Below are 70,206 nucleotides of genomic sequence, written 5' to 3' on the forward strand. Positions count from 1 at the left end.
CCTCTGTATCCCCCCTTAGGGCAGCCACTCCGTCTCTCTGAGCCTCATTTCCCTCATCTGTAAAGTGGGCATAATCGTAGGACCCATCTCCTTGGGCTGTCTTGAGGAGTTATTGAGATTGGCACATTCCCTGGCACACAGTGTGTCCTCAAGAATTGAGATTATTAAGAATTCCCTGGTTGTCCAGTGGTTAGGGCTCCGTGCTTCCACTGCAGGGGTCACAGGTTCGATCCCTGGCCGGGGAAATAAGATCGTGCATGCCGCGCAGTGCAGCCAAAAAAAAAAAAAAAAAAAAAAAAAGAATTGAGATTATTATCACTATATTGGGTCTTTAATTTTGGGCTTCTGAGGCAGTGACAAGAAACTTAGTCATTCTGGATATTTTAATTTTATTTTGAAATGACATGAATTAAAGATAATTTGTGAAAAGGAAAAGACTCGTTTTTTCCCCTCTCAGGTAATGGAGAACTGGGTAATTTTTTCTTTGTTATTGAAAAATAATATAGGAGGTGTTTTCCATTTCATTAAAAGGGGGAATGGGCAGAAATGTTTCTCTTTTTTTGGCCATGCCACGCGGCATGCGGGATCTTAGTTCCTCGACCAGGGATCGAACCCATGCCCCCTGCCCTGGAAGCATGGAGTCTTAACCACTGGACTGCCGGGGAAGTCCCAGAAATGATTTTCTTATAGAAAAAAATGTCCTATTTTAGATGACATATAACAGGGGTGTTTTCTACACTTTGTACCTTATGTTTAAACAGTTGGGAAGATTTACTAGACAAACTGGATAAATACCATTTACTAACAAGAAAACAGGAAGTTGAGTGTTCTCTCTTCTTGGCCTTACTATCACTCTCCAAGAATGTTCTTTTGATGCAACTGAAAGTTGTGAACAAGTATTACAAAAGACAGGAACACAATATCCTGCATTTCCAAATTAAATTGCCCCCCTTTTTCCAAAAAGTGTAATTTGGCATGCAAATGAAAAACTAAACTATTCTAATCAGACTATCGTTTCTGAGTTATTTGGAAGGGAGTGGGAGGACTATCATGGTAAGGATGTGTGCAAAGTTAAACAGCTACAGTCACGTACTGACATTTTCTAATTCAATCCTCACTACCTCTCACGTGGTAGGAAATTTTATTATCCCCATCCTACAGATGAGAAAACTGTGGCTCAGAAACATTAAGTAGCTTGAACAAAGTCACAGAGCTGGTGGTGGTGGTGAGATAGGATGTGGGATGGGGTTAGAACTGAACATGGGGTTGAGTCTTGGGTAGTTGGAGTCTGAGTGATGGACATTAAGGTTGAGGCCTGAGTTTTGGGGATGGGCATGAGTTGTGGTTGGGGATGAGGATGGATTGGAGATGGGTAAGAAGATGGGGCTGGGAATGCGCTGGGTTGAGTTTGAGAGTGAGATCCACAGGGGATAAGGATACGGTTGCAGTTGAGGTTGGGGATTAAGAAGAAGATGGGATCAGAGATAAATTGGGGTTGAGTTTGAGATTGAGATTCATAGGCGATGGGGTGGGTTGCATTTGGAATGAGTCTTGAGGAGGGTTAGGCATGGAGTTGGGTGTTGAGGTTTGCAAAGGGGTTGGAGATGGTAATAGGGATGGTTTGGAGATTGGAAAGAAGACAAAATTGGAATGGGGGTGGGGATGGAGATGGACATTACAGAAGGGAATGTGAATGAGTTTGAGATTTGTTGATGATGGAGATGGGAGGTGAAGTGGAGGCTGGTATTGGGGCTGGAGATGGGGCTGGATTGGAAGTTGATCTTTGTTATTGGGATGGGTTAGAGGTTTGGAGGGAGATAGGCTTGGGGTTGGGGATGAAGGTGAGGATGGGGATGGGATCGAGGTACTCCTTGACTTGGTTCCTCAGGGAAGGATCTCAGTGCCGTGCCTGTGAGGAGGCTGAGGATGACATTGGAGAAGTCCAGCATGGGCATGTTGGAACTGGTGAAGAAGATGATGTTTATGAGAATGATGCAGAGGATGAAGCCGGCAATGCTGGCGATGAGGAGGAAGGCCTGGGCAAAGTCCAACAAGTCTGGGGAAGGAAGAGAATCAGGAACACCAAGATGGGCCCTCAGGCCCCGAGCACGGGGGAGAGGGTCTCCAGGGAGTCTGGGAGTATTCTTAAGCCCTCTCCCTTGAACATTCTTCATCCCTCTTTTAAGAAAATTGAAACTGGGCCCTAGAGAAAGGATATTGAGGCAGATGCCTTTGGCATTGAGGGTACACACCCCAGGTCAGTAAGGACAGGTTCTTGGGCAGTGACAAGTGGGGTGGGCATTGAGAAACCAACTTGATGCGATGAGGACAGATTCCTTGGGGTGAAAAAGCCTCAGGATAGTGAATAAGATGCTAAGGTTGTGAGAACTGTGAGGATGGGTAGCATGCAGGTGAGAAGGAGCATAGGGCAGTGAGGATGGTTCTGAGGCAGTGAGGACCCTTCCAGGGGGAAGGGAGGACCATCATGAAGAGGGGAGGGCTAACCCGGGGCAGTGAGGACCCACCCAGGGGAGGCAGAAAGGGGTCTCTGGAACAAAGAGGAAAGAGGGGTCCCAGGAATGGTGAGTATAAGGCAGGCCTTACAAACATTCTGGTCGTACTCATCCAGGCAGGAGATGTCAGAGCACCGCTCAAAGAAGATGGTATTGATGGGGATGGTCTGGGAGCCAGCAGGGGCCCCAGGGGGCGCCAGTGGCACCTGGAAGTGGATCCAGGGCTGGCCCAGACAGATGAGGCCGATGATTACCAAGCCGGCCAGGCTCAGCACCAGGCTCAGCTGGCAACTGATCTTCTTGGCCTCACGCAGCAGCCGCCAGCCCATGGGCAGCTGGGAATGGCTGAGTCTACACCTCTCCAGAAACCTGCAGCAGATTGCCCACCACCAGTGTCAGCAGCAAGTCCAGCCAGCCAGCCCAGGTCCAACTGTCAGAGTCCCACCCAGTCTAACTTTCAGACTCTACCTTCCCTATGTCCATTCTCCATTCCCTGTATCCGCCAGGTCCTACCTCTAGGACATGCTCACCCAGATACAGCCTCTAGGCTCCCTGGCCTCCGGATCTAGCTTCCAGGCCCTGCCACCCCCAAATGCAGTCTCCAGGTTGAATCATAGGTCCAGCCTCTATGCCAAGCCCCACCCAGGGCCAGCCTTCAGGTCCAGCTTTCAAGCCCTGCCACACCTAAGTCCAACCTCTAGTCTCATATACTGACCGTGCTTCTGGTCCCTGACTTTTGCCTGATACCCCTCCCCCAGAATTCTGGCCCCAAATCTGGCCTACTCCGTGGACTCCTGCCTCTTACCTGCCAGGACTGCTCTCAATGGAGCTGCCTGATGGTAGGCTGTGAATGTTGCTTTCTAGAGGATGTTCGTTGATTTGGGAGCCGTCCAAAGTGTCTTTGATACGCTCCTGGGAGGTCCAGATAATTGATTCGAAGCTTTTGACACTAGCCTCGGGGCTGAGAGTAATTGATGGGGGGACATCGACTCGGGCCCGGATTGGTGACTTGGAGCTTGGAAGACTTGAGTGGAAACTCTGGGTCATTGACTGGATACTAATTTGACTATTGAAGGTAACTGATTTTATTTTGGTCAGGGGCGTGCGAGCAGTTAATGAAGGGTTTTGGTTACTGAAGTGGCGAGTTTGGAAAACTGGTGGGACACCTCGGGTATGGAAACAGCGACTGTAGGTAATGGATGGTGTGTCTTGGACACTGGCCCGGTGACTGCTGATGATGGGTGTTGTGTCCTCAGCACTGAGTCGGTGACTGTTGATTGCTAGAGGGCCTTGGATAGTGACCCGGCGACCCTGAACATTGGGCAGGGGTCCTTGGATACTGACTCGACGGCTGTGGACAATGGGCAGGGGCTCTTGGATACTGACCCGGCGACCCTGAACAATGGGCTGTGAGTCTTGTGGACTGATCTGGGGCCTGAGGGTAGTTGACGAAGGGTCTTGGGTCTCGCGCTGGGTGTTGCTGGGAGCTACTGGAAGGGGCTCTGGCTGAGAGCTCTGCTGGCCAGATTGGGACCTCTGGGCCATGTAGAGATGCGGGACAAGGCCAGTCCCCAGAAGCACTCAACAACCTGCCAACTGCCTCATCCCCTCTTTCCAGGCATTTCCATGGCCACCCGGAAGTCCATTGGTCTCTCCGGGGCTCAGGCTCTGTCCCTTGGGGTTTGAATCTCTCCGTCCCCTCTTCTGTGTTTCTTGGTCTCTCCTGCTGTCCAAAGGCAGGCCTCAGGGCTTCAGTCTGGCCTGGCCTGGGGGCAGGGGGCCAGGTTCCATGACAGTTGGAGGGGTTCCAGGAGGTTGGGACGTTGGCCATGGACTCATCTTCCACCCTAGCCCCGTGTGAGAGATATGGGGGCTTGGGCTGGGTCAGGGTGGGCTCAGGGTAGGGTCTTGGTGGGGTCAGGACTGGGTCAAGAAGGGGTCATGGCTGGGTCAGAGAGGTGTCAGGACAGGGCAGGGGTCAGGGTGGAGGGCAGGGATCAATCAGAGTAGAGACAGAGTAGGATCAGAGAGGGGCCAGGGTGGGATCAAAGTGGGGTCTGAGTGGGGTAAGGCAGTAAAGGGAAGGGTCAGAGTGGAGACAACAGGGGCCAGAGGAGGGTCAGGGCTACACAGGGCTGTGTCAGGGCTGGATCATGGGCTTTGTCTGAGATCAATTCTTGCAGTTTCTGGAGGGCCTGAGATCTGAATTTCTGATTCCTTCCTCCTACCTGTTCCCACCCTTCCGCCGTCCCAGGGCCTTCTCTGAATCAATTTCATCCCTTGATTTCCATCTGAAGTTCTTTGTGTCTTCTTGCTCCCTTTCCTTCTCCTCTGTCTCTCCTCACCTTTCCCTGGGTCTCAGGGACCCTGAGAAGATTGGGCCTGTTCCCTGCCCTCAAAGACCTCCAATCTGGGTTTGGGGATTGGGAATTCCCTGGCAGTCCAGTGTTAGGACTCTGCACTTCCACTGCAGGGGGCATGGGTTCCATCCCTGGTTGGGGAACTAAGATACCACAAGCCACGTGATGTGGCCAAAAAATAAATAAATTTAAAAAATTATAAAATCTGGGATTGGGGAGAGGAGGCAGACCCACCTACAGCTCAAGAAGGGCTCAGGAGAGGTCAGCAGGGGTGCAAGCATCCCAAAGAGTGTGTGCTGCCTTTCCAGTCAGAAGTGGGGATTTTCCGAACTGTTCCTTCATCTTCTCCTTTGGCTCTAGTGAGGATCTTTTGGAAAAAATAAAACCCCGTAAACTTTTATATCCTTAATTACATGAATATCCACTTAACTGCTCTGTACCTCTGTTTCCTCGTCTGTGAGAGGAGACAATGATACTTCAGAGGGTTGTTATAAGGATGAGATGGGTTGATCACATGCAAGAGGGCTCAGAACCCATTGTAAGAAAAACCTGTCGAGTTTTTACATTTCATGGATATTGATTCAGTCCTAAAAGTTTCTTTCTCCATCTCCCAAGCTCCTTCCTGAGTTCCAGACTCAGAGACCCAACTTCCTCCGAAATCCACGTTGAGATGTACCGTAGAAGAAGAGAAGGGAATTACTATTACTGGGTACCACTAATGCATCCATCCCTTCATTCATTAATTCATGCACTCATTCATTATTCTTTTTAGTTAACAAGGAGCAAAGGCTCTGTACCAGGCAATAGGGATGCAGCGGGAAATAGAAGAGATGGGTTTCCTACCCTCATGGAAGACTGGCAGGGAAATAAATAGGGAAATAATAAATCCCAAGTCTAATGTGTGCACATACGAGAGAATTGCACATTGTACTGTGAGAGTGTTTAATGGGCAACCTGGCTAAGAATTGAGGCTGGGGGTGGGGTAGGGCTCAGGAAGGGAGATGTGGAGGAAGTGACACTGGAGGTGAGAGCGGTTGGGGCAGTCAGGGCCAAGTTGGAAGACTAGTGCCCCAGGTGGAGGGAGAAGCATGCATCAGAGCATGGACTCAGGGTGTAGAGGCCCCAGGGTAGCCTCCTGGTGTGTGGGAGGGACCCTGTGAAGTCCAGAGTAGCTGGAGGTAAGTGAGCAGTGCGGGGTCAGGGTCCCTGCCAGCTGGAAGGTTGGCAGATCACAGCCCTTGGTGAATGTCGGGTGCACCACCCGTGTTCACCCTTTCGACACCATGGGTCTTGGCCTTGTGAACACACTTTGGAACCTGTGTCATAGTTGTCTGTGTCCTGGGTTGGGATATGTGACAGGGATGGAGATAAGGGGATGACGTTGAGAGTGGAGATGGAGCTGGGCTTTGCAGAATAGGAAGCAGAGGATGAGGTTGGAGACAAAACAAGTGTTTGGGTTTAGGATGGGTAGAGGGTGGGAGAGGAGATGTGCATTAGGGTTAGAGATGGGAATGGAGTTGTGCTCAGGGTTTAGGACCGGGAGAATATTGGGGATGGCATGGGGCTGTGGATGGTGCTGGGATGGGACAGGAAACAGACATGGGGATGAAATTGGGATTGCGGTTTGGGTGGGGATGGGAAGATGGCTGTGGGTGGAAGGGGATTGAGAATGGGGTAAAAGGCAAGGTTGGGGTGGGGGTGGAGACGTGGCTGTGTTTGAAGATGGAGACTAGGATGCAACAGAGTGATGCAGGCAGAGCCAGGCCTCCAGAACTCTATTCTTTCCCAGCGGGACAAGCCTCTTCCTGGGAGGAAGACCGCAAGTTTGTCCTGCGGGGCTGGTGTCTTGTCTTCAACATCCTGGCGACCCTGTTGCTGCTCAGCATGTTGGATGGGCGCATGGCCTACCTGCAGGGCTCCTACACTGGCTACCTGGGCTTCTGGACCAACTGCGGGAAGCACAAGTGCGCCAGCCTGGGCCAAGTCACCGGTCAGTAGGAGCCTGGGCAGGCTTTGGGATGCTCTGGGGGCGGAGTGGTCTCTGGAGATGATCAGGAGAGAGAATCTCTGGGGGAATCTCTTTGGGTGTTCTTGGTTGGGGGGTGGAATCTTTAGAATTCTTGAGAGGGTCTCTGGAGATTCTCTGAAGGCCTTATGAGGGAGCTTCCTGGAGTTATATGTGGGCTTATGAGGATACAGGACGGTCATTGCTCATGGGAAGAAGAGCGTTACACTTGGCCGAAACCCAACCTGCCTCATGACTAGATGGCTAGACACCAGCATTCTCTCTCTCACTCTTTTGAAAATATTGTGGCCTCTCCCGTTGCGGAGCACAGGCTCCGGACGCGCAGGCTCAGCGGCCATGGCTCACGGGCCCAGCCGCTCCGCGGCATGTGGGATTTTCCCGGACCGGGGCACGAACTTGTGTCCCCTGCATCGGCAGGCGGACTCTCAACCACTGCGCCACCAGGGAAGCCCAGTGGGTTTTTTTTTTAAGATAACAAGAGCTTTCCAGCTCCTTCAGAAACATTTTGCTGTGTTTCCAGTGCTTTTGAGCATTGCCACAGAGGCAGCCCAGATCCTGGAGCCAGAGCTCTGGGTTTGAATCCTGGCTCAGACACTTGGTAACTGGGTGATCTTGGGCATATTCCTTCACCGCTGTGTGCCTCAGTTTCCTCATTTCTATAATGTCAGTGATAGTAGTACCAATTCATGGGCTGTTTGAGGAATACGTGAGTTAAAACACGTAAAGGAATTAGAACAGTGCCTGGCACACAGTAAGTGCTACACCCAGATTTCTTCTTCTTATTATAAGGATCCGCCACCCCACCAGCCAATGTACCTACCTTCATTTCAGATCTCAAATAAGTGCTCATAAAACTTCCAGAATATTGTGTGGTATTAATCTTATTTATTTACTTTGAGTATCTTTTTCTCTTATACCTCTCAAACTCAAGCTGGTTTCAAATTATGGAAAAGTCTGCAGGCATAAATTGTCCCTGCTTCGGGATCTGGGTGCTCAAAAGGTATCTGTCTCTTACCATCTCTCCTTGAAGGATTCTTTTCTGTTGGGCCCTCAGGCAAGCTGTGCTCATACAGTGGCGATGGGGCTCTCAGCAGCTCCCGGGTACCACTTTTTTCCTGTAAGCAATGATGAAGACAAGAGAATAAGTTTTCTTCTGTGGCCCTCACACAAAGGTCTCAGAATTAGCTCCGATGGGATCAGATTAACTACCCTGGGAATTCTCACTCCTCACTGAATCATTTGCTGTGGTCAGGAGGACGTCATGCTGTGTTTGGCTGTGTCTGAATCACATGCTTTTCTTAAGAGTCAATGGAGGGAGTCATTTCTGTCAGAATCACAAGGACAGAGGGTGGGCAGAGAGTTTCTCTGAACAGTATCAAGGTGCTTTTGCCAGAAGAATGGGAATGGATGCTGGGTGGGCAGAAGCAACTGTGCACAACTTCCCCCTCTATTTACAGTACTTTCTTTGAGCATGATTCCTCTTGGGGGATATATTCCCAAGAGCAGAATAGCAGTGCTTCAAAAGGGCTGATGAGGGCTTCCCTGGTGGCGCAGTGCTTGAGAGTCCGCCTGCCAATGCAGGGGACACGGGTTCGTGCCCCGGTCCGGGAAGATCCCACATGCCGTGGAGCGGCTGGGCCCATGAGCTATGGCTGCTGAGCCTGCACGTCCGGAGCCTGTGCTCCGCAACGGGAGAGGCCACGGCAGTGAGAGGTCTGCGTACCACAAAAGGGCTGATGAAATTTTGTAAGGCTTTGATATACACTCCCCATATGGAAGTCAGGATTCTCATGACAAGCAGCAGAAGCCAATTCAAGCTGGTTTAAACAGATAATAGATTTACACAGGATATCGCGGAGCTTATAGACTGTCTGTGAGGCCAGGGAACTGGGCTCCAGGGACTGAGTGATCAAGATTGTGCCGAAAGAGGCCTGAGGACTGGCTGACTGGTCACACACACTGGAGCTTGACGTGTGGAGCCCAGTCTCTCCAGGCCTGGACTCCACTGGGGAACCTCTTTGCTGCCCCAGGACCCCGGAGGTAGTTGCAGCCACCCCGACTAGAATAGAGTTCACGGCCATTTCTCCTGGCTGCTGATTCCAAGTTTAGCGTGGCTCTATTTTATTGGTGGAACCTGGTCACACGCTGAGGTCCTAGCAGTAAGAGGCTGGTTTCCTTGCTGGGAAGTGTGGATACAAACATTGGGAAATTCCCCAAACATAGGACTGGTGTTCAAAGGTGCTGGGAAGACAAAAAAGAATGGTGAATATTCATTACATTCCTCATTTGGTCTAAAATGTTAACTCTGTGTGGTTTTATTTGATTTTACTTTATTTTACTTTTTGGCTGCCCCATGCAGCTTTTGGGATCTTAGTTCCCCCACCAGGGATTGAACCCTGGGCCCTTGGCAGTGAAAGCGCAGAGTCCTAAGCACTGGACCGCCAGGGAATCCCTCTGTGTGGTTTAAAAATTTTTCCTTATTTTAAAATTTAAATGACTTTTATTTTATTTGAACAGGTAATATATTTACGTGGTTCAACATTTTAAAAAATGCAAACGTCTCCCTCTCATTTTTGTCCTCCGTCCCTCCCAGTCCCCCTTCCTGGGGGTGACCGATGTCACTGAGCCATTTTTAAGCTCTTGTGTTCTGCTAGTCATATTCTCTGCATATATGAGAAAATGGCTATGGTTATATACACATAAGAATATATATACATACACACATATGTAGGTATGTATTTATTTATATATCATTTTAAAACACACATGGTAGTATTACTGTTCTCTTTTAAAGGTAAATCACCATTTATTGAATGCTAAGGATATACAAAGCTTTGTGGTTGGCATAAAGAAATAACAAATAGGTTGTGAAGGTTTTAATTATTTTTTAGGTGCAGAAATTTAGGATTTTTATGTAGTCTAAATTCTCCACCTTTGCCTCTGTGACTTTACCAACTGCTCCTCAGCTTTGGGGAGTTCTTCTCCTTCTAGATTTTTGGTGAACATTCAATTATGGTTTTATGTGTGTGTGTGTGTGTGTGTGTGTGTGTGTGTTTGGGTTTGACTGTGATTTTGGTGGGTGGTATTCAGGCAGTACTGAATCCTGTGCTCCTGCCAGGAGCCTACAGAAGGGACCTGAATTAGTAAGTCTTTGGATCACAGGTGGTAGAAACTCTAACTTGAACTAGCTTGAGTGAAGGAATTTACAGGCTCACCTAAGTGAAAAAGTATGGGGGTAGAAATGCTTTCAGATATGGCTGCATTCAGCGGTCCAAGTGACTGCATCAGCCATTACTGTCTGTCTGTTTCTTGGTTACTTACTTGAGTGGGCTTCATTCTCAATGTAGTGGCAAGGCAGGATCCAGTTAGGAAAAAAAAATCATTCTAAGTGCTTCAGAGGGAAGTAAATATAGGGAATTGGTTTCATGGGTAATAGAAGAGCTGAGAAGCCGAGTAGGAATGGTGAGGCAAATCAGGGATTAGCAACTCAGGAAGCTGCTAGGCCCCTATGCCAGAAAGACAAAGGGAAGAAGTAGTATTACTGGAGCCTGGAAGTTGGAGCCATCTGGAAGGCATAGACTCACGCTGGGATTTGCTTAGAGGTGGCTACAATCACAGAAGAAATGCATCGATGGCTGAAGACACCGAGGCAGAGAGAGAAGAGGATAAATACCCCGGCTTGTCCTCTCCCCCTAGAGCCAGTCTTTTGCCAGTGCCTCCCATGAGCCAAACAGAGATAAGTCAGTGAGCAAAGGAGGCTGGGAAATGTAGTCCTTGTAATGCAGAACAGAGAAGGGTGGGGAATGAACCTGAAAGCAGACAGAAGAATGACCGGCATAACTGCTAACAACTCAGACCTCAGGTCCGGCAGGAAAAAAGAGTGCAGAAATTTCCTGCAAAAGTCCTGTGTGACTGGGTCACAAGGTGCCCCCAAACCAAGCATGGTGGCTAGAGCAATGCAACGTACTGACTGGCTTATAACTGGGACTCCAAGTGAGGAACGGCAGGAAGGCGAAATGCACGGTGCGGAGGTAAGCTGCAAATGGCCCTCCCTTCTGACCAAACTACAGAGTGGGCTTGTCTCTGGGATGACAAGAGCCAGGGACTTGAGTGTCATCTCAACTCTCTTTCTCTCCTCCTCTTGTCTGCTTTTTCTTCTTAGTTTTACTCTCTCAGTTCTCCTGTCACCTAGGAGGCTGGGTCCAAGGCTCAGGCAGCTACAAGCTCATAATCCTCTTGATTAGAGAAGAAAGAGCTGGTCCCTGACAGCTTCAGTTAGAAAAAGTCCCTGGAAAGAGCTTGATTGGTTTGGCTTTGGTCATGTGCCCATGTTTGAGCCAATCACCACTGTCTGGGTCATGAGGCACTGTGATTGGCTCAGCCAGAGTCACATGACTACCTCTGTGGCCCCAGAGGGCAGGGTATGTCATGAAAAACTCTCAACCAGGATTATGTGATTGATCCTGAGAGCACTACTGCTATTTTGTAATATGTGCAGTTTGCCAGAAACAAAGCAAATGGAGTCTTAGCTCATTTGGCTGAAATAGTCTTGCACTGCTCAAAAGTAGGCAAAGTAGGAAAGGGCTAAAAGGGAGAAGTGTAATTCTCAGAAGGAGCTGAAACTCCTGTCATACTGAAATGCAAATTGGATAAATATCAATTTTAAACCGAGTGTGATTACGTCTTTTAGGTACTTTGGTTTTAGAGTATTTGGAAATTTTCTTGTGTGTACATCTGTGTGTGTGCTCTGAGGGATGTCAGGAGGGTGATTTGGAGAATGTCTGGGAGGGGCTCTAGGGTGTGAATGGGGGTGACATTGGGATACCTGGGGAGGTCTGGGGGTGTGAGTGGGGTCATTAGGGAAACTTGGGGTAAGAGTGGGAGAGAAGTAGCGTGACTTTAGAGGTGATTAAAGTAACTAAGGGTGCTATTGGGAGTGCCTGGGATTGGTATGGAAGGTATTAATGTGATTTGCTGTGGGGCATCTTTTGGGAGTATGAATAACCTTAGGGGTGACCGTGGGGATGACTCTAGAAATAATAGAGATGATTCTGTGGGGTGAACTTGAGGATGTGAGTGGGGGTGACTCAAGGGTCATCTGTGGGGTTACCTTGGAGGTATCTGTGGAGTTGATCATGAGAGTGTCTAGGATTGACTTTGGGGTAAGAGAGGGTGATTTGGGACAACTTGGAGGGTGCAAGTGGGGGTGACTTTTTAAAAAATTGAGATATAGTTGACCTATAGTATTATATAATTTCAGGTGTACAACATAGTGATTCACAATTTTTAAAGAAAGTGGGTTTTTAAAGACTTTGGGTTAACTTTATGGGTACATGGGGTTGACTTTGTGAGAGTGGGAGTCATTTTGGGGTTTCAAGGAGGTGACTGGTGAGGGCAGTGGGGGTGATTTTGAGGATGTCTGTAGCTAAAATTTGGGGGTGTGTGTTGGGGATGTTGCTCAGGGCTGTCGGTGGGGATGAGTTGGGAGGGTGACCTTGGAGAGTATCTGGGGGTGACTCTGGGGCATTCCCCCCTTTCCTTCCAGTTCTCATCCACATGAGCATGGGCTTCATGATCCTGGCCCTGATCCTGTGTCTAGTTCTCCTCCTGGCCATGGGGTTCTCCTTCCGACCAGTGTTCCGCCGCCTTAACAAGGCTGACCTCATCTTCAGTTCCCTCAGCTTTTGCATCGGTGAGTGTTTCCCTGGGGGAAGGGGTGCCCTCCCTACCGCAGCATCTCTCCCCGGGGCTCTCTTTCTGGCTTTGGGGAGGTGTGTCTCAGAGTTTCTGTCCTGCTGGGTCTCTGTCTTTGAATGCCTCTTGGGCTCTCTGTCCCACCCTCCCTGTGTGTTTCTCAGTTCTGTAACCTTCTCAGTCGGGGTGAGTGTGCTGGGCCTCTCACTCTCTTCCTCGTTCCCACTCTTTTTTTCCGCCCCCTCCTGGTATCTTTCTGTCTGTCTTGTGTGTGTGTTTGCGCGCGCCCTTGTCAGGGAGGGTGGGAGAGGATGTCTCTCTTTTCTCCTTCTGGGGGCCTCGGGGTCCCTGTCCAGCCTCGTGTCCATCTCTGGCCCCACCCCAGTGCAGGGCTCCTGGTTGTCCTCAGCCTGACGCTCTTTGTAGCCAACTGCGAGACGCTCCAACCGAGGCCACAGGTGTCCTACCTGGTGACCACCTACCTGTGCTGGGGCGCCGGCGCCTTGACGCTGTGGGCCGGTGAGGAAGGGGCGGGGTCTCGGCAGGGCAGGGGGCGGAACCCGGGGAGAATACCAGGCAGGGCTTCTGGCCAGATTGGGGCGGACCCCCGGGGAGGTCAGCCTCGAGGGACAGGGCGGGGCCTAGGGCGGGGCCTAGGGCGGGGTTCGGAGTCCACCAGCCCATCTGGCCCCCACCCCCAGGAACCCTGAGCTACTTAAACTACGTGGGCATGTGGGGCAAAAGGGGGCCCTCCAAGGAGCTGCGGGTGAGCCACCGCCGGTGCGTCTCGCACCAGAACACCCTGAAGTCCATGTCAGAACAGCAGCAGTCACACCCAGACTCCAGGAGCACCGAGGAAGAGCCCAGTTCACTTCCTCCCCCAAGAACGCCCGTCTAAAGCCTCTCTAAGCAATCGCACCCCAGCTTCTCAGGACACTGACGCCTAACCGCCGCCAGGTGCCGGGCCCACCCATCTCATCTTGGCCACGCGCCCGAGATTAGACTTCCCTGGAGGTCCCACTCCCTAAGCACCCTCCAAGAACAGGTGACAAAGCCCCACCCCTCGAGCCAGGGCCCTCCCTTTGCGGCTCTGTCCCCGCCCCGAGTCCTCATCCTGCCCCCACCCCGGAAGTCCAACACCGCCCCCTCCAGTTCTGCACTCCGCCTGTGCTGTGTGGCCCCGCCCCCGAGCCTAGCTAGGCCCCGCCCCCAGGTGTCCAGCCCTCGCTGGCCGTGGCCCGAAGCCGCACTTCGTCATAGGAATTCCTACCCCTCCGAGGGCCAGCACCGCCCCAAGATGTCCAGTCTTGCCCCGGGCCGACACGACACTGCCCAGCATTTGATGTAGCCCCTCTCCTCGGCGGAACACACCCCTCCCCAGGGAGGCGTGGCTTGCAATTATACCCCCCGCCCCTTCCTGGCTTTCCTGCCACAATAAAACGTGGGCCCTATCTCTCAAGAGTCCGAGCCTCCGTTTCGTGCTCTCCCCCAGGGCAGAGTGGGGCTCAGAGTTCTTGCCTTGTCCTTTGGGGTCTGAGCCTTTCTCTGCCTCTTTGTCCACACCTGCCTCTGATCCTTCCTTTCCCCCCTGATCATAACTGCACATCTCCCGCCGAGAGAGACCGGGAGGGCTGGGGAGGCTCTAGTCTGGGCCGGATGGGTCCCGAGTTCCCAGGTGTCTAGCGTCTGGAAGGCCAAATGACACCAGGAATTGATGCATATTCGATTTTACTGGGGGTAAGGGACAGGGCGGGGGCATTCAGGGGTTGTCAGCCATGGTCTTCTTGATCCAATCCACATACAAAATCACTCTGGTGTAGACGGAGGGCTTATTGGGGGCACCACACGGGATGTGGCCCCATGACGTGATTCCCTGAAACATACCCTCGCAGATCAGCGGGCCCCCTGAGTCACCCTACAGCACAAGGGGGAGGGGGAGAGTGTGGGAGAGGTTAGCTGGGCCTGGGGGTCTCCAGCACTTGGACCTGGGTGCACAGATCCAGACAGTGACTCCCCATCTCTGGGGAAAGAGACAATTGTCTCCAGAGTCCACTCCCAGAAGAACATGAGTGGGGATTCCAACAGAGGGGACAGTGGCTGCCAATGGGGATGGGACCTCAGGGTCCAGTTTCTTCCCCGGGTTGGGGGGGGGGAGGATCCAGGAGGAGGATGGTCCCTGCAGAAAGATCAGTGGGGAGGACCCATCTATAGGACACTCCCACCCTCAGGGCTCATGTCAGATGTCACCTCTCCGGAGAAGCTTTCTCTGACTGGACAGTAAGCATGTGTTAGAGGAACAGGTGAACTATTATGTGCAGGATACCGGGAGGGGGATACAGGAAGGAAAGGGGGCAGAGAGCTACAGCTGGGAAGCTATGGAGACAGATGCCTGCCTAGCTCTGAACCCCAGTCCAGAATCTGAGTGCCCTCCCCCAGCACTTCAAGGCTCCGGGGGACAGGCTGGCTCACCACGCAGGTGTCCTTGCCGCCCTCCAGGTGTCCAGCACACAGCATGAACTCTGTCACCTTCTCGGGGTGGGCATTGGCACACACCTCATTGGACAGGACAGTAAGGTTCACACACTGGAGATCATCTGGGTAAATGACTACAGGCCAGGGAGAAACACGGCTGTGGCCAGACCCCACCCCCTCCGCCCTCCTCCCCCAGACTCCGGAGTCCAGGTCCCCAGCCCGCTCCTCCCTTACACCCAGGTGCCTGGGCTCCAGGCTGCACGGTGTGGCCCTGGCATACACTTATCTGGTTCGATGCTGCCCCAGCCAGAGGCATAGCAGGTGCTCCCCCGTCGGGGTTCCTCGGTGGGCAGCTCCAGGACCTGCACATCCTCTGTGATCTGGACGGGCCTCTCCAGGCGGAGCAGCATGAGGTCATGGCTGTAGTCCTCCCCTGGGGAGAGGGTGTCGTTCTTCAGGAGGCTCAGGTCGAAATCGGGGTGTGGAAAGTCCTTACTGACATGGGCAAACTGGGCTGTGTCTTCGTCCTCAAACAGGTTGTGGCGACCCAGCCAGAGCTGGTAATTGCTGGTGAAGGAGAGGATGGAGACGATGAGAATGAGAGAGGAGGTAGAAAGGGAGGGCACGAGGAAGGGTCCGAAATGAGAAAGAGAAACAGGAAGCGGGGAGAGAGGGAGAGAGAGGGAGAGAGAGACCGAGGGAAGATACCGAGTCACAGAAAACAGAGAGACTGCGAGTAACTAGATGAAAGAATGTGACAATGTCACAGACAGACAGACTGAAATGGAGTCAAAGAAGAGCTTAGAACAGTAGAGAGGGTGGGAAGGATGGAGGGGAGGCAGGGAGATAGAGGGAGCGCATAGGAGACAGGAGGAGGAAGAGACAGAGACCGTGAAGAACAGACTAAAAAAAGAGGCAGGGAGGGAAAAAACAGAACGAGGCAGGAGAGTGAGAAACGGACCAAGTGAGGAAGGGAGGAGGAAGGAAGAAGAGAGAATGAGAAATAGAGGCAGAGGAGGCAAAGGGGTGAGAGAGAGGGAGAGAAAGCGGAGGAGCACAGGAGGGGGCGGGGGCGGGGGCGGGGCGACCAGCTCAGCCGCAGCTGGGGCTGCGGGGCTGGTTCCCCAGCAGGCGGGTGGCCTGGCCCCCAGCCCAAGGTCGGCGTCCCCTTCCTGCCCCAGCTCCCTCTCTCCTCTTCTCCTTCCTCCTCCTTCCTCCTTCCCTCCGCTGCCCCCACCCAGCTCCAGCTGACACTAGACCTTCTCTGTGTCCCCCTGGAGTGGATGATTGGCCTGGAGCGAGGGGCTGCCCAGGGATGGATACTCTCTTCCACTTCTCTGGGGTGGAGGTGTGCTCAGTAGTGATGGGAGAGGGAGTGAGGCAGAGAGACAGGGCAGAGAGATGGAGGATGAGACACAGGTGACAGAGATGGCAGCAGACACTTGAGATGGACAGAGACAGGGAGAGACACAGAGAAATGGAGACAGAAGAGAGAGGGAGAGAGACACCAATCATAGTCACACAGGCAGACCCACAGCAGAGCCAGTTACTGAGACACACACAGACATAGGACAGAGGCAGACCCAGAAAGAGAGACAACAGGAGAGACCCAAGAGACCCAGGCAACCACGGAGAGGGCTTCCCTGGGGTCATCCCGTCTCAGCCCTGCCCCTCTCCTTGTGACCCTGGATCACAACCTTCCCTCTCTGCCTCAGGTCCCCCAGCCTCCCCTGAGGTTATCCGAGGGGACAGTGCTGGCTGCTTAATCCTGGGTGTGCCCCCCTCTCCAGATCCCCTGCCCCTACGCACTCGCTCATGCAGTGAGCAGCTGTGAGCACCCACTGGGGGGCCACCAGGACACCTCCACACTGGAAGCTGCTGAAATGGTACAGAGCCACCTGCCAGGGCTGGGAATGCTTCTTACACTCATGGCCTCCTATGATCCGGGACTGGATAGGGGGCACAGCACCTGTGGATGGGGGTGCTGGGTCAGGTCGGGTGGAGTTAGCAATGGGGCTAAGAGACTGGGCTAGGAGAGGGAGCTGAGCTGTGTGATTGGAGGTTCGGGGGGGAGAGGACCAGAGCTGGGGGTCTGAACATGGGCCAGGGGCGTTGGGAAGGGCCTGGAATTCTGGAGCCATCCCTGGGATTGTGGGTTGGTGGCTGGTCCTGGGTGTGGAGACTACGCTGAGTGCAGAGCTGACCCCCGGGATTAGGGTAGGGAACAGCAAGACAGCATCTGGAGCAGGCATTTGGTGAGGGGGTTGGGTGATTTGGGTTCTTGGACTGGGGGACAGGAGGCTATGGGTTCTGAGAGGGGAAACCAAGGATAGAGGCACCAAGAGACGAGGTCAGAGGCTGCAGGAGGAGGGATTTGGAGGATTAAGGGGCTCTCAGGCTGATGAAATGGTTAGGGCTTGGGTTGAGCTTTTGGGCTTCTGGAAAGAATGCAGATCTGGGCATTAGGTTAGAGGGGCCAAGAAGAGCATCTGGGGAATTTGGGGGGTCCTGGATTGGGGCTGGGAGATATGGGGTTCCAGATCAAAGAATGGATGAAAGGATTAGGCTGGGAAAGGGGTCCTGTGATCTAGGAATGGCATTCTAACAAGAGCAAGGGCCCCGGGACCAGGTTGGGGTCAGACTGGGAGGGAACTCAGGAGAAGGGAGAGTGAAATAACAGTCATTCTGGAATCGAGTGATTCTCACGGGGTTGGGGTTCATGGTCTGAGGCTACTGGAGGGTTCTGGGGTTTTCTTGGGAGCAGCGCCAGGACAGGAATGGAGGAGGAGGCATCTCAGGGGCCAAACAGCTGTGGAAACACAGAGAGAACTCACTTGATGTGGGGTTTCGGAATCAGATGTTGGGATACCTAGGGCAGGACAGCTGGGCTGGGAAGGTCCGTGTTGGGATCCTGGTGGGCGGGTTCCCAGAAAACCAGAGCTGCACAGGACAAATTCTGGGTGGTAAAGGGCTGGAGCTTGGGGAAGGATGGAAATTCTCCAAGGAAAGGAGCATGTGATTGTGGGTCCTGGATGTTTTTCCTGGGGGAAATGACCGGGGCTGTGGGATGAGGGTTCTGGAGCAAAGCGGTGAGGAAGCGACATTTGCAGAACCCACCCCCCGATACCAGATGGGAGGCTACCTAGTCACAGACCAGAAAGTCTGTTTTTGAAGAAGCACAGGTGTCTACTGAAATTTGGGGTCCTGGGGGATGGCGGGGGACCAGATGTCAGGACTGAAGGAGCTAGTGGGGAGCTGACAGATGGAAGGGGAAACTCACCAGGGTGTGGATGGATTTGGGGCCTCAAGAGCCGGATCCCTGGGCCATAGAGAACTAGGGATAGGAGGGGGTGATGAGGGTCCCAGAATCTGATGGGTTTGGGGGGCTCCTTGGAAGAGAGAGACAGAGATGGCCCAGGATCTGCCCCTTTAGTAAAGTGGGTGGGGGCAGGGATGTGAGTGGGGAAGAGGAGCAAAGTCTGATTATTCCCGAGGGCGTAATATTCCCGAGGGAGCAGAGACCTAGTGCAGAGCAAGGTGACACTGAGGAGGGGGTCAGGTTGGATTTTAGGGTGGGGCTGGGAGAGAGAAGAGAGAGCCTGGTGTCCTGGTCTGGGCTAGACTGGGTCGCAGGGGTGCAGGCTGCGGTGCCATGTGGGAGGGCAAGGAGTCATGGAGCGGGGCCGGGGGGCAGCAGGAGACGCGGGGCCCAGCCGCCCTCCCACATCTTCCCCACTATCTCACCAGTCCCTGCCAGGGACAGGGCAAGGCACAGAACCGGGAAGCACATGACGACACAGGTGTCCAGGGGCAGGCAGGCGGTGAGCTTGGAGCTGGGGAGCCTCCCTGAGGAGGCTTTTAAAGCCCTCACTCCCCCAGGGCCCCACCCCTGCCCTGCTGGCACCCAGATGCTGGCCAAGGCCCTGCCTCTGCCTCCTGGGGGCCGGACAACCCTCTCCCACACCCAGAGCTTGTGGAAGGGGCGGGAGAGGGAGCAGCTGTTGCTCTGCAGGCCCTCAGTCGCACTGCAAGCATTCCTGGGGCCTGAAGCCAGACAGGGCAGGGCCTGGAGTTCCTGAGACCTTGCTCCTGGGGACCGAGCCAGTGAGGGGAGGTGGAGGTGGGGCAGGTGGGAGCAGAAACAGCAAAGGTGGACGAACCATTGACCTCCAACACAAAACCCCATATACCTTCACCCCAAGGAAGGCTATGGACCCCCAAGACCCAATATACCCTCAAATACCATCAGTGGGGCTCTGATTCCTTTCTCCCTGCACCACTTCTAGCCAAAGATACAAGCTTCTCAGCTTCTAGAACCCCCTGGAACGTAAGCCTTTGCTTTCAGAATGCCCTGCCTCTTGCACTCCTAGATTTGGGATCCAGGCCCCTACATCTACTCTTTCTTTCATAATAAAATCTTAGGCACCCCTCACCAAATCCTAGCATCCCCAGATGCAGGAATATGAAGTTTCAATGGTTCCCAGTGTAAATTTCCTAGCATTTCAACATCTAACGCCCCCCCCCCAAACAATGTTGGGCCGCAATACCCACCTCCCCCTCGTTCCCCAAATCTGGATGCTCAAGGTCATGTCCTCCAAAGTCTCAAAGATTCTGGACTCCTGCATTGCAGGGTCAAGAGATCGTCTCTGCAAATTCCAATCCACCCTCCCCTCCATAAACTATTTAGGTCTCAGGAGCCAGGTTCCTGTGCCTTGACGTTCAGTGACCTTGAAAAATCCCATGTTTGGGGCCAGGAACTAGATTCCTGCAGCCCCCGTGATAAACCCAATCCATATCTAAGGTTTCCAACGCATTCTCTTGGCTCTTCAGTAAAATCAAAGCAGCTCATGGGGGCCCAACCTCTGCTGTAGGTCAGGAACCTGCCTAAGGAAAGGAGAGTTTTTGCCTTTTTGCCATGGCTACCAGGAAGCCTAGAACTAGATCTTGAAGAAAATGAAGTCATTCTTGAGCATCTAGTGTGTGCTGCGTTCTTTCACTGGGGTCCAGAAATACAGAGTATTTTCTCAGTGCCAGGCACGATTCAAATCAGTTCATATGAATCACCTCATGTAATCCTCACAGCAACCCTCTGAGGAAAGCCATACGAGATGGGGGAAACCCAGGCTGACTGAGGTTGGGCCTTTTGCTCAAGATGAAATAGCTGGTCCTAGATGCTGAAGGAACAGTATACAGTATACAGTATACAGTGGCTGTGAGTTCCCCACCCAGTCTGTGGCCCCCATTTCCCTTCATCCCCAGAAGTAAGTTGCAGAAACTTCCACAGAGAAACTTGCATCAGTGTTTTCTGTTATTCTGGTATCCAACAGGTGACCTGGAGCACCAGCTCTGGTCTCAGATGGGCAAGTCCTTGGCTAACCTCTGGGTCTTGGATGGGGTCTTGGGGAATGGCCCAGTTCTGTTCCAGGTCAAGATGGGGCTGCTGGCCAGCCATGGGGGCTTCTGTGTAGTCAGGGACCCAGGTGGTGGGCCAGAATAGTCAGTTCTTCTTCATGGTTTCCTTGATCCACTCCAAGTCGCTGCAGACTTTGGTACAGACACTGGGCTTGGTGGTTGTGTCGCAGGGGACATCACCCCAGGACACAATGCCCTGCAGGACATCCCCACAGACCAGGGGTCCCCCGTAGTCACCCTGTAGGGAGAAGGGGAAGATTGAGTGGGAACCTTCTGGACCCAGTGCCCCCATCCCCATTCTAAACACCATTCAGAATCTCAATCAAAACCCAATCCACCCCCGCCCCAGGCCAACCCACCCCACCTCAACTCAATACAACCCAGTTTAATCCAAATCAATCCAACCCCACCTCAACCCAACACAGCTCAATACAGCCCACGTCCAATCCCACCTCCCCACAGCCACAGCCCCAACCCAGCCTGACCCCCACATCTTCCCATTCAGAGTCTAACCTAACCCACGACCATCCTCATTCCAACACAACCCAGCTCCGATCGTCATGTCTCTTGCCTCCCAAACGAAATTTACCCCCATCCCCAGTTCAACCCTGACATATTTCCCATCTGAGATCAAACCAAACTCATACCTATCCTCAACGGCAGCCCAGGCCGTCCCAGACTGCACCGTCCTCCCCAGACACAAGCCCCCCCCCATTGCCTCTCTAACCCCAACTCCAACCTCACCCCCATTCTAACTGCCCCTCCTCCTCCATCCCCAAAAATGCTCCTTAGCATCTTCTATGGCCCAAAGCAAGCAAAACCCTGCCCCATTCCAACACCCAGACCCGTTCCCCTCTCTTCCCCCTCCTTCCATGGCTCCCTGGCAGCTCTGACCTCACAGGAGTCCGTGCCTCCGCCCTCCACGCCCGCACGCAGCGTTGTGTTCACCAGGCGCCCTGCATGGTCCTCGTTACAAGATGTGGCCCAGATAATGCTGATGTCGCCACAATGCAGCGTATCTGGGAGTCTCGCTGGGGAGGACGGTAGAGTCGGAGCAAATCCATAAAATTTCAGGCCCTTGTTCCCTCCGCCCAAGAGCCCTGGACAATACGGTCCTCGAGGCCTGACATCCAGTTCCATGTTCCCACGCACCTTGTGACACTGGGCTCCGTGTGGCCCCAGGCTTGTTGTCAGACACCAAGCCCCAGCCAGACACCACACAGGCCTCGCTGGGCTGGGGGCAGCGCGTGGGCAGCGGGACCCGGGGCACTTGGTAGAGACGCGTGCGGGCCGGGTTAGACGCAGTAACAGGATATCGTGACGGTGGCTCTGCGCTTCGTGATGCGCATGTGGGACAGAGAGAAACAGCCCGCAGTTGCTCTGGGCCATCGCGCTGGCGCAGATTGTGCTCGCCTAAGCGCACTCTCACGGAGCTGTGCGGGCAAGTGGTTAGCCACAAGTGGAGTGAGGAGTGGACAGAAAGATCAAAGAGTGGGCAACTTCGGGGCCCCTGAGCCTCTGGGAACCTGGAGATCCCATCAGCCTTTCCGCAAGGCCCCGAAGCCAATCGTTTCAGCCTCTGCCTCTCAGAGACCAAGGTGCCAAAGTCATGCACACACCTGGAGCTCAGTCCCCAGGCTCCAGCTCTTTTCCTCAGAATCCATGATTGTCAGATCCATAGACCTTCCCGCCACGCCCCCTCAGGACCCTAAGCCTTCATAGCGCGTTTGGCAATGGGCTGCAGAGAACACCCAGTGCGGGGAGACGAGGGAACCACCGCAGTTAAAGCGTCCATGCTCGAAGAGGGCCACCTGCCATGGCTGGGGGCGGGGCGCACACTCATCACCCCTCCTGGGCCACTGAGAGAAGAGCCAGAGGAAGATCCCCGAGGACAGAGTCCTCTCCCTTGCTCCCTGACCTCACTACACCTTTTCCACCTGTTGCCTTTCCCCAACTTCTTAAGATGTCCCTGCTGTTGATTTTTAAGCACCGCCTTCTCTCTAGCTTTTACAACTGCTGCTTGTTTTCTCCAGAACTGTCCCTCTGCCCTCAGCCCCCACTCGTTTGCTATAGGACTCCAGGAGAGAGAGGACAGGGAGAGGACCAGAAGGCAGGCAGTCCTCTGGGGTTGGGTGTAGAGACAAGGACAATGGATACAGGTCCAGACAGATGGTCACTTGGAACCAGCCATTCAAGGTCACCGAGCTGTCACAGACACCAAAAGGGTGTGGCCACTCAATCTGTGTGACACACATTCTTGGCCCCAGAGTCTGTACATCTCAGCCAAATGCGGTATCTTACAAGGACACAGATGTAGCCACACAAGGTCATGGGCAAACATACAGGCACAACCAGTCTTCCAAACTTAGGAACTGATATGGACAGCACTGTCAGCTGAAATTCATTTGCATGTACATGGGTTGCCGCTTCAAGAATCACAGCACAGAACTTCATATGTGCATGTGAATAGGATACTTAAGGCATGAGCATGTGTGTGTATATGTGTGCACACACACACATTCACAGGCACAGGTTTGACATAGAAGCTCAGACCTAAATTTACAGTCTCCAGCGTGGATCTGCATATACTAGGTCACAGATTTGCACACTTGCACACGGGGTCTGAACAACAGGGTGAGGTCCTTAATAAGGGTACACAGGGAGAGACACCAATACACACTCAGGTCCCAAAAGACTTGTCACCAACATGGGTCTATAGTATCGTGGTTAAATCTGAAATGATAGAGTAAAAAATCCTGGATCCAAACATATTATCTGTGAGACTTTGAGCAAACGGACTTTTCTGTGCCTCTATTTCCTCATCTGTATAATGGGATTGTTGTAAGAATTAAATGCGAAAGAGAGCAAGACAGAGAGAGAGAGAGAGTGAGAGAGTGTGTATATGATGCCTGGCATATTGTAACTGCTTAAAAAATATTAGTTATTTTAAACAAAGGACATATAGATTTATTTATGTAGACATATGTGTGGATGTTCAGGTTGTGGACACAAATTTAGCCCAAGTAAGCCAGACGTATGTGCAGACCCAGGTAAAGATCGTCAAGGTCAAAACTGTTATTCATTCTCAAGTCACTTTGTGGAGATTCAAAGTTATAAAACTGACCCAGAGGGCCAGAGCTCAGATGTGGACCCACTAGATCAGACCCAGGGAAACATGGGACACAGAGGTGGCATTCAAGGTCAAAGACACATTGCTCAAGACACAGGCAGCCAGGTCAGGACATATTTATCCATCTCTAGATCAGCCCCCAAGTCACTCACTTGGCATTCAGGGTCACTAATTGAGTTTCACAGTTGGGGACCTGGTTCAGACATGTGGGCAGGATGTAGACACAAAGGATTTTGCACACACACACTCCCCTTGCCCACACTGCACCATGCACAAGGACATGCACAGAGATGCGTCAAGATCATAGGACCGTGACCCCCTACACCGGGCAATGTGGATATGTCCCCTCAAGGTCACAGCCAGGCACACAGACACCCACAGTGGGGCAAGATTTGCACAGCCACACCAAATGCCCACACTACCTGCCAAGGTCAGGAACTGGGCCAAGGGCCATGGCAAGGCGGGGGGGAACGCGGATGTGGTGGACAAGGGGCTTAACAAGGGAAGGGTGGGGTCGTCCTACAGAGAAGGACAGAGGGTGCGGGTTGAACAGCTGGGCGCTGAGGCCGCCCCTGGCCAGTCCAAGCTGGAGGAGGGCGGAGGCCCTAGCTGGGTGCAGCGGGCAGGTGGGGGGCAGGGAGGAAAGAGCACAGGGAAAGCCTGAGGGGAGGCTGGCAGCAGGGGGGAGGTCTGAGGGGCCCCCAGAAGTGAGGGTCATGTGGGGGGGTTAATAAAAGTCCACCTTCAACTTCTCCAGGGTAGAGGCATCAGGTTACAGTTAATTCCTCCACGGGTGGTGGCTGAACACGGTCTGGAGCTCTCCTGCCACCTGGGGTCACCTTGACCTAGTGGCGGCCCCTCTCTGAGCCACAGAGGATTAGATGAGTGCTGAGCACTGTGCCTGGAATATACCAAGTGCCCAGTAATGTTAGCACACCTTTACAGGGCGGTACCCTGGGCCGGGACCACATTGAATCCTCACAGCACCCCTATGAGGGAGCATCTGTGGTTATCTCCATGGTACAATTAGGGAACCTGAGTCACAGAGACGTTAAGTAACCTGAAAGTGGCAGAGGCAGGATTTGAACCCAGAGTCTGTGTTCTTGAGCTTCCCAACATGTATTCAATGCTTAGTCTAAGCTTTACCTACATCGTGCTATTGAGCCCTTACCATTGTTGTTGCAGGTAGGTGCTGTCTTCTAAAGAAGGCACTGAAGGACCAGAAAGGTGAAATAATTTCCTCAAGGTCACACAGCAAGGAAGGGGCAGCCCTAGGACTCGAACTCAGGTCTGTGTCACCCAAGGGCCATGTTCACTGTCATGGGGACTCCAGAGCAGCCCCAGGCCCCTGACAGCTCTTGGGGCAGCGTGAGGACCCAGGGATGTCAGCACGTGGCTGAGGTGGGTGTGGGGGAAGGTTCATCAGATGGTCCCCGAGTGAGGGAGGCACTGGCAGATTGCAGGACCCAGATAGGCTGGGGGGGGGATTAGGTGGCATTACACTGCCACAGACCCGGACCTGACCTGGGCCCACCTCACCTGCAGGTGTCAGCAGGAAGGAGAAGGTGAGGAGAAGCCACATTGCGAAGGAGGGGCCAGGGCTCTGCTGATGTCTGGGGAGGGGAGAGAGCAAGCGGGTGTGAGGTCGGACCCTCCTGCCCTCACCTGGATCTCTCCAGACACAAACTCATCCCACCTGCTCTTAAGAAACCCCTTTTCACCATCCTTGTTCCCCACCCCAACCTGCTCTTCCTCCCGGGCTCCCCATCTCCCCAGGGTCTGCTGTTTCTCCAGGCACTGGGACAGACGCTCAGGTACCCCCACAGCCTGGCAGAGCCCAACACCATCCACTTACCCCAGAGCTTTGGCTCAGGATACATTCTTTCCCCAAACCCCATACCAGCCTCTTATGTGGCCTCTTGGGTCCTCCTCACTGAAGTCCCACACTCCTCACAGCCTGTACCCCTACATGGCTCTACAGGACCCCCCTACACCCGGAGCTGACCAGGGCCCTTTTCCACTCACAGCTCTCACAGACCCCTGGCACCCCCGGGATAAAGTCCCAGTCCCCTGGCCCCACTTGCGGGGCCATGAGTGGCTTCTCCCCTTCTAGCCCCTCTGGCCGGGTCTCTCATGACCTTGCTCATCTAGGCTATCTCTTCCCATTTTCCTTCTTGCAATGTCATGCCTCCACACTTTTGTTCAGGCTGTTCCTCCTCCCAGGTATGCCAGTCCCTTCAAGGGCCAGTGACTCTCTGAGTCAGTGGTGTCTGCCTCCCCTTCCAGACCAAGAACTCCCTGAGGGCAAGCCCAGCCTGACTGGACTCTGGATTCCCAGCACTGCCCAGAGCCAGGCAAGCTTTGGGCTCGAATTAAAGCCCTTTCCCCCCGCATCTTCCAAATTCCTATTTGTCCTCTGAGGCTCAGCCCTCACCTCTTCCGGGAGACCCTGATACCTAACAGGTATCTCTTCTGGGCCCTATAGTGCCTGTTCTGGTTCCATCCCCAGGAATGCTCAGGTCAGGTCCTCTCTGTGTCCCCAGCACTACCCAGCCAGGGGCCAGGCACACAGGAGGCCTCAGGGAGATTGTGCTGAGCTGACCTGCACGCATGATAACTCCTGACCTTGTTCCTGGCTCTGGTGCAAATGCTTTAGAAGACGTCCTCCTGATTTACTCCATGCCCTCCCCCACCTCACCACTGCAGCTCCCTCTTGCATCTCCAGGACATTTTCTTGGTTCAGGCTCAACTGGGTGCCTCAGCAAAGAACACATGGACCTACCCAGGTGCCCTTGACATGCAAATCCCTCAGGGCAGTCCGTGTCTGCTCCCTGGAGCCAGGGCATCCCATGTCTCCCCCAGACCAGGGAAGACCTGTGTCTCTCCTCACTCCAAACCCCCTGCCCCATCTCAAAGATCTCACCCCCTCCAGATCCTCCAGCAGCATCTGGGGTAGCTTGGAAGCCAGAAGAAAGCGAGCAGGCACATGAATGCCTGAATTTATAAGCTCCCACCCCCACCCGGGTCTTGGGTGAGGTGGGAAGTGGCTGAGAGTCAGGTTTACAGGCAGGGATGCCTAAGAGGCTGGCGGGGTGGGGGACAAGACCTACTGAGCATTTATTAGGCTGAAGCTTTCGTCTGAGTCTATGAAGAGGAATTTCCCTGCCAAGGGCAGTTTGTCAAGGGGCAGGAGACGGTAGGGCAAGAGCAGAAACTTGGAGGAGATCAAAATACAGAACCAGGAGTCTGGAGCATGTGACCTGGAATCTGGGGTCTGGAGTGTAGAAACTGGATTCTAGAGTCATACTTCTTGTGCCTGGATTAGGGGTCTGGATCTTGGATTCTGGAGCTGGACCAGGATCCCCCAAATCTGGATCCCTGATTCTGGATTCTGAACCCTCTCTTCTGGATTCTGGATCTTGGATCTCTGACTCTGGACAGTGGATTCGGGGTCTGGATATCCAATTCTGGACCTTGGATTCTGGATATATATCCCCAATTCTGGATCTTGGAGTCTGAACCTCCCAATTTTGGATTCTGGATCTTGGATCCTTCATCTTTGATTCTGGATCTCCAATTCTGAATTCTGAGTTTGGTGCCTAGAATCGGGCACTCATGACCTGAAGTCGGGAGTGGATTTTGGAATGTGACTTCTGGAGTTTGGGTCTGGAATCTGGATCCTGGACTCTGGCCTTTGAGTGACAGGTCTCAGTCTTGGATTCTAGATCCAGGGCCTCTGAATCTAGAGTCCAGACTAAGAATCTGGAGTCTGATGTTTGGACTCTAGGACTTGAGGTTTTGGGGCCTGGAATATGAATGATAGATTTTGGATTTTGAGTTATGGGGCCTAGATTCTAGAGTCTGGGTCTAGACTCTGAGGGTTCATGGATTGACTTTGGAATGTGAAGTATGGAGTTTCAAATCTGCATTGTGGGGACTTCCCTCGTGGTCCAGTGGGTAAGACTCTGTGCTCCCAATGCAGGGGGCCTGGGTTCGATCCCTGGTCAGGGAACTAGATCCTGCATGCGTGCCTCAACTAAGAGTTCGCCTGCTGCAACTAAGACCTGGTGCAGCCAAAAACAAACAAACAAAAAACAAAAAAACAAAAAACCCCCAAACCAAAAATACTGCATTGCGTATTTAAGCGACTGGACTAGGAGACAGGGGCCTGGCTTCCATGATTCTGAGATTCCTAGACTCTTGACTCTAGGGCATGACTTTAGAGACTGGGAGACTAGAGTCTTTATTCTGGATCTTGCAGTCTTCATTCTGCATCCTGAGGCTTGAAATCTGGATTCTGTTTTCTGGAGACTGGAGATCATCATTAAGATGACCCAAAGCTTTGGGAATTTAAGGTTGTTTTCCAGTGTCTCAGGACCATAGAGGACCCTGGGAAATTGTCTAGAGTCTATCGTGGCTTGTTTAAATAATGAGGAGGCACAAGTAGAAGGAGATACTGACCTCAGCACCCAGTGAAAGATGGGACCTATTATAAGAATACTTTCTCCCTGTTTCTGGCCCATCACATATATAGGAAGAGGCTGCATGATTGGGGTTGACTGCTAAGGACATCAGTGCCTAGGAGTCCCTGGCCCTTGATTTCCTCACAGATAATATGGGAGAATGATGGTATCTAAGCCCCCAGATGTCTTTCAGACATTCCAGAACCATAAACCCTTAGTTATTCCAGAATCCTAGGGTCTCAGTCATTCTAGAACCACAGACTTTCAAAAGCTCTAGAATACCAGACCTTCAGATTCTAGAATAGAAGGGCCTGAGGTATTCTGGAAATCTAGGGCCTCAGATGCTCTAGAACCCAAGATGGTAAAATAGTCTAGAACCACAGATCTCTAGACATTCTAGAACCCTAGAACCTATCATCTTCAGATGTTCTGGGATTTCCAGATAATTTGGCTTCCCAGGCTAGAAGCTATTCTAGAAGTACTTTGTCTCTTCATTTTGCCACAAATTCGTGTTCAAAGTCTCTGGACCCACAGTGGGCCACAGCTTCAACTGAGCAGTCTCTGTTTATGGAGTGTTGGCCTTGCATTATCTCATTTATCCTTCTGACAGCCCCGTGAGGTGTTTATTACGAATGGCTTCCTCCTTTTTTTTTTTTTTTTTTTGGCTGTGCCGACATGTGGTGTCTTAGTGCTGGCACGGGGGATCTTAGTTCCCTGACCATGGATCGAACCTGTGCCCCCTGCGTTGGAAGCATGGAGTCTTGACCACAGGACTGCCAAGGAAGTCCCTCCTCCTTAATATAGAGGAGACTGAGACCCAGAGAGGGGCATCACAGCAAAGGTCACGACAGAGGGTGGGAAGAATCCCGTCTCTGTCTTTGGGAACACCTAGCTAGTTTGTTCATCTCCACCCCTAGAGGCACCTCCCTCTGTTGGAGCCGGGTGGTGGTGAGGGGTGATCATAACGAGGGCTTCCCGGTGCCAGGCTAAGCGCTTTCCATCAAGGTCACACATGCTCCTCCCACCAGCCCACACAGGCAGGTATTGTAACCGTCTCCGTGACACAGATGGGACTCTGAACTCACGCCAGAGCGCAGCCCAGGCTCTTACCTGACCTGTGCGCAGGCTCCTCGGGAGGGCGCCGTGCCTCGCCTTGTCCCCGACACGGTGATGTCAACGCCCCTCCCCCGCGCCGCACGCCCAGTCTGGCCGAGTTAGACTTGGGTGACCGAAGTCCTCCTGGGCATCTCCCCAGACGTCCTTCCCCTCCACTAAGGCCTGAGACCTGCCCTATTCCTCCTCCTGGGAACACTCCCTAGAGCCTTTCTTTCATCACCTCCATGGTTCAACCACCAACCAAGCAGTTCTCCTCCATGTGACTCTGAATTCCAGCCTTGGGCAGCCACCTGCTCCTGGGAGACACCCACCCCTGCCCGGGGTCTCCTCTCACTCACTGTGACCTAACACATTTCTCTCTTTTCCCAAACTCTCCTCCCGCTTCCTCCCACGTTTCCCATCCCACAGCCCCCACTGTCCACTCAGTCGTGTGGCCAGATCCCCGAGGGTGCTGTCCACCCCTTCCCTCCCCTCATCCCCTACAGCCCAGTGGTACCCAGCCCTGTCCCTCTTCTCTGTCCCCTCGGTCTATTCCTGGACCCTCACCCCAGCCTCCACGGCAGCCTCCCACCCTCCAGTCTGTCCCCTCCTGTCCACCACCAGTTGGCTTCAGAGGGTCTCTCTATACACTCAGAGCTGACCCTGCCCCTTCCCTGCTCACAACCCTTCCATGGAGACGCCCCATCACCCCTGGACAAACGCCTTCGGCCTGCTCTTTGAGCCCCTTTGGATCCCCCTGAGGCAACAAGCCTCATCTGGAACTCTTGCCCCAGGGAGACAGTCACTGCATCCTGCCCACCCTGGGAGGGGGACTGGACTCTTGATGCCCCAGGGAACTCCTCAGGTAGTGTCGGCCCTCCTCTAATTTCATCTCACCACAACCCCCCCCTGCCCCTTCATTATGGAACCAGTCAAAAGTGGAGTTTCAAGGGTCCTGCGTTCAGACCCCTGCTCCACTACTTGATGTTTTGGAAATTCTGGTAAGTGATTTCAGTTTCTCATCTTTAAAATCAGATTTTTTTTTTTTTTTTTTTTTTTTTGCGATACGCGGGCCTCTGACTGTTGTGGCCTCTCCCGTTGAGGAGCACAGGCTCCGGACGCGCAGGCTCAGTGGCCATGGCTCACGGGCCCAGCCGCTCCACGGCATGTGGGATCTTCCCAGACCGGGGCACGAACCTGTGTCCCCTGCATCGGCAGGCGGACTCTCAACCACTGCGCCACCAGGGAAGCCCCCTCTGGTCAATTTTTATAAAGGCTGTGCAAAGTTTTTTGTTGAGGTATATTTTTAAAATTGCAGTATACACATTGCAAGGTATAGATTTCAAGTGTGCAGTCCAATGAGTTTTGATAAATGCATGCACCCAGGTAACTCTCAATCTTGTCAAATTATAAAAAATTTCGGTCTACTGTATAGCACAGGGAACTCTACTCAATACTCTGTAATGACCTGTATGGGAAAAGAATTTTTAAAAGAGTGGATATATGTTTATGTATAACTGAATCACTTTGCTGTACAGCAGAAACTAACACAAATTTGTAAATCAACTATAGTCCAATAAAAATTAAAAAACATTTTTTTTGGTCATATCACTTCCCATTGTCTCCGCATCTACTCTTCCCTTCCCATCCCAGCAACCAGGCAACATTAATTAATTTTGCCTGTAGTAGAATTTCGTACATAAATAGAATCATAGTATATATTTTGTTTGGCTTCTTTCACTCAGCATAATGATTAAAATTTTTTTTTTAAATTTTATTTATTTAGGCTGTGCGGCAGGTAGGATCTTAGTTCCCTGACCAGGGCTTGAACCTGCGCCCCAGGCAGTGGAAGCGTGGATTCTTAACCACTGGTCCACCAGGGAAGTCCCTATTCACGTCATGATTTTGAGATGTCCTTAGATTGTTGTGTATATCAATACTTCTTTGTATTACTGAGTAGCATTGCATTGAGTGGATAGGTCATAGTGAGTTTGGCCATTCACCCCTTCATGGACATTTGGGTTGTTTCCAATTTGGCTGTTGTGAATAAAGCTCCTATGAACACTTCTGGCCGGTTGCCCCCTCCACCATTGCTCTAACATGAATACCTAGGAGTGGACTTGCTGGTCATGGGATAGACATATGTTTATCTTTCTAAGAAACAGCCGAACTGTTTTCCAAAGCGGTTGTACCATTTTATACTCCCCCCACCCCCCAAGAAATGTGTGAGAATTACAGCTGTTCTACATACCAACCAATACTCAGTGCTGTCCATCTTTTTAATCTTAGCCATTCTGGTAGGTATTGTGTTTTGACAAGATTGTATATTCTTCAGATACTGGGTGCAATGTTCTATATATGACCATTAAGTAAAGTTTGTTAATCATATTGTTCAAATCATCTATGTCCTTATCCATTTTTATCTTGTTTGTTCTATTATTTTTTTGAGTCACCTTAAAATCCTCTTTTTAACATTTTTTAATTAAAAAAAATTTTGGCCACATCTCGCCACTTGCGGGATCTTAGTTCCCTAACCAGGCATCAAACTTGCTCCCTTGGCAGTGAAAGCACCAAGTCCTAACCACTAGACCGTCAGGGAATCCCCCAAATCCTCTTTTATGAGTGGGGATTTGTCTATTTTACTTTTAGTTATTTCACTCTTTATATATTTGAGGATACATTAAGAGATACATAAAAATTTAAATATTTCCTTAAGAATAGATTCACAGTATATTTATGAATATATTTATGGATATAAATTCTCATCAGTATATTCTATTTAGTATAATAATTATTATGGTATAATAACAATTCCTTATATTCTTGGGTCCCCAGTTTCCCCTCTCTCTGTCCTCAGAACCCCCCTTCCCCGTCACCCCCCAGATTCTTCCCACCAGTCTCCAGCTACAGCAGGAGGGTCCTGAGGCAGCTACAAATCAAGAATTCTAAAAATGCATTTAAGAAGACGAAACCAAAATAAGTCAGTGAAAGCTACATAAACTAAATAAGTAAATCCCATTAATTTGCCGTTTGCTGATTTGACTTTTCAGAAATTGGACAACATCCACAGAATCAGTTCTCTTAACCTTCCAGCTATGTCTCGTTCCTTGGGGATCCTGTGGCGCTCCTGGTCAAGGCTCCCATTTCCCGGATGGGGAAACTGAGGCACAAGGAAGGAAAGCTATTTGCTGGAATCCCTTGGATGGGAAGGGAAGTAAGGAGGAGAGTCTGAGCCGAGCCCGTGCTTCTCTTAGACTTTATTTCTAGGCTTAGAGGAAGGGACAAATGACGGTGAAAACCCAACTTTCTCTACCAATGGTAAGGCGGGGTCAACATTGTGCCACCAGGGGGCACTGTGTACAGGAAGATACTCTTAGCAGGACTGGACTACTGGGGATGGGGGAGGGGGTCTAGACTCCTGGGTCTGAAAGAGGAAGGCACTGGGAACCCAGATTCCTGAATCTCTTCAGCAGCTTATATTTGGGGGTTCAATTTCATGGGTCCCAGTCCCTGGAGTTAACTGGCCTGGATGGTTTTCTGTATCCAGTCTGTGAACTTGCAGAGGTTGGTGTAGACGCCTGGCATGTTGGGCTGGCCACACGGGGATTGTCCAAAGGACACAAGGCCCTGCAGGGACCCGTTGCAGACCAGGGGGCCCCCAGAGTCACCCTGTTGTGGAGAGACAGAGAATGAGAATCCAAAACACAGAGAGATGGAGATAGATGTGAGATCAGAAAGGAACCAAATGAGGAGAAGCAATGCAGGAGAGGGGGAAAAAAAAAAGATAGCAACATATTCCTTAAACGTTCCATTCTAGAGCCCTGACCGCACCAATTCTGCTCCCCTACATCCTAACAGCTGGTAGATTCTCTTGGGTTTGTTACTGTTCTGTCTCTGTTTGTGTCCCTCCTTCTTTTTCTCCCCCTGTAGCTTATTTCTCTGTCTCAACGACTCCTGGAGTCTCTGTGCCTCTCTGCATCTCTTTGTATATTTTATTTTTGTTTTTTTTTTCCTATTTCACTTGGCATTTCATCTCTATGCGTCTGTGTATCTGTTTCTCTCTGGGTGTGCGTGTGTGTATGTGTGTTTCTGCCTTACTGAATCTGTCTTTCTCTACTTCTGTTTCTGTCTTTCTTTGCTTCTCTTTATTCCCGTGTCGATTTCTCTCTTTCAGCCTCTCTCCCCGTTTGTCACACTATCTTCCCATATCTCTGTTTCTTACCACGGTTCCCTGTCCCCTCCCTTCTCCATCTCTCCCTGGATCTTCTCCCCTCTTCCCTTCTCCCGTCTCTCACATGGCAGGAGTTCTTTTGGTCCTGGCCTCCACCAGCGCAGAACATGCTGGGGTGGTACACCGGGGCATAGAGTTCACTGCAGATCTCCTCCGACACCACTGAGATATTCACGCATTGGAGCACTCTGGGCAGTCCGCCTGGGACGCAGAGCATCGGATTAGCCTCTCTGGCTGGGCAGAGAAACCCCTCAGAGAGGCCGGACACATCCACACTCCCGAGCTCACCATTCGCTAGCCGACCCCAGCCGGAAATGAGGCAAGAATCCCGAGCGGTCGGGCACTGTGAGGCGATGCTGATGCTCTGGATGGTGTCAGACTGGGGCACCAATTCTTCCAACTTGATGAGCATGAGGTCGTTGGCAAAAGATGCTCTGTGGTACTCTGGGTGCTGGATGGAGAGGTGAGCCTCCATCATCTTACAGCCTGGTTCATGGTCGTCCTCAAGACTGTGCAGGCCCAGCCCGATGGTATAGGAACTGAGGGCCACAGGGTGGGGGTGGCGTGGGGACAGAAGAGCTCTGTGGCTACTACACCGTTATCTCCATTCTTGCCTTCAACCACAGCCCCATCTCCAGCCCCTTACCCTAGCCCCGTCTTCCTTGCTAAGCACTGCGCTAAGAGCTACCCAACCTAAGGCACAATCAATAATCCAGGGTCAAGAACTTGCCTTAAGTCACTAGTAACTCAGCAGTTGAGCTGGGATTTCAACCCAGGACTCTGGAGTCCTTCCAAAGCAACACATAGCTCCCGTCTCCCTCGCAGAACCTTCCTTCACACTGATTTTCACTTTTAGTACCCAGAGATTGAACCTATGAAGCGCTTCCCCTCAGCTCACCATACATCCGGGTCCTCCCTAGGACCCAGGCCCCGCCCCCGTCCCCGCCCCACCCTGCACTCACTTCTGGAAACAGTGTGCGGCTGACAGCACCCATTGAGGATGCACCAGGACGCCCCCGCAGAGAAATTCCTTTTCCAAGAACAGTGCCGCCTGCCAAGGCTGCGAGTGCGGGTGGCAGTCCTCGCCGTTTATGATGTGGCTGCCTCCACCCCAGGCGAGGGATCCTGAGGGCGGATTCAGGGTTGGGGGACGGGCTCAGAGGGGAACGGGGGCTTCTGGGGGCGGGGCTCGGTGCAGGGGCGTGGTCAGGCCTGGGGAAAAGGCCCAGAAGGCTGGACGCTTACTCCTGGGGGCGTGGTTCCGGCTTTCGGGGGCGTGACCACAGACCAGGGGCGTGGCCACGGTGCAGGAGCTAGATCAGGGCTTCCGAGGTCAGGGGGATGGGCTCAGGGTGGAACCAGGGTGAGAGCTTGGTGGGGGGTGGGGGGAAAACCTCTGTCCAGGGGGGCGTGGTCAGGGCTGGGGGACAGATTCAGGAGGCAGGACTAGGCCACTTGGGGGCGGGGTCACAGTGCAGGCGGTGTGGTCAGGACCGCAGGGATGGAGTCAGGGATCCTGAGGGCAGTCAGGCTCTTAGGGGCGGAATCAAGAATGAGTGAGAAGGGGGCGGGATCACAGCGCAGGCCTTTTACTCCACGGATCAGATTCCTTGGGGTGGGTTAGGATTCAAGAGGCGGAAATCAGGGTATAGGAGGCGGGGTCACTTGTCAAGAGGAGACTTTCAGCTGTAAGTGTGTCACATAGATCTCTGGGACCCACGTGTCACCTCTCTCTCTCTCACACACACACATACACACACGCGCGCGCGCGCGCGCGCCTCGACAGTGCACTACTGGGGCTACGAGCCTCCCAGCACAAGTAGACCCCCTCACACAAGGTGGCAGAGGCAAGGCGCCACAGCCAGACACTCGAGGCCGTGCCACACTCTGTGGCCCTCCAAGTCTCTCCTTCCCTGGCTCAGCCTCCACCACAGCAGCAAAAAGCCAGCTCACACAGAAACCCTATCACACCGTCCCGTGATGTGGCTGTCTGGGGGCCCAAGGATCGGAGACCCAGGAAGCAGGCACAGATTGCCAGCGATGGGTGACTCCCCCAGAAGCACCATCTCCCTTTCAGCGGCACCCCAGGCTCCCCAGGTCCTCACAGCATCAGCACTCAGGTCCTCACAGCATTGCCACTCTGCAGGGTATTCAGAGGCACAGATTGTCAGAGTTGTTCACCCAATCACGCACCGACTCTCACGGGCACGACCACACACCGTGTCATACTATGTCCCACACAGAGGCATGCAAAGCCACACCCACCCAGTACACAGGCAGCACACATGCAAACTCTCTGTGATACAAGGAATCCCAGGTGTGCATCTGGAGAGCAACGGTCACACAGTACTGTCACCCACGCAGCTTCAGGCACATCCAGCAGGACACTGAGTCATGGCTGCACCGTAACAAACACTGCGCCTCAGGCACAGACAGACAGACAGACACACACACACACACAGATACCTGTGACACTGAGGAGGAGGTGGCCCAGGAACCAGCCCCAGGGCTTTCCTGCCTTGGACATCCTTCAGCACCTGCATGAGGGTCAGTCTCAGGTGAGTCTGGGGGCCGTGCATGTGTCTCTTTCTTTCTCCATTCCTGCCCTCCCAGGATATTACTGGGCAAACAAGGACCTATACCACCCCTCCCCCGACACACACATGCCATAGGGTCTGTGATCATGGCCCAGAGACCCACAGCCCAGAGAGATTTAGAGGCTGAGAGAGAAAAAGAGAGAGGGAGAGTGAAGTGGAAAGACAGAGAGAGAGAGGACTAGGTGGAGAGGAAGGGATGGAGAAAGTGTCTCTCCGTCTATAAACTGGGTGAGGTGGGAGGATGGAGGAGACTGGACTCTCAGGGATGGAGGGAAGGTGGAGCACTTAAGAGAGATCATCGGAGACAGGCTGAGAGGCAGAGTCAGGGAGAGAGAGATTCAGGGAAATAGAGAGACCAGGGGAGACAGAGAGAACTGGAGAGACACTCCTAACTAGAGACCTGTTTGGAGAAGAGACCTAGAGACACAAGGTCCGGATGCTGAGAATCACAGGGGCACGAAGCTGTAGAGACAGTGGGTCACAAAGACCGCGTGCTCTTAGGGGGCGGTGAGGGGGGGCCTGGGGGCCACTCACCTGGCTCTCTCTGGGCTCCCGGATCCTGCTTTGGGCTGAGCTCCTGCCCGCTACATCCAACAGGGGCCCCGATGGGGCTTATAAGCATCCCCAGCTGGGCCGGCCCGTCCCCCAGGGACACATTCCTGGGGTCAGGTGCTCCCAGCTTCCAGCTCAGCGTTCTCAGGCTGCCTTGTGCCCGGCTGCGGCCAGGGAGCCAGAGGGGCTGGGAGACCCTGGCCTCACTGTTCCCTTCTTTCTTGGTTCTCTGTCAGGTTTCTCTCTCTCTCTCTCTCTCTCTCTCTCTCTCTCTCTCCCTCTCCCTCCCTCCCTCCCTCTCCCTCCCTCCTTCTCTCTCTCTCTCTCTCTCTCACACACACACACACACACACACACATTCTATCTCTCATTTTCTTTTTTTCTTATTCTCTCTCTCATTAAATCTCTCTCACCCTCCCTCCCTTCCTCTCTCTCCCGGCTGTGCTTCCCCAGCAAAACTTCCCGGATTCAAATCCCCAGCATCACGTTCTACCTTTGGAACCTTGAGCCGGTGACTGCACCCCTGTGAGCCTCCGTTTTTCCATCTGTAAAATGGGAGTTACCATTTTTCCTCTCTCCCAAAATACATCCAAAGAGATAATGCAGTGAGAACGCCCGGACAAAGTGCCAGGAGTGTCCTAGGTGCCCAGTCAGTGGGAGCAGGCTGAAGTCTTTGCTCAACAAAGAGCACCTGTCACGCTCTGAGCTCTGCTGTCCGCACTTGAGATGCGGGAAGGGACAAGCAAATTCCGGCGCTCCTGGGGCTCACGTCCCAGCGGGGGAGCATGACAAACAGAAAAACTACAGGGACAAGCAAATATCTGGTAGTAATGTGTGTGCAGAGACCACGGGTGATACTAGAGAGTGACCGGGATTGGGTGGGGTGGCTGCAGATGAGGGGGTGGTCGGGGAGTCTCAGAGGGGTCGACTTTGAGGCTGAGAGGCAGTGAGCTTTGCAGGAAAAAGAGAGAAGTTGGAGGAATTCCCTGGAGGTCCAGTGGTTAGGACGTGGCGCTTTCACTGAGGTGGACCCGGTTCAATCCCTGGTGGGGGGAAGTAAGATCCCCCGGAAGCCTGGGGAAGAGGGAGAGAGAGAGAGAGAGAGAGAAAGAGAGAGGAGAGAAAGTTGGTGTGTACGAGACAGAGTAAGGCGAGGAACGGGGCGGACTGTGCAGGGATTTGCATGCCAGGGGAAACAGTTTGGGTTTATTTTCAGTGCAATGGATTTTAAGCACGAGGTAGGAGGGGACGATTTTATTTATGTTTCAAAAACATCCCGCGTGGAGAATGATTGTAGAGGGTGAGATGGAAGCAGAGAGACCGGCGCGGGGGTGGGAGGTGGCAACAGCCTGGGTGGGAGATGCTGTGGTCCAAGGAGAAGAGAAACACATATGCCCAGGGCTCGTGTGGGGGAGGGGCGGGAAAGTCAAGTACCAGCCGGTGGGTGGAAGGTGGGGAGGGAGGAAAAAGGAGGTAAGGATGGTGTCTCGGAGGCTGGGTCTGTTGGCGGCTCCATTCGTGGCTCCATTTGTGCGGAGGAGCGAAGAGGTGTGGGGAGAAGGGCTGAGCTGGAGGCGCCTATAGGAGCCAAGTGGTTGAATGTGTGAGCACCACGGGGCAGACAGAGGTCAGGGCTGGTGAGAAACGGTGGGGAGTCATCCTAGGAGACGTTGTGTCTAGAGCCATGGGGTTGGATGAGATCACCTAGGGAGCAGGTGTGGACGGCGTTGATGAGGGGTTGTGGGGACAGATGACGGTGCTGCTGAGGGATGAATGTCTGTGTCTCTCTGTCTCTCTCTGGCCCTGTTTCTCTCTGATTTCTCTGTCTCTAGCCCTTTCTTAGTGTCCGTCTGGTTCTCTGGCTCGGTCTCCATCTATCTGCCTGCATTCAGTCACCTGGGGGCACAGAGACCCTTGACCTTGCCCTGCTCCTGGGACCTGCAGCTCTGACCGTGAAGATGGAGGAGGCCAGGAGGAGGGGTAGGGGTGGGGTATAGAGTGGGCTCAGGCCTCACAGCCGCCCAGGCGTGACTTAGGTCTAGACACTGGGAGGAGGCAGGTTGGGGGCAGAGTGAGGGACAGGGCTGGGGCAGCTGGAATGAGGGAGGAGAGAGTGGACGTGGCATTCCTCCGCCCTGTTCTGTGGCCTCACCTAGGTCTTATCCTGCTCGAGGTTAGGCAGACGTGTCCCAGTTATTTGGGGATGAATCCAAGACAGAGTGTGTGTGGGGGTCACGCCGTGGAGATGCTTCCAGCGTGGCAGGTGGGAATGACCCCAGGAGTGGGGATTCTAGGGTGAGAACCCAGGCTGGGGTGGGGGATGGAGAGAGGCAGAGACCAAGAGATACAGAGATGGGCAAAGAGATTGGAACCAGAGACAGAAGTAAAACCACAGAAGGATATAGATAGAGACACAGAGAGAACAGAGAAAAGAGACGAAGGCAGAGAGATAAGAGACAAAGAGAGACACAGAGAAAGAACAGGGAAAAGAGACGAAGACAGAGAGAGATAAGAGACAAGGAGAGACACAGAGAGACAAGAGACCGAGACAGTGAGAGATAGACAGAGAGACAAGAGGCAAAGAGAGACAGAGACACAGAGAGATGGAGACAGAGACACAGAGACAAAGAACAGAGACACAGAGGTTGACAGGAAGAAAAGACAGAGAGAGACAGAGAGCAAGGGACAACAGGCATAGAGACCCAAACTGAGACAGAGACAGACCGATTGGGACACAGAGGGAGGCAGGGAGATAGAGACACCGAATAGAGGACAGAGAGATGGGCACAGACACAGGCAAAGACAAAATGACACACAGAGAGATTATTTCAACATTCTGGAAGTCATTTTTAATTTTTTATTTATTTTTAATTTTTTAAAAAAATTTTTGGCTGCATTGGGTCCTTGCTGCTTCACATAGGCTTTCTCTAGTTGCGGCGAGTGGGGGCTACTCTTCATTGCAGTGCACAGGCTTCTCATTGCAGTGGCTTCTCTTGTTGCAGAGCACGGGCTCTAGGCGTGCGGGCTTCAGTAGTTGTGGCACACGGACTCAGTAGATGTGGCTCGCAGGCTCTAGAGCGCAGGCTCAGTAGTTGTGGCGCATGGGCTTAGTTGCTCCATGGCATGTGGGATCTTCCCGGACCAGGGCTCGAACCCGTGTCCCCTGCATTGGCAGGAGGATTCTTAACCACTACGCCACCAGGGAAGCCCTGGAAGTCATTTTTAAAATAGAGACAAAAGATAGTTTTAATTTCCCCCAACTTGACCCAATCCTACCCCCCCAATAAGTGTCCCCCCATTCACAGGTCCCTTTTGATTCTTTTCTTGATTGCTCTAGCCTGTCTGCAGGTCAGGCACCTGCACCTATCGTCCTTTGGACGACACCTCCAAAAAGTAAGTCAGACCTAGCTAGGTCTCCCCACCTTGACTCCCCCTCTCCTGGCCCAGCCCCCTTTCTGGGCTCTCTGCTTCCACTCTTATCCACCCCAGTCTATTTTCTAGAGGGATGTGGCTCCTGTGAACAGCTCCGGGCAACTCCCCAGCCTCCCTCATCCTCTAGGCCACCCTGTGGTCTGTTCCATGTGCCTCCAACACTCTTCCTTTCACTCCCTCCCTTGACCACTCCCACTCCTCATTTTATCTTTTTTTTTTTTTAGCATCTTTATTGGAGTGTAATTGCTTTACAATGGTGTGTCGGTTTCTGCTGTTCTCCATCGAATCTGAATGAGATCCTTGCTGGGTAGAGTAATCTTGGCTGTAGGTTTTTCCCTTTCATCACTTGAAATATGGCCTGCCACTCCCTTCTGGCTTGCAGTGTTTTTGCTGAAAGATCAGCTCTTAACCTTATGGGGATTCTTTTGTGTGTTATTTGTTGCTTTTCCCTTGCTTCTTTTAATATTTTTTCTTTGTATTTAATTTTTGATAGTTTGATTAATATGTGTCTCGGCGTGTTTCTCCTTGGATTTATCCTGTATGGGACTCTCTGCACTTCCTGGACTTGATTGACTATTTCCTTTCCACAGAAAGTTTAGGTAGTTTCCCCAAAGTCACAGAAAGACTGAGGCTGGAAGAGAGAGATGGACAAATAGGCAGACATGGACAGATATAGAGCAGGAGAGACTTGGAAACATAGTGAAAGGTAGACGCTGGAAGACACATATCTCAGGAACTAGGGATAATAATGATTAAAAAATAAAAAGACAAAAGATCTAACAGTGATATATCACCCACTTTTTTTCTAGGTGCCTTCTTAACAGCTTTATACATGTTGATTAGTTTTAATCTTCATAATAACCCCATGAGGTACCTATTATGCCTAATTTTATGGAAGTGTAAGGGGAGGCACAGAGAGGTCAATCAACTTACCCAAAGTCACACAGCAAAGTGGCAGTGAATCCAGGCATCTGGTTCCAGAGCCCACATCTTGAGGTCTTTGCTATGCAGCCTCCTTCATGCATATTAGGAAACAGAAGCAGAAACTGAAGGACAGGTAAACCGTCTCCACAGGGTTACAAGTCATGAGGGTCCAAGATGCATCTGGGTCCACTGCCCCTCACCTGAGCCATCTGCCCTCATTCCTATCTGTAGGTGAGGTGAGGTGCAGCTTTGGCCAGAGAAGACACAGAGCATTGCTGGGGAGGGGATGAGGTGAAGCCACCTTCAGCCCCCAGCACCTACTCTTACCACATAACTGGAAGAGCAAGCCCCTCCTCCCTCCCACGGACTGACTGAGCCAAAAAGAGAGTCTTAAATCTCCTAGACACGGTGGAGGGTGGCCCCCCGCTTAGGAATGTCATCTGCCCTAAGGCCCAAGGTGGCCCTGACCATGTTTCCAGGGGTGTCTGACCCAGCCCTTAGGGAACTGACCCCTGAGTTCTACCTGGTAAACTCAGGAAACGCCTTCAGGCTGGGTTTGAACAAACTTGAGTCTGGGGGAGGCAGGCTAGCTGCCCCTATATTACTCAATAACTAAAGCTACTTTGGGATAGATTATATTACCCGAAGAGAAGCGTTTTCTTTCCTTATTAAGGGCAATGGGGGTTCAGTAAGAAAACTGCCTGCTGAAGGCATGTCCCCTTCCTGCTCCTCTCCCAGGGGATAGAGAGGCCAGCACCAGGGGGTCCACCTAGAAGCAGGGACAATGGAGAGAAGGACTTGAGGAGGGGTTTTTACTGGAGAGAGAGAGTTGGAGCTTATCCAGCCTGGAGAGCTACAGGGAACACAGCCTGACCACTTGCGAGCTGGGAAAATGGCTGTGGGCTGTGGGGACCACTACGGGGGCATCTCCTAGCCACTTAACAGGGTTTGGGGCCTCAGCAAATATCAAGGGAGCAGAAGTTAAGGTAGTAGGCCCCATGGACCAAAGCCCTGGACATTCCCTCTTTTTTTTTTTTTTTAGCACCAAGCTGAGTTATGTCATCACCCTGCAGAAGAAGATGGGACCGTCTAAGTGGCAGACATTTCCTGCCAGACTGGGTTTGGGGTGGGATGGGGTGAGGGGAGGACCAGTGGACTTGGGGCAGATTAAATTCCACTTAGACCTTCACTGTCCCAACAGCAACCACCATAGGTGGCTATTGAGCACTTAAAACGTGGCCAGCGTGGTTGAAGAACAGGCTTTTACTATTTAATTTCATCTAAGTTAAATGTAAATCCCGACTCTTGATTCAGTTATTGGGAAAGTTTTAAGTTCCTTGGAACCATCTGGGTACCTCAATCTACCTTTTCAATTCTGAGTTTTATAGGCTCTAAAATAAAGGTCAAGAATTCCTGATAAAAATTTAGCATTCTAATGGAGATGCTGCTGTAGGTGTGAAATAGTCATCAGTTTTTTAAGGCTTTGTATTAAAAAAAAGTAAACTATCTTTTTCAAAAAAATTATTTATTTGTTTATTTATTTTGGCTGCACCGGGTCTTAGTTGCTGCATGCAGGATCTTTAGTTGCGGCATGCGGGCTTCTTAGTTGCGGCAGGCAAGCGGGATCTATTTCCCTGACCAGGGATCAAACCTGGGCCCCCTGCATTGGGAGCATGGAGTCTTACCCACAGGACCACCAGGGAAGTCCCCAAAACAGTAAACTATCTTATTAATAATTTTGTATTGATTACATGTCAGAATGATCATAATTTGAATATATTGGGTTAAAATGAAATATACTACTAAAATTAAAATTTTACTTGTTTCTTTTTCCTTCTTTTAATGTGGTGTAAAAAATTAATAAACAGAAATCCCCATTAAATAGCGTCGGGAGACCAGAAGGGGGAGCTCTCACCCCCTGTGATGATAGTAGAGCCCAACAGGAAGAAGAAAGACTGCTCTTCTTTCCTGGCAAAGACTCAGCCAATGAAAAGCCAGGGACCCTTTGTTGACTCTAGCCCCTAACTTCCTTTTCCCCTCTTTAAAAGCGTTCTCCTTCCCTTGTCATGGGGGGGACTTGCACATGGCTCTCCATGGTGGCCGACTCCAAGTTGCAATTCTCTGCTGATCCTGAGTAAACATATCTTTGTTGGAAAAATATCTGGCAGTCGATTTGTTTCAGGCCAACAGTGGCTACCAGAAAAATTATAAATACGTATGCAGCTCCTGCTATATTTTGATTGGGCAGTGCTAACGTGGAGGAAATAGGAAATAAGAATCATTGGCCCACAGCTAGTTGACTTCCCTCATTACCTGCCTGGCCCCAGGAAGCAGAAGACTTTGTGACCCCAAAGAAGAAGAAAAGTGGAGACATGGATGCGGAAAGATGTGGACACAAACAGATCAGAGAAAAAGCAAGTCACAAATAACAATACTATTCATACACCATCATCACTGTCATGAAGAGTACTTACATATAGACTTACTTGTAGACTACTACATAGAGAGCACTTATTTTGTTCCAGAGACTATTCTAGGTTCTCCACGAATGTTAACTCAATCGCCTCAACATCCTATGAGATAGGAAGTATTGTCACCCCGACTTTACAGATGAAAAAATGAGGCACACAGAAGCTAAGAGTCATTTATGATTGACCAAGCTGGTAATCGTTAGAGATGGGATTTGGGCGCCACCACTCCCAACTCCAACGCTGCCTCTGTGCGCCTAACTACTGTGCAACACTGCCCCCTTGTGGATCCAGAGAAACACACAGGGAGAGAGTTAGAGGTGAAGGGTGAGGGACAAAGGAGGGCCCCCAGGTTCTCTTGGGTCAGTCACCCTGGAGGCCTCAGCATCCAGCCCTGGACCCAGATGTGGGAACAGAGGAGGCAGGTGCAACCCGGGCTTGTGACAGGAGCCGGGGTCGCCACCTGAGCTTTGCACCTGGTGAGCTCAGTTCTTGATCCTGACCTTGGATCTCTCAGATATTAAAAGGAAGGGTTGAGAATGGGACTTCTGGAGTCAGACCCATTCCAGTGAGACCTTGGGTGAGGGGCTGAGTGTTTCTAGCCTCAGACCTCGGCCACTGTTATCTCCAATTATTGCTACTAATATAATGATTTACTAAGTCCGAGAGGTCACAATAATCTCTGTTTATTCTTTTTGTTTTGTTTTTTGGCCACTCCATGCATCTTGTGGGATCTTAGTTCCCTGACCAGGGATTGAACCTGGGCCCATGGCAGTGAAAGTGACGAGTCCTAACCACTGGACCGCCAGGGAATTCCCATCTCTGTTTATTCTTGGATCATGGTGACCTTGGGGGTGTCTTCCAGAACCATCTCCTCTGTGCAACCAGTTACCCCCCAAAGGATCATGCTGATAATAATGATGATAATAACTCACTCACATGATTGGTTATAGTCATCGTTTCACTTGTGCTATTGTTCTTAATCTCAGGGAATAAAATTATGAGCCTGTCTTTTAAAAAAACAGAGATAGATTCAGAAATGTGACTTTCCCCATTATAAAAGGAAATCAGTTTTTCTCAGTAAAATCCTCGCTGGCTATATTTGTTAGGGTGGCAGGGGGAAGTGAAAAGAAAACCCTTTTTTTTTTTTTTTTTTGCAGTACGCGGGCCTCTCACTGTTGTGCCTTCTCCCGTTGTGGAGCACAGGCTCCAGACACGCAGGCTCAGCGGCCATGGCTCACAGGCCCAGCCGCTCTGCGGCATGTGAGATCTTCCCGGACCGGGGCACGAACCCGCGTCCCCTGCATCGGTAGGCGGACTCTCAACCACTGCACCACCAGGGAATCCCCAAGAAAGCCCTTTTTTGTTTTTACTTACCATGGGGAGAATGTTAACCCTAATGGCTAACATATGCTGAGTGCATGCTCTGTAAAATTGTTTTAACGGCTTTACACAGATTAACTTGCTAATATTCCCATTAACCTTAAGAAGTTGCTACTATTACTATCTCCACTATAAACAGGGGGAAACCAAGGCAAAGAGAGGTTAAGTCATTTTCCAAGGCTACACAGGAAGAAATAGCTGGGTTTGAACCCAGCGAGAATTGCATGAGAATCTCTGTATGTGTATGTGTGTGTAACATCATTTCTACTTTATTTTTTGAGTACATGTTATTTCCACGTGGTACAAAAACAAAGTATGTTTATAAAAAATGTGCAGAGTGATAAATCTCCATCATGACCTTGTCTCCCTTCTGTCCTGTCCTCGCCCCGTCTTCTGAGCATAACAACTAGGATATATTTCTTGGGTCACCTTCAAGGGTTTTGCTGCACATGAACAAGCAAATGCAAAGATGTGTTCTTATTTTTCTCTTGCCTTTAGCCACCAGGCTGGGCTTCTTGAGAAGTAAGGTGTCTCCTGGTGTTCAAAACATTTAGTGAATTCTTTTTCCTGTTATAAGCATCAAAGAACCTGTAATGCCTGGTTAGCTTCAAGGTTGGTGAAACACTGTTTAGATAATGACAAAAGTTATAAAACAATGGCTGGTATGAAAATTACAGATGATCCATAATTATATCTATGAATATAAAGTTCTCTGCTGGGAAGGTTTCCAGTCTGGGAGAACTCACTGGGAGACATCTCCCCCCAACCCACACACAAAGGGACCTTGTTACTCATTTTGTGGTGATTAGACCTGGCCAGAAAAAGAACATTGAAAATAGAGCAAATAAGATTGAGTGGAAAAGGCACATTGGGATATCTAGGACAGTGATAACTGTACACTTCCAATGTAGAAATATCAAATCACTACGTTGTACACCAGGAACTAACACAGCATTGTACGTCAATTATACTTCAAAAACAAGTAAACAAAAGAAGAACTCATAGAAAAAGAGATCAGCTGCAACTAAGACCTGGCGCAGTGAAAATAAATATAAATAAATAAATAAAAATAAATCTTAAGGACTTCCCTGGTGGCGCAGTGGTTGAGAGTCCACCTGCCGATGCAGGGGACACGGGTTCGTGCCCCAGTCTGGGAAGATCCCACATGCTGCGGAGCGGCTGGGCCCGTGAGCCATGGCCTCTGAGCCTGCGTGTCCGGAGCCTGTGCTCCGCAATGGGAGGGGCCACAACAGTGAGAGGCCCATGTAATGCAAAAAAAAAAAAAAAAAAAAAGATTTTTGATGTGGACCATTTTTTTAAAGTCTTTATTGAATTTGTTACAATATCGCTTCTGTTTTATGTTTTGGTGTTTTGGCCGCAAGGCATGTGGAATCTTAGCTCCCCGACCAGGGATCAAGCCCGCACTCCCTGCATTGGAAGGCGAAGTCTTAACCACTGGACCACCAGGGGATTCCCTGACATGCACATTTATACACATACACACATTCACACATACTCTCTCATGCTCACCCACACATTAATGCTAACACACTCTCATGCACACCGAATCATTCCCACACATTCATACACACCTATGCTCTCCTTCACACTCATACACACACACACACACACACACGAAGACCCACAGCTTTCAGAACCAAGATCAGCTTTCAATTCAAGAGTAGAATCAACCCACCTCTTCCTTCTGTCCTATTTCCAGAGGTCTCCAGGATTACGCCTGGGCTGAATGTTCTATTTCCTTTTTTCTATTTCCTTTCCATTTGCTTCAAATGCACTTTAAGCTTCAGCCTAAATTGCAGTGAAAGAAAACCTCAGGCCACATGGTATCGTGGGACCTAACGAGAACATTTAGGAAGAAAAAGACGACACAAGTGCCTCTGAGAATACAGAGCCCTGATGTAGGCGTCCTCCTCTGTGGGAAAGATAAGGTAGACAGTTAAAAAAATATATTCCAATCAGTTATAAAGGTGTGAAGAAAAACCACAGCAGCAACACAACACTAATTTTGTCCAGTGGGACAAAGTCCCGGGTTAAGCCAAGTGTATTAATCGCCAGTGACTTAACTCGTGGATAGTTTATCTGCTTGAACCTCTGCAGGTTCTTTATTAGCACCTATAAAATGTGAACCTTTAGTGAAGATGATTGTGCAAGCTCCGTGCACATGTTCGCTCTGGATGACTACAGCTGTTAGAGTGATCGTTTCAGAATAGTTCGTGTCTTCCGAAAGATAAAAGGTACATTTTTAGCTAGCAAGCAGGTGGAGAAAGTCTCCAAGTCATTCACGATTGGAGAAACGCGAGTTTAATATGGCAGGGTATTATTTTACCCTATTTGATTGCCGTGGAAAGCTGAGGAATGTTAAACAGCAGCATCGTGAACTGCAGGAATCCTCGGGTTTTGCTGGTGGGCTGAGGGGGGTGCAGCCGCTCCAGAGCGTGACCTGCCTCTACTTGGTCAAGTTAACTATAACCCGCATGATCATCCAGCAGGTCCATCCCCATCACCAAACTCCACGGCAAGCTCAACTCAGCCTAACAATCCATGCTGTTGATCCGCAGAAAAAAAAGCACCTCCTTCCCTGCACAGCAGTGCTTACCCTCCTCTGTTCGCTGTGATGAAGGACAGAACAGGGCAAAAGCAAACACAGAGACCAGTGCAGGGAAGCAGAGCTGTTTACAACAGTGCAGTGCATCTGTGTCTGCGTCAGCCGCGCATCCTGGAGCCTTCTCTATGCTCTCTGTGACTCCCTCCCTCACTGTTTCTGGTCTGTGATCTGAGTTACCTCTCCTGTACAGCTGATGGAAAATAAGCCCCCCCCCTTAATTACTCTCTGTCCTCTTACTCTGCTTTATTCACCTTCATAGTATTTAATGTCCTCACTGAAATAGTACATATTTATACATGTTTATTGTCTTTCTCCTCCTCTAGGGAAAAAAAAAATAAAGCTACACCAAACAGACTTTCTCTGACTTGTTCAATGCTATGGTCTGGGAACCTAGAACAGTGCTTGGCATATCATAGGTGCTCAGTAAGGATTTGTTGAATGAATGAATGAATGAATGAATGTTTAGGAAAGAGTGGTTAGCGACTTTGGCTAAGGTGGTGGCACTGAAGATGGTGAAGAACTCAGCCATTGCAACGGACACAAGTCCTACTTTCCCCCTAACGCTTTTATTATGAACATTCTCAAACATACAGCAAAGTTAAAAGAAATTCATAGCAAACACCCATTTACCTGCCACCTAGATTCCACCATTCACAATTCACCATACTTGCTTTATCACGTCTGTTGACCTTCCACCCATCCATCCATCCATCCATCCATCCACCTGTCTTGTTATTGATGCGTTTCATGGTAAGTCACAGACATTTATACACTTCATCCTAAACTCTCAAGTATATATGTATGTCATTTACTATAAGTTAAACTCTGTTTATGTTTCTTTTCTAAGGGAAAATTCATATACAGGGAAATGCACAAAACTTAAGCTGTACTTTTCAGGGAGCTTTGACAAATGCACACACCTGTGTGACTCAAACCCCTATCAGTATGTAGAACATTTATCATCACCTCATGCCAGTTCCCAGTCAATCCCCACCTCCACCCAAGAGGCAAAAAGCATTCTGATTTCTTTCTACCATAGGATAGTTTTGCTTGTTCTTCATATAAATGGAGATATAGGTATGTACTGTATGTGTAAGGATTTTTCACCTTGAGATTCACTTAGGTAGCAGAAGTTCGCTCTTTTTAATTACTGAGGCATATCCACAGTATGTTTACCCCTTCTCCTGTTGCTGGACACCTGGGCTGCTTCCAGTCTGGGACTGCTACAAATAAAGCTGCTATGAACGTCTGTCTGATGGTGGTTTTAAGTTGCACTTCTCTCATGATTAAAGATGTTGAGATCTTTTCATGTTCTTATTGGCCATTTGTGTATCTTCTGTTGTAAAGTAGACCTACCTTTGATTTCTTCCTCTCAAGAAAAGGGATCTTGATATATTTTCTAATGCCCTTATCTAACTTCCATAGACGATCAACCTTCCCATGTGTATTCATTTTCTAGGGCTGCTGTAATAAAGTATCGCAAACTGGGTGGCTTAAAATAACAGAAATCAGTTCTGAAGGCCAGAAGTCCAAAGTCAAGGTGTCTGCAAGGCTGTTCGCCCTCTGAGACTCTGGGTAGAATCTTTCCTTGCCTCTTCTAGCTTCTGCTGGTGGCCGGCAATCTTTGGCGTTCCCGGCTTGCAGCTGCATCACTCCAACATCTGCCTCCGTCTTCACATGGCATTCTCCTCTGTGTGTCTGTCTTCACATCATCTTCCCTCTTATAAAGATACAGTTATGGGCTTCCCTGGTGGCGCAGTGGTTGGGAGTCCGCCTGCCGATGCAGGGGACGCGGGTTCGTGCCCCGGTCTGGGAGGATCCCAGGTGCCGCGGAGCGGCTGGGCCCGTGAGCCATGGCCGCTGGGCCTGCGCGTCCGGAGCCTGTGCTCCGCAACGGGAGAGGCCACAACGGTGAGAGGCCCGCATACCACAAAAAAAAAAAAAAAAAAAAAAAAAAGATACAGTTATATTGGATTAGGGTCCACCCTACATTGGTTTGAACTCATCTTAACTAATTACATCTGCAAGGACCCTATTTCCAAATGCAGTCACATTCTGAGGTACTGGGGATTAGGACCTCGACCTATCTTTTTCGGGGGACACAATTTAACCCTAATACTATGGGTTCAGTGGCCTGCCTCCTAAATTATGTCTAGGCTCTGTCTTGGAAACAGGAATGCATCCTCAAAGTGGTAGAACGCTTTTTTCTGCACCAACTCTGGGGCAGGCACTGTGCAAGAGGAACTGCCATCTCGGTGATACACGTAAGAAGTCTGATCCATCCACGGCTCAGACAGGTCGGGTAACTTGCTCAAAGTGAGCCCAGAAACTGGCACCCAGGGTGGTGGGACGCCGAATGTCCTGCCACGTTCACGGCTTTCCCAAGTCAGTTCTTCAATGGGCCTGAAGGTGGCGCCATGGAGCAAATGGTGGATTACAATACCTCGGGTTTAAAATTCCTTCTTCCTGGAAGCTTGGTGGCGCACCTCAGACTTGATCACGCACATGAATCACCAGGCGATGTTGCTAACTTGCAACTCCTGATTCAGTTGGTCTGAGGAGGGGCCAGGATGGACTTGAGGACACGGGGAGGGGGAAGGGTAAGCTGGGACGAAGTGAGAGAGTGGCATGGACATATATACACTACCAAATGTAAAACCGATAGCTAGTGGGAAGCAGCCGCATAGCACAGGGAGATCAGCTCGGTGCTTTGTGACCGCCTAGAGGGGTGGGATAGGGAGGGTGGGAGGGAGACGCAAGAAAGAGGAAATATGGGGATATATGTATATGTATAGCTGATTCACTTCGTTATAAAGCAGAAACTAACACACCACTGTAAAGCAATTATACTCCAATAAAGATGTTATTTAAAAAAAATTTACTTTTAGAACAGCACCCAGGGGATGCTGATAGGCGTGGGCTTAAGCATCAATGACTGTCTTCGCAATTGTGCGGGCAGCTTAGGGAACTCCAGGACAAGAGTAGTAATGTTTATAATCATTACAGAAACAACTATTTTTACATGCTCCTTCTGTGCCAGGCTCTTTGCACTTGTCTTTATGTGCATTCTCTCCTTTAATGCTCATGGTAGCCCTATGAGATAGTCCCAAGGGTACAGAACAGGAAGCAGATGCAGATCTGCAGCATCCGTCACCTCTTTCCTGCGGGACGGACACTACCCATGGGGTACTCAGCCCAGGGCCTGGGGGAAAAGAGGTGGGAGCTCTGGAGGTCTGGCGGCAAAGCCACAGGGTTCGGGGGGCACTTAGGCATCTGGAAGTGCAGGGAGAGCTAGATCAGGGTCGGCAAAGGAAATCCGGGGTCCAGGATTGCCCCCATCCTTAAAACTCTCACTGTAGGAATACTTCCTACCTTTCTCTCTGTCTCTGTCTCTTTGTGTCTGTCTCTGTCTCTTTCCTCTAATTAACCATCATCTGTCTGTCAATCTACTGTCTATCTATCCACTAACTATTTATCTATCTATCTATCTATCTATCTCTATCTTACTGAGACTGTCTCTCCATCTCCCTAAGTCCTTCTTCAGGACTTTTCTCTGTAGTTCTGTTTTAGTCTCTATTTAAGGTTCCCCAAAGGGCTGGCTTCTCTCTCTCTCTCCTCTTTAATCTGTGTATATCTGTCTTTAAATCTCTTCTAGCCTCTCTTTCTGTAAAGCTCTCAGTCTCTCCCCCCTCCCCTCTTTCTCTCCCCCACCTCCAGCTTCCTCCCTCCCCCCTGCCATCATCACACTTCTCCCTTGCTTTGGCCTTATGTCCCTCTGCTTTTGTTGGCTCACGCGCATTGAGGTTTCAGGCATCACCTTAGGACTCTTACTCCCTTGATTCACATCCCGGCTCTGCCAGGTACCAGCTGCAGAAATTGGGCCAAATTCATCCAACCTCACTGCCCCTCAGCCTCCTGACTTGTTGAGAGCCTCCCTCCTGAGAGGCTCCTGTCAGAACCGGATAGACAAGGCATGCAGTGAATGCAGTGAGGTATCCAGTGCTCAATAAATGGTAGCTGTCACCCTCATCATTATCATTATTATTACTAATAAAAGGTAACCCACTGCCAGCGTCTCTGTCGCCAACAGTTAGATGCTCATCTGGTGTGTGGAATCCTCCCGACACCAACATTGGGGCCACACCCTGACCTCGGTTTCTAGATAAGATCAAGCACCTCAAAGAGTGAGGACACCGGGTGGAGGACACACCAGCTTTCTGAGACACACCCAATGACACTTTTCGCCCTTAGTCTCGGTCTCTCCGATATCCTGAGCCAATGCTGTGCATTTGGTGTGTGTGTGTTTTGGGGGGCAATCAAGCAAGAATCAGCCGTGTCGGGTTTAGATAAAGCATCTGATTTAACAAGTTAGGGATATACAATAATATCAGAAGGTGGCCACAGTGAGGAGAAACACACAACACACAGCTTCCCTAGCCTTGCAGAAGGGGCTCTGCCCCTGGACAGTGTTCATGCAAGATGTGGCTCGACGATTTGACAAGGTTATTTTTTACTCCCTTTAGACCTCAGGTCAGAGGTTGAATATCATCTATGCATCATTAACAACTTTATCATCACTGGTTTGTACAGAGTCCCTCTTTTATCCTTCCTTCCTTTCCACCCCCCACCTTCTTCCCACCCTCCCTCAGTCTTACAAAATATATAGTGTGGTTTTTATGTGTGTGTAATTTTTTTTTTTGGCGCTACGCGAGCCTCTCACTGTTGTGGCCTCTCCTGCTGCGGAGCACAGGCTCCGGACGCGCAGGCTCAGCGGCCATGGCTCATGGGCCCAGCCGCTCCGCGGCATGTGGGATCTTCCCAGACCGGGGCACGAACCTGCGTCCCCTGCATCGGCAGGCGGACTCTCAACCACTGCACCACCAGGGAGGCCCCGATCTGTGTTTTTGAAGTCTTAAGAAGTCATTCCCTGTCACAGAGATTCAAAGATATTCTCTTTGATTTTTTTTTCTATTGACCTTATAAGTGTATCTTTCCCATATTGGTCTTTAATACTTCTAGAGTCCACTTTCATGTGTGGTGTCAGATAGGAATCTGCATTGAGTTTTCCTCTCACAGTGAGCCAGTTTTTTTTCTTTCTTTCCTTCTTTCTTCCTTTTGCAGTTCACCAGCTCCTTAGTTGCGGCACGTGGGCTCCTTCATTGTGGCTCAAGAGCTCCTTAGTTGTGGCTCACTGGCTCTTTAGTTGTGGCATGTGAACTCTTACTTGCGGCATGCATGTGAGCTAGTTCCCTGGCCAGGGATCGAACCCCGACCCCTGCCTTGGGAGCTCAGAGTCTTAACACTGCACCACCAGGGAAGTCCCGTGAGCCAGTTTTCTCAACACCATTTATTAAGTGTACCTTCTTTCCCCCATTACTTTGAGTTGTTACTTTAGCATATTTTATATAGAGTATATAAAATTACATTGAGTTCCCATGGGCCTCTTTCTGAGCACTTGCTCTGTGTCCCTGATCCATTTGTCTGTTCTTGCACTAATACCTCACTTTAAAAAATACATTAATTGGGCTTCCCTGGTGGCACAGTGGTTGAGAGTCCGCCTGCCGATGCAGGGGACACGGGTTCGTGCCCCGGTCCGGGAAGATCCCACATGCCGCAGAGCGGCTGGGCCCGTGAGCCATGGCTGCTGAGCCTGCGCGTCTGGAGCCTGTGCTCCGCAACAGGAGAGGCCACAACAGTGAGAGGCCCTCGTACCGCAAGAAAAACAAACAAAAAACAAAACATTAATTTTGTTTTGTAGTATGTCTTAATGTCTAGTAGGGCAAGAAGCTTATTTCTTGCACCACCACAGCCCTATTCTCACGGCTTACATCACCATGCAGGAAACACGCTGATCCTCTCCACCCTTAATGGAAGCTATTTACTGACATCTGTCCCAATCCTGCTTTTGGAGCCAGCCTCCTCATTGGAAAAGACACACCCTCATCCAGGAGGAGAAAGTCACACCTGCCAAGGAAAATCTGCACAGTGTCTTAGCTCAGCATTTAGTTCCTAGAAACTTTATTTCCCCCACCACTTCCTCTGTATCAGCATACTGAAAACCAACTCCAGTAGCCCAGACACTTGAGGTTTTATTCTCTCTGTTTTGAGCCCAGATATTGGAAGTCCATGCCTGGAGCAGGCACTTAAGTAAGTCGCCAACAATGCAGACTTCCTCTTGCTTCTTGCGATCTAATCTTTTCTTAAAAATAAGTTTATTTATTTATTTTTGGCTGCATTGGGTCTTTGGTGCTGTGAGTGGGTTTCTCTAGTTGCAGCGAGCGGGGGCTACTCTTCCTCGTAGTGTGTGGGCTTCTCATTGCAGTGGCTTCTCTTGTTGTGGAGCACGGGCTCTAGGTGCACAGACTTCAGTAGTTGTGGCATATGGGCTCAGTAGTTGTGGCTCACTGGCTCTAGAGCACAGGCTCAGTAGTTGTGGCGCACAGGCTTAGTTGCTACGTGGCATGTGGCATCTTCCCAGACCAGGGCTCGAACCCGTGTCCCGTGCATTGGCAGATGGATTCTTAACCACTGCGCTGCCAGGGAAATCCCACAATCGAATCTTTATTTGTGGCTTTTATCCTCAAAGTGGCTGGTCTACCTCGGGCACCTACATGCCAGGTGAGAAGAGAGGGAAGGACCAAACATAACGCTCTCCCTTTTATCAGCAAAACAAAAGCGTCCCAGGAAAACCCAGCTGCTAGGTTTCAGCTTATGTCTTTTTTTTTAAAAAAAAACACTGATCCATGCATGACCCTCTTTTATTTTACTTAGTTATTCATTCATTCATTTCAACAAATAATAAATATCTGTGAACCCAACACCCAGGCCAAGAACTAGAACACTGACTATTGTTTACATGTATCTTTTTGTTTGTTTGTTTCGGTACGCCGGTCTCTCACTGCTGTGGCCTCTCCCGTTGCGGAGCACAGGCTCCGGACGCGCAGGCTCAGCGGCCATGGCTCACAGGCCCAGCTGGTCCCTGGCATGTGGGATCCTCCCGGACCGGGGCATGAACCCGCGCCCCCTGCATCGGCAGGCGGACTCTCAACCACTGCGTCACCAAGGAAGCCCAATTGTTTACATGTATCTTTACATTCCTCCCCAGTGTGTCCGCCTGTCTATAGCTCCAACCCAAGTTATCTATCATACTTCAGCTTATGTCTTACTGCTTAGAACTGGATCTCGTGGCCACCTGGTGAACAGCTTTATTTAGGTCACGTGCCACCCCGAGCAACAGAGGGTCTCAGGTGGTAATGCAGGGCAGAGAAAGATGACTGCGTCTCATCTCAATTTTGCCCAGCTTGCTCTGTGCTGAGTCAGACAAGTTCACAATCCACAATTTCTGCCTCCTGGCCCCCACACTCCCCTTCTGATCTCCTGCTCACCCTTGAGCCTAAACCCGATCCAGGATGCTTCTGGGTTCTGTCATCAGGAGGAATAAGCCTGGGAATGGGGTGGTTGGAGCATCAAAGTACACTGCTTCTCCTAAACCATTTTCACCATAGTTTTAGCAAATGTTACATTAGGAAAAATTCAAATGGTTTAAAACTGTTGAAGAAACTACAAACTATTCAAATGCTTATTCACAATTAAAATGGGTAAATAAATTGAAGTACATTTACAAAATAATATACTTGGCAACAGTGAGAAGGAAATGTTTACAACTCTAGATGAAAATCTGGGTGACCCAAACAAATAAAATATTGACATCTGGATGCTGAAGACTAAAACTCGTGTCTCCGGATGTGTCCTTTTCCTTGACTGCCCGCTGCTGCTGCTGAAAGGGTGACTGGAGGCTCCACCTGCATTTCTGTGCCCTTTTCATTACCTAGAGGCCACCTACATGCCTAGGCTCATGGCCCCTTCCTTCATCTTCAAAGCCATCAGTATAGCATCATCCAATCTCTCTCTCATTTTGACCCCCTATCCTGCCTCCTTCTTATAAGGACCCTTTGGATTCTACTGGTCTCGCCCATCTCAAGATCCTTAATTTAATCACAGCTGCAAAGTCCCTTTGCCATATAAAGTCACATATTCACAGGTTCCAGGAATTAGGATGTGGACATCTTGGGGTGAGGGTGGGGATCGGAGTAGCTACTGCTCTTCCGCACCCTTTGGACCTTCCAGTGTAAATATACATCCCCCCAACGTTCCTTCTCTTTCCTCATGCCCTGTTCTCCTTTTATTCATATCACATACTTATTATAGTATATAATGTATTTGTCTATCTTTTTATTGTCTGTCTTCCCCTACTACAGGGGGAGCTTCACGCAGCAGGAATTTTCCTCTGTTTTGCCCGCTGCAGTATCTCCGGCATCTGGACACATTCCTGGCAGTCGATCAATTATTTATGAATAAAATGAAAAGGAGATCGAGTGAATCTCTGTTTGCTGCAAATAACCTAATAGAGTAAACACAGCAGTGCCGAGGGGTGAGTGACTTGCTCCTGGCTGCCCGGCCATTCAAGGAAGAGACCACACACGAAGCCCACCTCTCAGACGGTTTATTTCTGGGACCAAATTTGGGTCACAGCTGCAGAGAAGGTGGACTCTGGACCCGAGGAAGGAAGCACTGGGGAGACAGAGGTGCAGTGCAACTCTCGCCCCGGTCATTATGGGAACTGTCCTCAGGATCCGACCAGAAGGACCTGTCCATCCACTGTCTGGGAAGGGGGACCTTGATTCCAGGAGACTGGGGGCGGGGCACTGGAGAGATGAACCACCTCAACATTTTGGGGAAGGAAGTGGTGTCTGGAAGGAGTGTTGGGGTCCCTGCAGGGGTGGGGACTTGCAGGCGGCGAGGGAAGCCAGAATGCCGGGTCCTAGGACGACTCATGTATTAGACTGGATAGTGTCCTGGATCCACTTGGAGAACCGGCAGAGGTTGGTGTAGACGCCGGGTCTGTTGGGCTGGGCGCAGGGAAAGTCTCCCCAGGACACAAGGCCCTGGAGGGAACCACTGCAGACCACGGGGGCTCCGGAATCACCCTGTGGGGGAGAGAGAGGGGCACAGAGAGGCAGCGATGTGGGGAGGTGAGGGAGGGAGTCATACAGATGAAGCCTTCTTCAGGGCAGCAAGAATAGAGACACAGGGGTGGGAAAAGTAGAGGGATGAGGAGACACAGACAATGACAGAGAGGGAGACACACGTAAAAAGAGACACAGAGAGAGAATATTAACATTTCACCTCACGGTCACCCTTTAGAAACCCCCTTTGTCCCTCTCTACCCAACCCCCAACTTCTTTTCTGCCTGTCTTCCTCATTGTGTGTCTCTGTGCTTCCTTCTATTCCTCTCTCTCTCTCCCCTCCAACCTCTGAATATTGTGTTTCTCCTCCTGGACACCCCTTCCTTTCCCTTCCTCACTCCTCACCCATCCTTGACACCAATCTGCCTTGTACGTATACCTCACTTTTGCAGAGAGGCAATTCTCAGCCCCTGGGTGAGGGGTTCTCAACCTGGGCACCGCCGACATTGGGACCAGATGATTCTTTGCTATGGGAGGGTGTCCTGGGCCTTGTAAGGCATTTGGCAGCATCCCTCTACCCAGTACATGCTAGGAAACCCCTCCCTCCCCCGCAGACAGCTGTAACGATGACGAAAAAATCTCCAGGCATTGCCATACATGCCCTGGGGGGTCAGAATTACCCTGGGGTTGAGAATCACTCCCTTGGACTAACGTAGGTTGCCTGTGCTTAGTTCCCCAGAGCTCCCTGTAATTACCCTTCTGGAATAATATTCAGCACTCTTTACTGTCATTTCTTATTTATGTTTACGCAGAATACCTACAACCTGGCTTCTTTCCCCCATTATAATGCAGACACTCTTTCCCAGGCAAGAAAAGCTTAGCTGCCCCGATCGCTAAATTTCAACATTTCTCTCATCATTTTTTGTTCGTCCTCGTTCAATATCCCTGCAGCGTTTCTTTTGCTCGGCAGGAAGTTAACTGCTCTGAGCCTTGGCTACTCGTCTGTAAAACAGAGTTAATAATAAAGGTTAAATGAGTAAATTGAGCTGATGCATCTGAAACACTTAAAAGAGTGTCTGGGGGCTTCCCTGGGGGCGCAGTGGTTGAGAATCTGCCTGCCAATGCAGGAGACACGGGTTCGAGCCCTGGTCTGGGAAGATCCCACATGCCGCGGAGCAACTGGGCCCCTGAGCCACAGCTACTGAGCCTGCGCGTCTGGAGCCTGTGCTCCATAACAAGAGAGGCCGCGATAGTGAGAGGCCCGCGCACTGTGATGAAGAGTGGCCCCCGCTCGCCGCAACTAGTGAAAGGCTTCGCACAGAAACGAAGACCCAACACAGCCAAAAATAAAAAAAAAATTAAAAACAAATAAATAAAGTTAAAAAAAGAAAAAGAGTGTCTGGCAATTAGTTAACTGCTATTAGTGTTACAGGATTAGTATTATTGTTATTATTTCTTGCTTTTAGCGGCCACACCCAGACCACACTCTGGTATGAAAAGCCACTCGAGTTCTAGGGAAAGAAAAGCAAGGTACTACCCTTGGCTACAGAAAGGCTAAGTGGTTTAAAATGTTGACATCCAGGGCTTCCCTGGTGGCGCAGTGGTTGAGAGTCCGCCTGCCAATGCAGGGGACACGGGTTCGTGCCCCGGTCCGGGAAGATCCCACATGCCGCGGAGCGGCTGGGCCCGTGGGCCATGGCCGCTGAGCCTGCGCGTCCGGAGCCTGTGCTCCGCAACGGGAGAGGCCACGACAGTGAGAGGCCCATGTATGGCAAAAAAAAAAAAAAAAAAAAAAAAAAATGTTGACATCCAAATTAGGTGTGCTTTCTTCTGATAAAAACCCCTCCACCCATCCCTCTCTCCAGATGTGGGTGCTTCCAATGTTAAGTGGGGACAGAGATTAAACTGGGAGATCTGGGGAGTTGCTGCAACCGTCAACCGTCACATTTGTAAGATTTGCGGGGGTGAGTGGGGTGTGTGGGGAGATTTTCCCAGCCATCAGAATGGGACTGGAGGGCTGTCTGAGCCCACAGCTTACTAAACACCAAGACTACTGAAACATACATCCTGCCAGCAGAGAGCTTGTTAATTTACATTCCTCTAGACCCTTTGGGGACCTGAATACAGGGAAGGGTCCTGAGCTGTAACAGTTTAATTTCTGTCATCCTCAACAAATAAAGCTCCCATGAGAATATAAAGAAGGTCTGTACTGGGGATGAAGAAATATTTGCTGGACATTGGGTCCCAGTCATCTCTCCAGCCTCAACCCCTGTCCCCCAAACATGCTGGCTCTTTTTTTATTCTTTGAATCGGCCGAAATCCTCCCTGCCTCAGGGCCTTTGCACATGCTTTTCTTGCCCTTAACCTTTGCAAGGCTGGTTCCTTTGTGTCATTCAATCTCTGCTCCAATGCCACCTCTCTGAGGCCTTCCCAATCACCCTTCCAAATACTGCCCCCCATCACTTGCTTTCATAAAACTATGTTTTATTTCCTGCACAGCCCTTACCACTTTCTGAAATTACCCTGTTTATGCAGTTTCCTGACCATAGGATTTTTTTAAGCTTTTTGCTATTCCAACAACTTTGTGATCAATCCTCTCTATTAAATATTTTCGTTTAAAAATACCGACCATGGGTTTCTGTTTTCCTTCTTTAAGACATTTTACTAGCATTTGTCAGAAAACTTTCACACTACAGTTTTTATGGGAATGAGACACTTAAGACTGCATCTGCCTGAAATGTGCCAAAATAAATAAGACAAAACTGTGATGTATATTGCATGAAGGGTGGCCCTTAGATGTCATATCTTTATTCAGGGCACATCCTGCCCTTCTATACAACACAGCCTTGATCTCTCCCTTGAGACCTGTTCTGTCTAATACAGTGGCCATTAGCTATATGGGGCCCTTGAGCACTTGAAACATGGCTAGTCCAGATTGAGATATGCCGTCAGTGTAAAAATGCTCACTGGCACAAACAAACCAAAAACAAACAAACAAGGAAAAAATAGAAAAAAAAACAAAAAACAAACAAAAAAATACACACTGGCTTTCAAAGGCTTACTATGAGAATAAAAGAATGTAAAACATTCCATTCATAATTCTTTTATATTAATTACCATTTGAAATGATGGTACTTGGGATACATGGGATTAAATAGGGTGTATTATTACAATAGTCAATTTCAGCTGTTTTTTACTTTTTTTTGTGTGGTATGCCGGCCTCTCACTGCTGTGGCCTCTCCCGTTGCGGAGAACAGGCTCCGGACGTGCAGGCTCAGCGGCCATGGCTCACGGGCCCAGCCGCTCCGCGGCATGTGGGATCTTCCCGGACCGGGGCACGAACCCGTATCCCCTGCATCGGCAGGCGGACTCTCAACCACTGCGCCACCAGGGAAGCCCCTGTTTTTTTACTTTTTTTACATGTAGCTACTGGAATGTTTAAAATTACATGTAAGGACTTCCCTGGCAGTCCAGTGGTTAAGACTCCGTGCTTCCACAGCAGGGGGCACAGGTTCGATCCCTGGTAATGGAATTAAGATCCCAGATGCCCCACAGTGGGGAAAAAAAAAACCCACAAAAAACAAATAAAATTACTTGTAAGGCTCACATTATATTTTTACTGGACAGCACTGCTCCAGAATATGAGCTCTGTGAGCACCGATTTGATCATCGCAGGCTCCCCAGCACATAGCAAGGCTCCAGGTTACATGGTTGGTTTCAATGTGTATCTGCTGAATGAATGGAGAAGTCTCTAGCCTTACCTTGCAGGAGTCTCTGCCGGCCTGGTCACCAGCACAGAACATAGTGTCATCTATCTGATTTGGACAGGCCGTCTTGCACCTGTCATCACTTAGCACAGTGATGTCCAAGCACTGGAGGACTTTGGGGAAGGTGGCTGTCAAACAGACAAATGCAGAGCAGGGCCACAGTGAGTGGTGGAAGAAGATGGGAAGGAGCGGAGTGCACAGAGACAGAGAGGGGGAGAAGGCAGACACAGGGGGGCATCAACAGAGACCTGGACCCTCACCCTGGGGACTGCTGGCTGTTTCCCAGCCAGACACCAAGCAGCTAGTCCCAGCAGATGGACAATGGGAGGAGATGTTGATGGGCCTGACAGGTTGAGTCTCACGGATTCTCTTGTTCAGTTTGATTTGCATGAGGTCATTGGAGTGGCCGGGGTGGGAATAGCCAGGGTGGGGGATGGATTTGATCCCCTGAAACAGCTGCTGCCTGGATTCATATATGGGTGATGGGGAATGGTGGCCAAGACGGATCCTGAAAACTCTGAGGAAGATGGTGCTGATCACGACCAACTCTGATGCTTATCCCCATAGCCAACGTCAACCCCAATGCCAAACCTATTCGCAACCCCAATCTCGCCCCTATCCACAAATCCATCCCCAACACCTTCTTTATCTTCAACCCCATGCCTAGCCCCATCCCAGCCACAACTCCAAACCCATCTCCATCCCGTCCCCAGCGCTAACCCTAATCCTTTCCCCACACAGAAACCACCCACATATTGCAGTCTCAACCCCAACTCTATCTAACCATGCCCAACCGCAAAGCCAACCATCTCCAACCCCACCCATAACTCTAATCCAAACCCCATCTTCAATCCTACATCTATCCCGAAGCCCCACCCTATCCCAATTCCATTTTTATCTCCACTCCATCCCAATCTCCACCCACCTCTAATTCTAGAGCCAAACCTAATTCTGTCTTCATCCCAAACCATCAGCATATGACCAAACCCAAATCCAACTCATTATCGACCCCAAACCCCACCCTAACCCCAGCCCCAACCTTTTACCCACCTCCAAATCATCAACATGTGCATTCCCAACTTCAAATTCAGCCCTCTCCCATCCCATTCCTGTCTCTAATCCAACACCATCCTCATCCGGTCCCATCCCACCTCCAATTCTAAAGCCAAACCAAATCACATCTCTATTCCAAACCATCCAGCCTTTGCATTCCTAGCCCCAAATCCAATTCACCCCTAACTCCCAGCCAGTACCACAACCTCCTCCCCAATCTAACCCCATCCCCACCCCAACCCTCCTCCCCAGCTCGTTCTAAATCCCATCCCCAGCTCTGACGCCCCCTGCTTCTTCATCCCCGTCCCATCCCCCCCCCACCTCCATGCCCCATCCCCCATCCAACCATCCCCCCTCAGCCCTCCTCTCGGAGCCCCCACTCACTGCTTTCGGCAGTGAGCAGCCGTGAGCAGCCACTGCGAGTCCACCAACACGGCCCCGCAGTAGAGCTTGTTGGGTCCCAGCAACAGCGCCCCCTGCCACGGCTGGCTGTGCCTCTCGCAGTTGGTCCCATTCACGAGGCGGCTGCTGGTGCCGTCAGACGCCCGGGTGCCCCAGGTCCGAGGTCCTGGGTGCTCCCGGAGGGCCCGACGGCAGAGGAGTTGTCGCAGGAAGCAACGTCATTTGCGAGAACATGCTCTGGTGGCAGAAAATGGGGAGGGTTGTTGCCGGAAATGGAGCTCGGGGGCGGGGCTTATAATCAAGAGGCGAGACTGATCTCCGAGGGGCGCTTTTGTTGCGGGGGGTGGGGTGGGGGTGGGGGTCGGGGGCGGGCAGGCAGGACTCTAGGGGCGGGACCTGGTTTTAAGAAGTGAGGGTGGGGGGATCAAGCCTTAGCGAATGGGGTCTGGGCTAGAGTCGGCAGAGCCTGAGATGTGGGAGGGGCTTGAAATCGACTTGGGCAGGGCCAAGGCCAGAGTCCTGCGGAGGAATCGGTCCTATAAAGAGCCCTGACTTTGGGAGAAGGGGCAGGGCCTGGGTTCTAGGAGCTGTGGTCCGGATAGGAGGGGGAGCCTGGCCCAAAGGAGGAGAGCCAAAGAGGCTGGGCCTTTCTTGGGGGAGGGGCACAGCTCAAGGATCCCTGACTGTAGACAGAGTCTGGACTTGGGGTATGGATGGGGAAAAGGGCAGAGTCAGAGCTTGTGGGCTGGGCCAGGGTTGGAGAAGCAGAACCGGGAAAAGTGCTCAGGCTGGGGTGGGGCTCCCGTGGGGTGGGGGGTGGAGAGCAGAGCTATTGTACGAATTCTCGAACACAGACGTGCCTCCTGAATTATCCTGCTAATAGCCTTCTCCCTCACACAGACCTGCAGATAGGGGCCGAGATATCCTACCCCATCACCGGTTCCTCCATCGTCTGTTCACGCGTTCACTTGTTTATTCTTGCTGAGGACCCGGACAAGTGAAACCCTCGCTGCTGTCTTCATTTATGCACACAGTCCAAGAAACAGGCGCACAACGGCTGTCACAGACGTGCACACGCACAGTTACACAGGGAGACGTGCGTCGTCTCCATAGGGACAGTTACACACACACAGCTCTGCCTTGTGGTACACACGCTTCTCAGGTACACACATTCGGGGGCAGCCTTACATGATCTCACTCACTGACACACAGTGTTTTAGTGACCAGTGTATATATGCCTCGTGTGCAGACAGTTGGAGACTGCCACTCACTTCTGCACACAGCATGGTGGCATGTGACAAGGTTAGACTCAGTGGACCAAGCATGACACAGGGCAAGTCACCTAGCATCATCCACCTTCACACAGCCACTGTCTTGTGGCGACAGCCTCTTCTGCACACTCAGTCTGTCACAGGAGGGGTGGGCACTCCACACACACACACAGCGCTGCACCATCACACATACAGCCCCTACAGCCACACAGTCACATAGTCACCCATACGTAGACCCTCAAGCAGTCACATGTTTGCAAAGATAGCCACACAAAATCCTGCACCCAACCACAATCACACAATCACAAACAGCTACCCGAAGACACCTAGCCACACATTTTCATGGTGCCAAGCACTTCTGTCACACACGATCCTGTCACGCAGGGACAGAAACCAGCAGTCATACGTACACAAAGCCAAGCAACCACACACAGTAACACTCACACTCAATGATACATACACACCATCCTAAATGCACAAACACCCAGTCACACAATCACATCTACAGCCTCAGAGAGTAGTCACACCTGTCACAGATGGTCACTCAGTATGGGAAAAGGCACCACACACACACACACACACACACACACACACACACACACACACACGGTAGCAGTCATACAGCCACACACAATCACAAGTAAAGACGGACTCACATTCACCCAGCCTTGGAGCCATAACTAGTCACATGTGTCCCCCAGTGCCACATAGAGAGCCACCGACAGCCCCACGATGCACAGTTACCCTGCGTGCACACACTGGGATTCTTGGTACCTGTCACCCCCAGAATCAATGCTGTGATCAGTGCACCGAGCATCCGTGCCCAGGGGTCCAGCTGTAGCCAAGGTCATTGCACCTGGCGGGGGTGGGGCGGGGAGGAAAAGAGAGTGGGGAGGCCCAGGTGATTCTGGGAACCCTTATCCCACCCCCACCTTCTTCCCTCCCCTGTTTCTCAGAGCAGAGAGGGACCACGAGGACATGGCCCACCCAGAGCGCTGAGATGAGTTGAGACTCGGGGCTTATAGGCGTCAGAGGAATCAACATCCAGCATCCTCCAGTCTCCGAGAGAGGACGGAGAGAGGATGGGAGATGCATCCCAGACCAGAGCCAACGCAAAGACATCTCTCCCTTCCTATGCGCCCCCCCCGCCCCCCGCAGCCCTCACCTGCCACGTCCCCCAGGTAGGGGGTGGGGAACCCGCTCCCAGCGCCGCCGCCGCTGTCCTGCAGCCGCCTACGCCTCTGCTCCCAGCACCCGGCCTGGGTTGCAACGACCCACTGATCCCTGGGGCGCATTCCCGGGTAGTGAGGCGCCCTGCCGGGCCTTAGCAACCACTCCTCCGGCCTCCCCCCATCTCCACCCCCAGAGCACCCCCACCCAGTCCCGAAGGCCACTCCCTACCTCCCTGGCCCGGGGATGGGGAGGGGTCTCCGGAGGGCTGGCGTCTCACCGGCTCTGGAGCGCCCTTGGCGCAAGTGTGTTTCTGTCTTCCCCGCGCCTTCACTCGTTTCTACCTCCCTCCGCCCCACTTCTCCTCATCTTTGCTTCTCTCTGTGTTCCGCTTCCCTCGGAATCTTTCTGAGTCTCTCTCAGTATAAGGCGCCCACTCAGTGTCTCTTTCTGCTGTATTTTTTTTTTTTTACAGCTTTATTGTGGTAAAAGTGTGGTACAATAAATATACCAAATTTAATGTGTACAATGTGATGAGTTTTGGCCCACACACTTCCAACCATCACCCCAGTCAAGATAATGAACTATCACCCCAAAAGTTTCCTCGGGCCCCGTCATGTGTTTCTGTGATTCTCAATTCGTCTCTCTTTCTCCACACCCCTGGGTCTCTCTCTGTATCTCTTCTTTCCTGTTGTCTCTCTTTTCTCTGTGACACTACCCTTCTCTGTCTCCCTGTTCTCTGTTTCTATCCCTGCATCATCTTCTTCTCCATCTTCTTTCTTCTCCTTCTCCTCCCCCCAGCCTTTGTCACTGGCTCTGAGTATGTGTATCTTTGTGTCTTTCTGTTCCTCTATCTCCCTCACCCTCCATTTGGGCCAGGAAGACTCTGGCCACTTTGCTGAGGGACCCCTCTCAACCTCTTCTCTGCCCCTCACCCTGTGACCAGGGCCACCGGGCAGAAAGGGGCGGGGATCCAGTCTAGGCCCCCCGCAGGTGCCTTACACAGACTGCGTGGCACAGCCAGGCGTGGGTGAGATTTGGGCAGGGCCACCTGTCAATGGAGAAAGAGGCCAAGAGGCCAGGCTAGGGGGTGGGTGGCTCCCGGCCTCTTGGGAAATGGGGCACTGGGTAGGGAACCCAAAAGGTGCCTCCTCCCTCCCCGGTTCCTGGGCCATCCAGGGCTGCCTCTTCTGACCTCTTATCCATTCCAGCTCTTCTTTCTGTCTGCCCCCAGCTCTATGCATCCACCTCTAACTATGTCTCCAAGTCTCTGTCTCCGCTAGAATATAAGAGCCAAAGACTCATTTGACACCTGTTTACTGAGCATCTACAGTGTGCCAGACTCAGATCTGTCTGTGAAGAAAAATAGACAAACATGCCTGGAGATGCTGCCTTTGCAGAGCTCACATTCCTTGAGGGCAAAAACAAAGCTGTCTTGTTCACTTCTGTAATCCAGCACCTGTTGAATGGGAGGTTTTAGAGCCCTGAGACTCATTTCAGTGTATAGGGAAAAAAACTTAAAAACATAAAATTCTGAGGTTTGTTTTGGCTATTGCAATGAATATTTCATGCATTAAGGTGACAAATCCAGCAGCCTACTTCTTTTAAGCCTACAGTCTTTTAAGTTTAGCTTACAAAGCTTTTTATTCCAAATACGTGTTTTGATTACAGGAAGGGTTTTGTTGTTGGTTTTTGTTTTCATTTTGCATTTTAATTTTGTTAATTGAAGTATAGTTGATTTACAAAGTTGTGTTAATTTCTGCTGTACAGCAAATCGTACCAATGTTTTCTTTTTTTATCTTTATAAGGATATGGCTGAGTCTTTTTTTAAATTTATTTATTTTCTTTATTATTTATTTTTGGCTGCATTGGGTCTTCGTTGCTGCGCGCGGGCTTTCTCTGGGTTCGGCGAGCGGAGGTTACTCTTCATTGCGGTGCGCGAGCTTCTCATTGCGGTGGCTTCTCTTGTTGTGGAGCATGGGCTCTAGGCACACGGGCTTCAGTAGTTGTGGCACGTGGGCTCAGTAGTTGTGCCTTGCGGGCTCCAGAGCACAGGCTCAGTAGTTGTGGCACATGGGCTTAGTTGCTCCGCGGCGTGTGGGATCTTCCCAGACCAGGGCTCAAACCCGTGTCCCCTGCACTGGCAGGTGGATTCTTAGCCACTGAGCCACCGGGGAAGCCCCCAATGTTTTCTTAGGTCAGTCTCCCAAGGCAATAGAAATAAAAACAAAAATAAACAAATGGGGCCTAATCAAACTTAAAAACTTTTGCACAGCAAATGAGTTAAGTCTTTATAATAATGTTGGGTCCCATTTACATACTAAGTTAATTAAATATCTTCAAACATTTAAAAACTACATTTCTAAAATCAACACACTCCATCTCTTCTGGAAGTCCTTCAGTTTTTAGGCAAACCTTACAGAGCATGTAAATAAATTTATACATCTATGTATATTTTACTTATAAATATGATCACCTGGGACTTCGCTGGTGGTCCAGTGGTTAAGACTCTGCACTCCCAGTGCAGGGGGCCCAGGTTCGATCCCTGGTCAGCGAACTAGATCCTACATGCTGCAATCAAGAGCCTGCATGCTGCAGCTAAAGATCCTGCATGCTGCAACGAAGATCCTGCATGTCACAACTAAGACCCGGCACAACCAAATAAATAAGTATATAAATAAATAAATAAATATTAAAAAAATATATGATCAACATTGTATTCTGTCAAGTATCTCAACACTGAATATAAACTTGGGATCACTCTAACTTAAAAATCACAGAGCAGGGCTTCCCTGGTGGCGCAGTGGTTGAGATTCTGCCTGCCGATGCAGGGGACTTGGGTTCGTGCCCCGGTCCAGGAAGATCCCACATGCCGCGGAGCGGCTGGTCTCGTGAGCCATGGCCGCTGAGCCTGCGCGTCCGGAGCCTGTGCTCCGCAACGGGAGAAGCCACAACAGTGAGAGGCCCGCGTGCCGAAAAAAAGAAAAAAATCACAGAGCAATGACCCATTCCAAGCTGAAGTCACAAGACTATCCCCACAGTAGATAAAATTCTAGTAGACATACAAACACCTTAAACACCAAACGTGCAGAGATTCTGCTTCCAACAATATTCATGTTAAGGGTTGAGCCTTCAAACATTTCTATGCTCATTTTGAAAACATATCAGAATTGGAAGAAGATGTTCATATAGCCGAGCAGTTCGGAACCCAAACTCTGGCACCAGCCCCCCGGCAATCAACTCTGACTTGACCACTTACTGTCTTTGAGACTCTGGGTGAACCACGTTACCTCTCTGCTTGTTATTGTTGTTAGTATCCATTAAGGAAGATGATTTCCTCTCAGTTAACTGAAGTTGATTTTGGTCTGGACGTTCATTGATTGGGTTCTTCCTGGTGACCCCAGTGAATTTCATGCCCCTATTTATTCTCCATAACTTCTAAAAGGGGCTGGTTAAGGTGGGCCCGGGTCATCACGTGACTTGATATTTTCATGCACTCATAAAAAGTCAATTACTCCCTCCCATCGCAAAAATTTCACCTTTGGTAAATTTCACCTTGATAAAATTTCACCTTTCTTTGGTTCTTGAGACATCTAAGTGTGCTTTTCCTCAAATCTAAAGATCTTTAGACTCGAGAGACACTGTTCTTTTCATATACTGCCTCTGTCTCTGGACCACATAGCTCTTCTATCATAAAATGACACATGACTGACTTTGAATATCTCCTATGGTGTGGCCGCTCTGTGTAACAATTTCCAACTTCATTCTACTCTATGCTGGGCAAAAATAAGGTTGCGATAAATGTTTGTGAAGCAAATGGACCATTGTGTCTGATCCTCCCTCTGTTCCTAAATATTTCTCTGCTCTCGAAACTTCAGCTCCCATGTTGGACCCTCTTTTCCTTTTCTCCTGGGAGCCACTTACTGTCTCATTCATCTTCCTGGGAGGATGCCTGGCTTAGATGTCGTTTTGTCTTTCTTGGGGATGGTGCAGTGGGGGTCAAGAGAGGATGGCCTCTCTGAGGACAGGGACTGACCTGGGGCTTGGGGATAGGGGTGCGTGCATCAGTGCGGGATCACGCGTGGTGCATGTGGGTGGAAGAACCCCAGAAAGCATGTAGAAGCCTGGGTCCTCACCCAGTTCTGCCTGTCTGCCCCTCTCATTTCGGGGAGGGCCTCCAGTCTCTCCACCTCCCTGCCCATCCCCCTCTCCTCAAATGGACTGCAATGAGATCTTTCAAATACCCACATCTGACCCTGTCCTTCCTTTTCTTAAGGCCCTCAGGATCAAGGTCAAGTACTTCTGCCTTGTACTCAGGGCCCAACGCCATCTTCCAGTGACCTACTTTCCCAGCCATGTCACCTATTTCTCTGGCCTCAAACCCTAGCCCCCACCAACCTGGATGATTTGCCATCTCCGGAACACAGCAGATGTTCTCACACTCCCAGACTTTTCTGCATCTTGTCATTAGCATCTTGAGTATGCCACCCACCCACACTTCTCCACACGGTGAGCTCATACTCAGCCTCCCTCTCCAGCTGTCCCAGCCCCAGCCCCTGCTCAGCCCTCATCTTCTCTCCCTGCACCATCACTTCTACGCCCCCCTGGCCTCTGGTCTCTTCTTTCTGGTCCATCCTGCACATGGCCCCAGAGCTGCTTCTGCTCTCATCCCTTCCATGGCTCCCCTCTGCTCTCAGGAGAAGCCCTAGCCTCTCAACCTGGGGTCTGGGGTCTTTTGGGATCTGGTCCCTGCTCTCTGTATCTCCCATCACTCTTACCCACACACAGTGGCCTCCCAGCCCTCTCATCTCCCCGCTTTTGCTGCTACAGGGGGAGTTTAGTGGAGAAAGCCACCCCTCAGGGCTAGCTAGGTGGAGGAGACAAGGAGGTCTTCCCAGGGAGGAGAAAAATCAAGTTGGGCTATAAAAGGGAACTAAGGGTATCTGGGCTGCAGAGAGGCAGAGGTGGGATAAAAGCCAAAAGCACCACTAATAATAAAATTCACTCTTTATTGTTCACACGGGTGTGCCAGGCACTGCTGTATGTGTTTCACATGTTTACAGCCTTGAATCTCCGCAACAACATAGCCACCGCCTTATGAGGGATATACGATTATTATCCTTATTTTAGAGATGAGAAAATCTACACGCTGAAGGAAGGCACTTCCCGCGGTTGCACAGCTAAGCAAGTGGGGGAGCTGGGAGCCCAGCTCAGGTTTGGCCAGACTTGGGACCACTTCTCTGTAGGAAGAAGTCGAGCCCATGGAGTAACTGGGGAGGGAGAGATGCTCGGAAGGGATTTTCCTGTATTCTCTTAGTGGCGGAGTTGGGACCTTAGCTGGTGTTCCCATCACTCCTGGTGATGCAAGGATGGGGCTGGGGTAAAATCAGGGAGGATTTGTGCTGTGGGGTCACCACTTTTATTAAGCATTAAGGGTCAGGTCTGGGCAGGTGGGGGGAAGGTCAAGAAGTGGAGGTCACATATCAGGATCAGTGGGCCTGAATGGTTTTTCCGATCCAGTGGCCATATCTGCAGACGTCGGTGTAGACGCCTGGCTTCTCCTTGGATCCGCAGGGGATGTTACCCCATGACACAAGGCCTCGGAGACGGTCGCCACACACCAACGGACCCCCAGAATCACCCTGTGGTCAACGAGGGAGAGAGTCAGATACAGACTCGCAGAGAAGGAAAGACAGACAGAAGGAGACACAGAGACATGTAGAGAGGGGGAAAGACACTCAGAGATGGAGAGAAAGACACACATACAGAAAGAGAGAGACAGACAGACACAAAGTCACAAGTAGGGAAATAGAAGAGACTGAGGGAGACTCAGAAACACAGAGATCTCTAAAGAGAGGACAGATGGTCTCAGAAATGGGGCTCATTGCCTGCCCTTTCTTTGCATCCAACTCACTGTGTATCACTTTTCTCTATCTTTGTCTCTTTCTCCCTCTTGGCTGGTCTCTGCAGATCCTTCAATGCACAGGGTTCAGTTTTGGCATCAAAAGGAGAAATCCAATGGACGATGGTGGCAGAAACCCAAGTTAGGAGTATTTGAGAGTGGGGATGGAGCCCCTTCTCTCCCCAGCTATGGTCCCCCTTCTGCACAGTGTGGCTATTTCCAAGCAGAACTTGTGGGGGTTCTGTTGGAGCAGGGACAGTCTCCTGGCACCATCTGCCTCCCTACTGTGTCTCTGTG

At 50.8% G+C, this 70,206-nt stretch overlaps 5 protein-coding genes across 5 annotated transcripts in view; all 5 read right to left on the reverse strand.

The window, feature by feature from the left end:
• Nucleotides 1-14,334: 14,334 nt before the first annotated feature.
• KLK1 (kallikrein 1) lies at nucleotides 14,335-18,855 on the reverse strand (the record flags this gene model as incomplete). Its single annotated transcript, XM_081216239.1, has 5 exons — nucleotides 14,335-14,508; nucleotides 15,063-15,199; nucleotides 15,346-15,632; nucleotides 16,875-17,034; nucleotides 18,810-18,855. The coding sequence occupies 5 exons, from the start codon at nucleotides 18,853-18,855 to the stop codon at nucleotides 14,353-14,355; spliced, it is 786 nt and encodes a 261-aa protein (XP_081072365.1). The 3' UTR covers nucleotides 14,335-14,352.
• A 1,707-nt stretch (nucleotides 18,856-20,562) lies between these two features.
• KLK15 (kallikrein related peptidase 15) lies at nucleotides 20,563-26,458 on the reverse strand (the record flags this gene model as incomplete). The annotated part of the gene is given in 11 exon segments (XM_081216066.1): nucleotides 20,563-20,715; nucleotides 21,372-21,508; nucleotides 21,630-21,752; nucleotides 21,755-21,837; nucleotides 21,839-21,910; nucleotides 22,185-22,336; nucleotides 22,538-22,682; nucleotides 24,030-24,126; nucleotides 25,147-25,220; nucleotides 25,304-25,434; nucleotides 26,390-26,458. Coding segments are annotated over 11 exon segments (1,236 nt in total).
• Nucleotides 26,459-32,379: 5,921 nt separating this feature from the next.
• On the reverse strand, nucleotides 32,380-34,398 carry KLK4 (kallikrein related peptidase 4). Its single transcript, XM_081216242.1, has 4 exons — nucleotides 34,359-34,398; nucleotides 33,685-33,935; nucleotides 33,461-33,597; nucleotides 32,380-32,834 (listed from the first exon to the last, which is right to left on the reverse strand). Exons 2-4 carry the CDS (start codon nucleotides 33,872-33,874, stop codon nucleotides 32,682-32,684), a joined length of 480 nt encoding a protein of 159 aa, XP_081072368.1. The 5' UTR covers nucleotides 33,875-33,935; nucleotides 34,359-34,398; the 3' UTR covers nucleotides 32,380-32,681.
• A 21,483-nt stretch (nucleotides 34,399-55,881) lies between these two features.
• On the reverse strand, nucleotides 55,882-68,641 carry KLK5 (kallikrein related peptidase 5; the record flags this gene model as incomplete). Its single annotated transcript, XM_081216067.1, is given in 8 exon segments — nucleotides 55,882-56,365; nucleotides 60,106-60,239; nucleotides 60,372-60,628; nucleotides 61,549-61,714; nucleotides 61,717-61,803; nucleotides 64,003-64,121; nucleotides 64,943-65,058; nucleotides 68,504-68,641. Coding segments are annotated over 8 exon segments (1,173 nt in total). The 3' UTR covers nucleotides 55,882-56,209.
• An 855-nt stretch (nucleotides 68,642-69,496) lies between these two features.
• LOC308605798 (kallikrein-6-like) overlaps nucleotides 69,497-70,206 on the reverse strand; it is a gene marked incomplete at both ends in the record, with an annotated part of 5,961 nt that continues 5,251 nt past the window's right edge. The window contains one exon of the mRNA XM_081216068.1: nucleotides 69,497-69,649. Coding sequence (XP_081072194.1) covers nucleotides 69,497-69,649 — 153 coding nt within the window. The remainder of the gene's footprint in view (nucleotides 69,650-70,206) is intronic.

The sequence above is a fragment of the Mesoplodon bidens genome, assembly GCF_964165515.1.
Source record: "Mesoplodon bidens genome assembly, chromosome: 18".
NCBI classification, from domain to species: Eukaryota; Metazoa; Chordata; class Mammalia; order Artiodactyla; family Ziphiidae; genus Mesoplodon; species Mesoplodon bidens.

What these genes read in the sequence shown, in the direction of transcription:
- KLK4 (XM_081216242.1), bottom strand. Translation starts at nt 33,874, where the DNA reads ATGATGGAGGCTCACCTCTCCATCCAGCACCCAGAGTACCACAGAGCA. An exon ending in CTGGGGTCGGCTAGCGAATG is followed by an intron (nt 33,598 to 33,684) that starts GTGAGCTCGGGA and finishes TCTGCGTCCCAG; the next exon opens with GCGGACTGCCCAGAGTGCTC. An exon ending in ACCAAAAGAACTCCTGCCAT is followed by an intron (nt 32,835 to 33,460) that starts GTGAGAGACGGG and finishes TCTCCACAACAG; the next exon opens with GGTGACTCTGGGGGCCCCCT.